At 47.1% G+C, this 60,000-nt stretch overlaps 3 protein-coding genes across 3 annotated transcripts; all 3 read right to left on the reverse strand.

The window, feature by feature from the left end:
• Positions 1–15,497: 15,497 nt before the first annotated feature.
• Positions 15,498–18,054, reverse strand: LOC123762675 (uncharacterized). Its single transcript, XM_045749338.2, has 2 exons — positions 17,488–18,054; positions 15,498–17,335 (listed from the first exon to the last, which is right to left on the reverse strand). Exons 1-2 carry the CDS (start codon positions 17,552–17,554, stop codon positions 16,200–16,202), a joined length of 1,203 nt encoding a protein of 400 aa, XP_045605294.1. The 5' UTR covers positions 17,555–18,054; the 3' UTR covers positions 15,498–16,199.
• A 6,541-nt stretch (positions 18,055–24,595) lies between these two features.
• LOC123762780 (uncharacterized) lies at positions 24,596–26,022 on the reverse strand. Its single transcript, XM_069332058.1, has 2 exons — positions 25,943–26,022; positions 24,596–25,532 (listed from the first exon to the last, which is right to left on the reverse strand). The coding sequence occupies exons 1-2, from the start codon at positions 26,020–26,022 to the stop codon at positions 24,596–24,598; spliced, it is 1,017 nt and encodes a 338-aa protein (XP_069188159.1).
• A 9,949-nt stretch (positions 26,023–35,971) lies between these two features.
• Positions 35,972–36,613, reverse strand: LOC138369121 (uncharacterized). The gene has a single exon (XM_069332059.1). It carries the CDS (start codon positions 36,611–36,613, stop codon positions 35,972–35,974), a length of 642 nt encoding a protein of 213 aa, XP_069188160.1.
• Positions 36,614–60,000: the final 23,387 nt, after the last annotated feature.

Below are 60,000 nucleotides of genomic sequence, written 5' to 3' on the forward strand. Positions count from 1 at the left end.
CACACACACACACACACACACACACACACACGGCGGGACCAAAGAGCCAGAGCTCAACCCCCGCAAGCACAATTAGGTGAGTACACACACACACCTGCAAGAGAAGCAGCATAATGCGTGGTCTGAGACAGCCTCCAGACATTCTTAGCGTCTGGAACACTACTTGGGAAGTGAGGCAAGGTAAGAACCCGTATTCACCAACGCTAATTATATCCAAGGCAACCTTTTCGGCAACATCAATCCTCTTTGTTACCTTTGTCACCCTCTTTGTCACCCTCTTTGTCACGCTCTTTGTCACCCTCTTTGTCACGCTCTTTGTCACCCTCTTTGTCACCCTCTTTGTCACGCTCTTCGTCACCCTCATTGTCACCCCACAATGACATATATTTTTTGTCAATCATCTGTGTCTCCCTGGGTTTTCTTCCAAGTAACATTCTGGCAAAAACAGTTTTTTTCGCTAAAATTTATCAACTTTTATTTTTAATTTTTTGCAAGTGCGGGTTTTCTTATGGGGCAATGGTGTGTAAAATATGGGTGCCAGGGTCCGTAGACTTTAGTGTGTTCTCCTGTTGCCTGCCACCGAGGTTTTTGAGTTGAATTAGATCTAGGTATCCCTATCTCTGCTGTCAAAACTGTATTGGTCCAAACATTCAGATCTGATAGGAAAGAACTTACTGACTCCCAACGACCTGAAAGTACTAGTATAAAAAGCTATGATTTGTTCAGATCTGAAACCTACATCTATGGACAGCACAAAACGTCCACTAGACTGTGCGACACAGTGGTTGCAAGGATCAGGTTGGGTTACCGTTACCTGTGGCAGGTGGCTGCAGGTGACGGGTCTCCCAATCCTGAGCACTCCAGTTGCAAACTCTGTGAGCAGGAACTACGGCATGATCTCCCGCACTACATCACTGAATGCCCAATTATTAGACCTTTCAGACCAGTTGGCATGAGGTACCTGGAGCTTTGCAATTACTTTATTCACTCTCGTATTCTTGAAGATATCCTCACAGTATACCCAAAATTTGCCAGTGCAGGCTATTAAACACATGACTCTGTATGACTAACCATCCTGCGAGATGGGGACTTGTATTACCACTGCTACCTTATTCAATCTTGTGTTGTTGATATCCTCAAAATGCATCCGGAGTCTGCCAGTGCAGACCGCTAATCACATGCCTCTGTATGACTAACCATCCTGTGTGATGGGGATTTTATAGCATCACCTAGTTAGCTTTTTTGACACACTGTACTCCACTTCATATAGTCTAGGGTAGCTGCACTAATGCAGATGTACCTAATATGTTAATAAAAAAAAAAAAAAAAAAAAAAAAATGCCACCGAGGTGGCTGCCGTTACCTGTGGCAGGTGGCTACCGTTACCTGTGGCAGGTGGGGTGCCGTTACCTGTGGCAGGTGGCTACCGTTACCTGTGGCAGGTGGGGTACCGTTACCTGTGGCAGGTGGGGTACCGTTACCTGTGGCAGGTGGGGTACCGTTACCTGTGGCAGGTGGCTACCGTTACCTGTGGCAGGTGGGGTACCGTTACCTGTGGCAGGTGGGGTACCGTTACCTGTGGCAGGTGGCTACCGTTACCTGTGGCAGGTGGCTACCGTTACCTGTGGCAGGTGGCTACCGTTACCTGTGGCAGGTGGCTACCGTTACCTGTGGCAGGTGGCTACCGTTACCTGTGGCAGGTGGCTACCGTTACCTGTGGCAGGTGGCTACCGTTACCTGTGGCAGGTGGCTACCGTTACCTGTGGCAGGTGGCTACCGTTACCTGTGGCAGGTGGGGTACCGTTACCTGTGGCAGGTGGCTACCGTTACCTGTGGCAGGTGGCTACCGTTACCTGTGGCAGGTGGCTACCGTTACCTGTGGCAGGTGACAAATCCCCCAAACCATAATTCTGAGCATTACGTGTGTACACTCTATGAGCAAGAAGTTAGTCATGATCTCACACACGCTACATGATTCAATGTTCAATCCTCCCTTGCCAGGATACGAACCTGGGCTAAATCGCTCCCGAAGCTTGCGGCGGGTGTGTTACCACTGCGCCACCCTGTTAATAGTGGACACATGTACTCGCTCAGAGTGAATGGTATTGTATCTGTGGTGAACTACTGTTGTTTATTGTGTCACCTCCACCCATGTTGCTCCCAGGGTGAGGTCATACATGGAGGCTCCCAGGGTGAGATCATACATGGAGGCTCCCAGGGTGAGGTCATACATGGAGGCTCCCAGGGTGAGGTCATACATGGAGGCTCCCAGGGTGAGGTCATACATGGAGGCTCCCAGGGTGAGGTCATACATGGAGGCTCCCAGGGTGAGGTCATACATGGAGGCTCCCAGGGTGAGGTCATACATGGAGGCTCCCAGGGTGAGGTCATACATGGAGGCTCCCAGGGTGAGGTCATACATGGAGGCTCCCAGGGTGAGGTCATACATGGAGGCTCCCAGGGTGAGGTCATACATGGAGGCTCGCCCCAGGGTGAGGTCATACATGGAGGCTCCCAGGGTGAGGTCATACATGGAGGCTCCCAGGGGTCAGAGGTCACACGGTGAACAAGCCCATAAGGCAGTCAGCCCTAACAGGGGGTCATCAGGGGCTACCTGACTTCTCTTGCGAAATATTACTGAAGTAACTCCACGCATGTTGCTTTGTTGTGTACTCACCTAGTTGTACTTGCGGGGGTTGAGCTCTAGCTCTTTGGTCCCGCCTCTCAACTGTCAATCAACAGGTGTGTGTGTGTGTGTGTGTGTGTGTGTGTGTACTCACCTAGTTGTACTCACCTAGTTGTGCTTGCGGGGGTTGAGCTCTGGCTCTTTGGTCCCGCCTCTCAACTGTCAATCAACAGGTGTACAGGTTCCTGAGCCTATTGGGCTCTATCATATCTACACTTGAAACTGTGTATGGAGTCAGCCTCCACCACATCACTTCCTAATGCATTCCATTTGTCAACCACTCTGACACTAAAAAAGTTCTTTCTAATATCTCTGTGGCTCATTTGGGCACTCAGTTTCCACCTGTGTCCCCTAGTGCGTGTGCCCCTTGTGTTAAACAGCCTGTCTTTATCAACCCTGTCGATTCCCTTGAGGATCTTGAATGTGGTGATCATGTCCCCCCTAACTCTTCTGTCTTCCAACGAAGTGAGGTTTAATTCCCGTAGTCTCTCCTCGTAGCTCATACCTCTCAGCTCGGGTACTAGTCTGGTGGCAAACCTTTGAACCTTTTCCATTTTAGTCTTATGCTTGACTAGATATGGACTCCATGCTGGTGCCGCATACTCCAGGATTGGTCTGACATATGTGATATATAATATTCTGAAAGTGTGTGTGTGTGTGTGTGTGTGTGTGTGTGTGTGTGTGTGTGTGTGTGTGTGTGTGTGTGTGTGTGTGTGTGTGTGTGTGTGTGTGCCTGCGTTCGTTCGTGCGTGCGTGCGTGCGTGCGTGCGTGGCAAGGAACAACTGTGATGTCTTTAAGACAGTTGAGAGTAAGCTACAAGTCAGAGTGGTACAGAAGACGAGATGAAGAGACTATGGAATGGTCAGAAGCAAGTAAGGAGGCGACTGTCAGGGTACAGAATAAGACATGACAGACAAACTGTAAAGAAAGACACAGGAACGTAGAGAGAAGAGAAGAAGGATGCCAGCGGTTGGCGTGGTTGAAGAGAAGGGCAGCGGGCGGCGCCCTGCCCTCCACCCCAGCTTCTGTGGACCTGATGACACCTTTGTTAGAGCGACAGTGAAGTGGGTGAAACCTTCCTGTCCTCCCTAGCCCTCATGAGGCCGCCGAGCCCTCGGTGAGTGGTGAGTGAGGCCGCCGAGCCCTCGGTGAGTGGTGAGTGAGACCGCCGAGCCCTTGGTGAGTGAGGAATTTCAATATCAACGTGTCTCCTGGTCTTCTATCCCACTGTGAAGGATGAGGCTAAGGTGGCCATCCCGCTGGATAGTTACAGGGGGCGCGTGATCAAGAAGCTGGCGGAGCGACGCTTGAATTGGTCACGAGGGAAGCCTTAACACACGTGGGAATGACTCAAGTAATCGCAAGGTTCCAGGTGCCGGTAGGACTGACGGGTCTCAGGACTGAACTTTCACTAATGTAACGTTGGAGAGTGAGAGCCGGTGGCTGGTCGAAGGTCTTGCTCGCCAAGTGTCTGGGATGGCGGACCTTTGTCACCTGTAGCCCTCTGCCATAGGTAACGGTACTCACCTCCCACAGGTAACTGTACTCGCCTTCCTCAGGTAGCGGTACCAACCTCCCACAGGTAACGGTAATTAGGTGAGTACTTTTGCTGTTTTCATAGCTATAACCTATTTTATCTCTATTTCCTTCAATCACGACTTTTCTAATATAAATTAATCACGAAGGAAGATGGTATGTTGAGGGCTTTATGGAAGGACTGAAGAGAGGGAGGAGGAGGAGGAGGGTACCCGCTGCCAACACACCTCAAGACTGAGTGGCCTACACAACACACACACAACACCTAACCCCTCTCATCCCCCCCCCCATCTCCATCTACAGGATGAGTGAGCCTTTCTTAACAGAGGGAAGATGACGGCAACCAGTTACAGCCCCGCTCCTGTGCCAGGTAAGTCCACTACGGGCTCACCGTAGCCCGTGCTACTTTGGAACTTTTGTTCTAAGTAGCTGAATCTAAAACAACAACAGACGGCAACTATATGAGTTGCCATTGTTGGACTGCCATAAACTCCCCTTTTGGTCTTTGTCTTTCTCTCCGTCTTTCTCCTTTGTCTTCGTGAGGTCAGTGGACGTCTTCCTGCGCCACTGGTTCACTCCTGGCATTGAGTCCTTGTTCCCCAGGAGGAGGAGGAGAGCACCCAGTGAAAGATGTGCTGGGGAGTGCGCCGTCAAGTGAAGACCTCAGGTATGCACCAATGTCTGTGGTGACGGTGCGTTCCTTCGGCAAATGATTTTCAGCATAAATGAAAACAAAACTTATTTATAAGCTCTGTTCAGTAAGATATAATTGATTATATGAATATATTGCTCCTGTTAATACCCCTTTTCATATATATATATATATATATATATATATATATATATATATATATATATATATATATATATATATATATATATATATATATATATATAAAAGTTTGTGAGGGTACCACCTCTGGTGCCAATGTGGGGACCCATAGCCTCGGAGAAGAAAATAAAAAGTATTCAGAGGAGACCTTGTGGTTTCTCACTGAACACTAATATTATCTTCTCCTACCACCCCCATTCTTTTGTATGTACACATATATATTTACTTTATTTGAACTTTGTTACAAAAAAGGAGTTACATATATATATATATATATATATATATATATATATATATATATATATATATATATATATATATATAAACAACCACACTAACGTAATAGGCAGTTAATAGTTATATTCAGTATCACAATTATACATACAATTATAAGGCCCATCCTACATCAAAAAAAGGAGCCCCCAAAACACAAATCCAAGGAAACTAAACTATCAAAGACCATAACGACATGCAACTAAAACTTGCGCCGAACAAACACTCGATGAAATGTTACACAGTATACGGTTGGAGAGCTGACGCATTATTGGTTAAGAGAGGCAGCAGCTCCCTGGTAGGTAAAGACTCCATAACTCGCACTCAGTCACACTCTCCATTCACGCAACCTGAATGTTAAGGATGGACTCGTGTAAACAATGACCCGCTCTCATGACAGTGACTCCTAATTTCTGACAAAGTATTACTGGAAGGCCAGTCCTGTAAGATAATGAACCTTTGTTTCGTTGTTGTGCACCCCATACTCATCCTGTGAGCGGTAGCGCAAAAAGCATTACAGAGGGCACAAAAGGTCTTTATCCGACCTCATCTTAGATTATTACATAAACAATTTCATCTATCCTTCAGACCTTATAGTTACAATGTCTGCTAGTTACAGAGAAAGTGCTATTTCAAGAGTTATATATTTACAGTAATTCATTATACATTAATGGTAGGTCTTATCGCTAATACATAATAGTTTGACCAATGGAGATAGTCATAGAGGAGCATCTGTTTATTATTAATCTTCACAATACACTACTTGTTTCTTAATTTCATATGTCTTTTATGAACTGGGAGCGTAATATGGATACAGTGCAAGGATTTCAGGTATTTTATCCAGGGTAATAAGACAGGTTGCCATATCATACAGAGTGAACTTTGATTTATCTCTAAAAGGCTCAAATTTTACTACAATCCAAGATATAGTGTTCGAGTGTGTCCCTGTCTTTGTCCACACACTTTACACTTTACTTCATCTAGATCCCTATACAAGCCGAACTGCCAGAGATACTTGTAGCCCCCTGTGCTCCAGTATCCTAATTGTGAAGTTCCGAATAGATAGTTTTTTGTTATTGTTGCCGCCGGAGGCGGCTATAGTTTATTGAGCAGACCATACTCCTCCTGTGAGTGGTAGCAAAAAAAAAAAAACTGTACAGAGGGCACAAAAGGTCTTTATCAGACCTCACCGGAGATTATTACATTAACAATTTCATCTATCCTTCGAATATACATATTTATACGTATCCCAAATATCCATATCCTTTAGGGAGCCGGTCGACCGTGCGGACAGCACGCTGGACTTGTGATCCTGTGGTCCCGGGGTCGATCCTGGGCGCCGGCGAGAAACAATGGGCAGAGTTTCTTTCACCCTATGCCTCTGTTACCTAGCAGTAAATAGGTACCTGGGTGTTAGTCAGCTGTCACGGGCTGCTTCCTGGGGGTGGAGGCCTGGTCGAGGACCGGGCCGCGGGGACACTAAAAGCCCCGAAATCATCTCAAGATAACCTCAAGATATAACTATCCTACTGGAACATTTATACGTACATAAGATACCTAGATATCTTTTAGGACTGTCCTTCCCTTAACGCAGACCAGTCCTAAACCTGTCAGTCTATCAATCAGAGAGAGCTAGCGAGAGACCATAAGGTTACCTTGCCTTGATTCCGGGGATCAACGTCCCCGCGGCCCGGTCTATGATCAGGCCTCCTGGTCTAGGTGAACCAGTCTCTTCTCTAGATCTATTACTCCGTACAAAATGCAACTGTTTTGCCTCACCAGAAAGGGGTAAGTATTGTATGTTTATACGTGGATTACAGAATACATTGTAATGTTTAATATTTTGTTTGTTTTCCATTAGAAATTGGCATAGATGGAATAAACTCGAGAAAGACGCTTTATACGCTTAATACATTGCTGAGAGCTCAGCTTGTATGAGTTTAAACCATTGAGAGAGTACCTGGTGAGCGCTTAAACCATTGAGAAGGGACCTGGTGAGCGCTTAAACCATTGAGAGAGTACCTGGTGAGCGCTTAAACCATTGAGAAGGGACCTGGTGAGCGCTTAAACCATTGAGAAGGGACCTGGTGAGCGCTTAAACCATTGAGAAGGGACCTGGTGGGCGCTTAAACCATTGAGAAGGGACCTGGTGGGCGCTTAAACCATTGAGAAGGGACCTGGTGAGCGCTTAAACCATTGAGAAGGGACCTGGTGGACGCTTAAACCATCGAGAAGGGACCTGGTGAGCGCTTAAGCCATTGAGAAGGGACCTGGTGGGCGCTTAAACCATCGAGAAGGGACTTGGTGGGCGCTTAAACCATTGAGAAGGGACTTGGTGGGCGCTTAAACCGTCGAGAACTGATCTCGCGTGAGCCTAAACCACTGGGAGGTGATCTCAGGCCACAGTTGGACACACTAGACGAGACCAGACCTAACAAGCTCTCACTCTGACACTACAAACTTAACCCAGCAAATTCTGTTAGGTAAATATACACACACACATGCAAACAAATACACACACGAACTCTAAAACACACACACACACACTCATGTAAAGAAACACACAAGCTAACTGTACATCGCAACACATAAAGACAAACATGGAAGCGAACACTAAAGCACCGACACTCGCACACAAACACACTCACATATGCAAACAAACGCACTCGCACCAAGCACAACACTGGCGCCTGCGATAGCATCACAACACTCCGCTTAAGTTGTACAAGTGAGATACAATGTTTACGCAACACTGTCTTCAACAGATAATATAATTGTAAACAAACACTGGCGTGCCACCACGAGGCGTGAATGTGTGGTGAGAAGTGTGTTAGTGCGGCCCTGCTGGGAGGGCGCTCCCTGGCCTCCAGCCCTAGGACACCTTGTGGGAGGGCGCTCCCTGGCCTCCAGCCCTGGGACACCTTGTGGGAGGGCGCTCCCTGGCCTCCAGCCCTAGGACACCTTGTGGGAGGGCGCTCCCTGGCCTCCAGCCCTAGGACACCTTGTGGGAGGGCGCTCCCTGGCCTCCAGCCCTAGGACACCTTGTGGGAGGGCGCTCCCTGGCCTCCAGCCCTAGGACACCTTGTGGCCTAGCCTAGCATTTTAAAAAGCATTACAATCACTTTCTGTGGTTGATTGTTCAATAAATCCCTGAACTGTATGTTTGACAAATCTCTCACACGGTCCATGGAGGACAGAAGAAAATGTATTTATGGTGGTTAGCATTGTAAATGTGTGGCCACGTCTGTGGTAGGACATAATAATAATAAAAAAAAACTTCTGTGCTCAATTTGCACAGCGAAACAATTAGATTCTTCTCAGTGTTCTTGTTGGATCTGTAGGTTTTTAACATACATGTGTAATATATATATATATATATATATATATATATATATATATATATATATATATATATATATATATATATATATCGTACCTAGTAGCCAGAACGCACTTCTCAGCCTACTATCCAGGGCCGATTTGCCTAATAAGCCAAGTTTTCCTGAATTAATATATTTTCTCTAATTTTTTTCTTATCAAATGATAAAGCTGCCCATTTCATTATGTATGAGGTCAATTTTTTTTATTGGAGTTAAAATTAACGTAGATATATGACCGAACCTAAGCAACCCTACCTAACCTAACCTAACCTATCTTTATAGGTTAGGTTAGGTAGCCGAAAAAGTTAGGTTAGGTTAGGTAGTCAAAAAACAATTCATGAAAACTTGGCTTATTACGCAAATCGGGCCTTGCATAGTAGGCTGAGAAGTGCGTTCTGGCTACTAGGTACGACATATATATATATATATATATATATATATATATATATATATATATATATATATATATATATATATATATATATATATATATATATATGTCGTACCTAGTAGCCAGAACACACTTCTCGGCCTACTATGCAAGGCCCAATTTGCCTAATAAACCAAGTTTTCCTGAATTAATATATTTTCTCTAATTTTTTTCTTATCAAATGATAAAGCTGCCCATTTCATTATGTATGAGGTCATTTTTTTTTATTGGAGTTAAAATTAACGTAGATATATGACCGAACCTAACCAACCCTACCTAACCTAACCTAACCTATCTTTATAGGTTAGGTAGCCGAAAAAGTTAGGTTAGGTTAGGTTAGGTTAGGTAGGTTAGGTAGTCGAAAAACAATTAATTCATGAAAACTTGGCTTATTAGGCAAATCGGGCCTTGCATAGTAGGCATAGAAGTGCGTTCTGGCTACTAGGTACGACATATATATATATATATATATATATATATATATATATATATATATATATATATATATATATATATATATATATATGTCGTACCTAGTAGCCAGAACTCACTTCTCAGCCTACTATTCAAGGCCCGATTTGCCTAATAAGCCAAGTTTTCCTGAATTAATATATTTACTATAATTTTTTTCTTATGAAATGATAAAGCAACCCTTTTCTCTATGTATGAGGTCAATTTTTTTTTATTGGAGTTAAAATTAACGTAGATATATGACCGAACCTAACCAACCCTACCTAACCTAACCTAACCTATATTTATAGGTAAGGTTAGGTTAGGTAGCCAAAAAAAGCTAGGTTAGGTTAGGTTAGGTAGGTTAGGTAGACGAAAAAACATTAATTCATGAAAACTTGGCTTATTAGGCAAATCGGGCCTTGAATAGTAGGCTGAGAAGTGCGTTCTGGCTATTAGGTACGACATATATATATATATATATATATATATATATATATATATATATATATATATATGTCGTACCTAGTAGCCAGAACTCACTTCTCAGCCTACTATACATGGCCCGATTTGCCTAATAAGCCAAGTTTTCCTGAATTAATATATTTTCTCTAAATTTTTTCTTATGAAATGATAAAGCTACCCATTTCATTATGTATGAGGTCAATTTTTTTTCATTGGAGTTAAAATTAACGTAGATATATGACCGAACCTAACCAACCCTACCTAACCTAACCTAACCTATCTCTATAGGTTAGGTTGGGTTATGTAGCCGAAAAAGTTAGGTTAGGTTAGGTTAGGTAGGTTCGGTAGTCGAAAAACAATTAATTCATGAAAACTTGGCTTATTAGGCAAATCGGGCCTTGCATAATAGGCTGAGAAGTGAGTTCTGGCTACTAGGTACGACATATATATATATATATATATATATATATATATATATATATATATATATATATATATATATATATATATATATATATATATATATATATATATATATGTTGCGTCTTGAGACAGCTACATGTGATATTGCAACATATGCCGCATTATCTAGAAATTATAATTTAATATGATTTGATTTGTAATGTTAGGTTGAGGCTCTTGCCTACGTCCTCCACAACTTGCCGTTGTTGCTGTTGTTTTAAATTCAGCTACTCAGAACAAGAAGTTCCAGTAGCACGGGCTATGGTGAGCCCATAAGTCAACTTGCCTGCACTGGACACTTACCTGAGGCCGGGGGGTGGCGTGAAGAACAATGCCCAACAGGCACCCAGCCACACTCCTACACCTGGGTGATGAAACATAAGGCCCCGAGTAGTTCTAACATGGTAACCTTTTGTACTAGTGTCTTGTCACCGCTGGAGTTAGAGGTTAATGTTTACGGTGATCACTTTGAGCATGTGTCATACTGAACTCTGTGACAGAAGCCAATGTATCATAAGACCATACAAATATAGTAAACTGTAGTAGGCTAATTGGTCTATAGGAGGCAACTCCTATATACACCAACCAAACTCATTAATATATAGGTCTTCCCTTCGCTGGAAATAGTCTAGCGATCCCAGGTCTATAATTATATTACACGGTAACCATAAATCTACAACCCTATTCACAAAACCAGTATTTACTCAGGTATTTTCTGAATCATCTCGTCTTACCTAATTTGCACCCATTATTCAGCGTCCCATTTTGTTGATATATTTAGCACCGTATCACTATCACCCTTGTTATACCCTTCTACGAATAATGAAGGGACGTTTGGCCAGCCGTCACCTCACTATCGCCTTCGGGGGCCACTAGACATGTAGCCCCTCAGGTAAATTCAGGTAAATATTTCAATCCTGCTTCCCCTCTTTACTCTTCGTCTTTATAAGGTAAATTAAACTTTCTCTTAACATTTCCCCATAAGGGAGGTTTCTGTTTCCTGGGTTTAACTTTGTCATCCGTCGCTGTAAAGGTAAACATTCGTTCACTTGTGTTCAATAGAACAGAGAACTGAACTGGATAATCTAAATGACACCAAACAAAGGTAAAATAATACTGACATTAGATGTCTTATTGCTAATTTATATATATAGTATTTATCTTGTTTTTCGTTGCTAAATATATATATCTAGGAATGTATGTAGGTATACACATATATACATATGTATATACATATAGGTATAATGTATAGAATGTATATATATATATATATATATATATATATATATATATATATATATATATATATGTGTGTGTGTGTGTGTATATCACGAAAATAAACACGTGATTAAGAATGTGACAATGTCAGACCACGGAGGAAAATGAAACAGGAAATTTCCTGTTTCATTTTCCTCCGTGGTCTGACATTGTCATATATATATATATATATATATATATATATATATATATATATATATATATATATATATATATATATATATATATATATATATATATATATGTCGTACCTAATAGCCAGAACGCACTTTTTGGCCTACTATGCAAGGCCCGATTTGCCTAATAAGCCAAGTTTTCCTGAATTAATATTTTTTCTCTAATTTTTTTCTTTTGAAATGATAAAGCTACCCATTTCATTATGTATGAGGTCAACTTTTTTTTAATGGAGTTAAAATTAACGTAGATATATGACCGAACCTAACCAACCCTACCTAACCTAACCTAACCTATCTTTATAGGTTAGGTTAGGTTAGGTAGCCGAAAAGGTTAGGTTAGGTTAGGTTAGGTAGGTTAGGTAGCCGCAAAACAATTAATTCATGAAAACTTGGCTTATTAGGCAAATCGGGCCTTGCATAGTAGGCTGAGAAGTGCATTCTGGCTATTAGGTACGACATATATATATATATATATATATATATATATATATATATATATATATATATATATATATATATATATATATATATATATATATATATATATATATATATATATATATATATATATATATATATATATATATGTGTGTGTATGTATATCACGAAAATAAACACGTGATTAAAAATGTGACAGTGTCAGATCACGGAGGAAAATTGAAAATTTAAGGAAATTCCTGTTTTAATTTTCCTCCGTGGTGTGACACTGTCATATATATATATATATATATATATATATATATATATATATATATATATATATATATATATATATATATATATATATATATATATATATATATATATATATTTGATGAGGCACTACTTATATGTATGTTTGCGACTGAGTTTCGTATCATGTATACTTTTGAATACATGAGTGTTGAATACAGAATAGTTGAGTGTTGTATTATCGTCAACTAGCTCTTCCGGTGACTCATCTGTGCTTCAAGTGTCCTTTCTTGTTCTACTTTGTCTTATGTCCCCGTCTTCTGCCTTGTCTTAAATGAGACTCAGTATAAGGCAAGATAGAACAAGGGGGGACATATTCCATATGTCTTATACTGAACATGTCCTCTGCCCTATAGTGAATGTGCCTCTGTTCGACCTTTCCTTATAATGAACATGTCACCTTGGCTTATACTAAACATATCCATATGCTCTACTCTGCCTTATAATGAACATCCTCTTGTTCTGCTCTGCCTTATACTGAACAGATTTATTTGTACTACCGTGCCCTATATTGAACATTTGTGTTCATACAGGTCTGTTTATACGTAAGTGTGATCACCTATTTGTGTTTGTAAGATCGACCTTCGGCTCTTGGACTGTGTGTGTTTGTGTGTGTGATAGGAATTGCTTGAGCGGTTTTTGTGAACATTTGAACACTTCTTCAAATGGTTTCTAGGTTGTCCAAATTCAGTAATACAAAAGTGAACCTTTTGGTGGTCCGTCGCCACATATTGGTACTTTCAAACACCAAATAGTTACCATAAGAGCTTTCATTTTAGGAGGATGAGCTGCCACAATCATATCAGTCAAACTAGACCGATAGGCATATGCAAATTTGGAAAGGAATATATATATATATATATATATATATATATATATATATATATATATATATATATATATATATATATATATATATATATATATATATATATGCGAACAAGCCTGAATGGTCCCCAGGACTATATGCAACTGAAAACTCACACCCCAGAAGTGACTGGGGACCATTCAGGCTTGTTCGCATTTGTGTTCCTCACGTGTACCCCAAAGAATGAGGTGATTTGATAAAATGCTATGCCCAAGATTACCATCCGGGTGCCGGCGGGGGGGGGAGGTCAAATAGCTTCGGCTATCACCTCCTTATGTCCGGTCGAGATGGTCAAGTGGATTAAGGCGTCCTGTACATACCAGTTGCTTTGGTCCTGGCAGTATGGGTTCGAGTCACTTCTGGGGTGTGAGTTTTCAGATATATATATATATATATATATATATATATATATATATATATATATATATATATATATATATATATATATATATATATATATATATATATATATATATATAGTAATGTGCTTAAAAATAAATAAAGCCGTATATTGATCGGGTGATTAATAGCATTAGAAGATGAACACGTTAGCTTTATCTTACCCTGTTGTTCACTAGACATTGTTCTCAAGTTCAACATTGATCATATATTGTTCACGTAATGTTCATCATTATCATAATGTTCAGGCATTGTTCTCAAAAGGTTCTGCAGACATTGTTCTCACACTGCCCATCAGACATCGTTCCCATAATGTACTTGAATTCAACTGAAGTGTACAATATATTTAAATATATTTATATATATTTAAATATATATCAGATATATTTAAAACAATTGTTTCTAAGACAAAATTCCATATATAAATGCTGCTCTTTTTTTAATTATTCGATCAAAATTGTTCTTGTTTTCGAAGTAAACCTATGTAGGTTTATGTAAACCTATATCATTGCTATTTAATGAGATTCCTAAAGCTGATTGCAACTTCAGAGACCATGTTAGAGTCAATTTAGAGGTCATGTGTGAGCTTAAGAAAAGTCGACACGGGATATATGCACCGTGAGGTATACCCAGCATAGTCCTGGACTACGTTCACAACTAAATTATTCTTGTTGGCTGGTCAGTAAGTTATTATGATGACGTCAATAACCTCCTAGAGGAGGTTGATAGTCCAACACCAAACCAGAGGTAACCCTCGTATTTGTACACAGTGTCGAGAGGTGTGGCCACCATTGTCCTCGACTATGTTCAGGAGTAAAGTCTTCTTGTTGGTTGGTCAATAAGCTATTATGGTGGTCTTAATAAACCCCTCTAGTCCAGGGGGGATGATAGGTCTAATGGCCAACACGTAACTAGGTCTCGCTTTCCACTAAGTTTTCTTGTCTTTGTGAGGTGGCCTGCCTTCCCACTCATTGAAAAGCCTCGCTTCTTAATGGAGAATTTGTTGTTTAAGATTCGCTACTTGGAACAAATCGTTCCAAGCAGCACGGGCTATGGTGAGCCCGTAGTAATGGAGAAGTCTTGCTTCTCACTATGGAGGTCTCGCGTCTCAGACAAAAACCACAGCCGTCCTCATCAGCAAAGGCCAAACGTTCATTCCATGCAGCTGTCAAATCCCTGTTTATGAATGAAAATACTTTACACACGACTCACAACTGATGGCATTCGAACATTACTCGAACAGAGCTTCGCTGACGATCTCTGTTTGATTAACAGCTGCAAATGCTTCGCCCACGTACTATATATACGAATAATTGCCAACAGAACCTAAACACCTAACATAACCTAAGCCTAAATAGACACAGTATGATTATATATAATATTATTAATTTATATTTGAAAACATTTCTATATTGAATGAACAGCATGTTAAAATTGGTGAATGTGTCGTTGGGGTCGACCGCTGGATGGAATGAACATTGCCTGAGGAAGGGTTGTAAAATCATGAGGTTTAAACAGAGATAGGCCGGGTATAATCATGCAGTTTATTCAAACGGGGATATATTTACATTCTGGGGTAATTTGGTTATCGTAAACAAAACTGATGTATAGATACACATGTATATCATGCTATACATGAGGTACACACGACCCCTGGAGATTCACTCTGCCAACGGATGTACATTGTGGGAATCTTACTGATGTATACTTGGTGTACATTGTGTGTCATGCCCAGGACTCATTGATGTACACTTGGTGTACATTGTGGAGATGTCCAGTACTCACGGCAGTATATACTAGGTGTACACAGTGGAGGATGCCTAAACCTCGATGTACACCTTGGTGTATACTATGGGAGATGCCCAGGATGACGCGTGTACACGCATACGTGTTTCATTCTCCTGCGTTTACACACACACACACACACACACACACACACACACACACACACACATACACACACACACACACACACACACACACACACACACACACTCACACACACACCATGTACACAGGAGCGGGATGTACACACGACGAGACCTTACCGACACGTGCTCCGTGTACACAATTGTTTAAACATTCTGAATATTTTAGCTCACTAATTTAGACCCGGAGGACATTGTTCCCAGCAACACATTAATTATTTTACAAATGTCAACATTCAAAGTTCAAGAGAGTTTCGGAAAGTCAAATAATTTATTTAAATGATATATTAAATGTTCACCTTATTCATGGTCTCGTGTTCACCTTATTCACGATCTCGTGTTCACCTTGAGTCACTCTAGTTACGACGTTCTTTTCCGCTTCTGATTTTTGTGTAATTTCCAAAGTATCTTTGATTTTAAAAATCTCGTTCTTGTTGTGGTCGACGGTAAGGTGTGGTGTCAAGGAGACGTGAGAAGTCGTTCTCCTCCGCGAAACAGTCAGATCCAATGCCTTCTCTTCAGCCACTTCTGCCGTGTCCCCTGCCATTACAAAAATGACATCCTGCCCTTCATTCTTCTCCTCTCCAGCTCGCAAGGCTGTGGGGGCTGCCGGAGGCTGATAGCTTGTTGTCCTCGTAGGAAAGGTCATAGTTGGAGCCCTCGTAGTTACCGGGAACACATGGAGGTCTGAGCTCAGGGTATGGTGAAGGTGAGCCAGCATTGGATATGGTGCGAGTCTCTCCTTCAGATCGAGGTTTCTGAAGGAAGGTGATGTTGGCGTGGAGGGTAAGTGCAGCGGTGAGTGCACTGTGTCGTGGGCGTGCTGGGCCTTGTGAACGGCCAGCGTGCGCGCCTGGCAGAAGCCCTTGCCACACACTTCACACTTGAAGGGCTTGTCCTTGCTGTGGATGTACTTGTGGTCGCGGAGGTGGTCTTGTCTCCTGAAGGCCTTGCCGCAGATGTCGCAAGGGAAGGGCCGCTCGTCCGTGTGTGTTCTCTCGTGGATCAGCAGGTTGTAGCTCTTGGTAAACTCCCGTTGACAATACTTGCAGATGTATCGCTTCTTGGGTCGGCTGAGGCGTCCCCCAGGAGTCAACAGGAGACGGTTGAGTGCCAGGTCGCCGGCGCCCAGAGCCGCCCACGGCAGCTGACCCAGGGACCCGTAGTTCTGCAGCATCCCCATCAATCTGGGGTCCATCCCCAGGGGCGCCGTCGGCTGCTTCACACTCGTGGCGCCCATTGATGGCAGGAACGGTAGTGACTGGAACAAGTGAAACGCAGATGGCACTCTGGATAAGTTACTGCTTAGCGACGAACTGTGAATTCCCTTAAACACAACTGATGACTGGTGGGCGGGCGGAGAGACGGTGGTGGGCGCCAGTGGAGGCGAGGACGTGGGTGGACGCCAGCGTAACCCTCGCTGATCACACCCGAGGGCATCTGTGGCGGAGAACATTACGTCACACAAGAACTCAAATATCACTAGCTGATCATAACAGCGGTGTTAAACTCTACAACAGGCGTTTGTTTCACCAATATTTTGATATGAAACCTATTTCCACATACAAACACAACGATAAACATTCACTCACCGCCAGATGAAGTCCCGTTTTCCGTGGCACTGTTATCTTTCGTCTCCGTTGGCACTGGCGTTCCCATGATTACAGAAAACGGTCCACTGATACACAAACACGTCCGCCCTGGCTGAGGTGCAGCTTATGACTAAAGCCCAAACACAGCCAGAGGAAACACGAAGGAGGTGCAGCTTCCGTGGCTGTGTCGGCGGGGCGCGGGAGATGGACTACTGCAGCCTCCATACTGTGGTCTCAGTAAATCTTGGCCAGCGCGTGACTCCCACGATGTTAGCGCGGAGAATTTTACTCTCCCTCTGGAGCCGGGTTTTTCACACGTGTGCTCTACCAGGTTCTTTGTTATTTGGCTTTAAGTTTTTCTTTGTTGAGTTCGAAGGTCGTGAGCTCCGGTACGATTAAATTAATTATGTCACGCCGACAGCGGGTTGATGTCCCTTTATGACACCTGTTATCGAGGAATGTGGTAGGTGAGAGGCCTTAGAAGGTGTCCTTGTTGTCCCTCGTCGTAGCACACGAGCTTGGACAAGGACAAAGAGACACAGGGACACACAAGCAGGTAGCGTGTCACCTCAGCAATGCGGGGATTATCGTACGCGGCTCTCTGCATGTCATCATACCTGGCCGGTGTGTGTGTGTGTGTTTGTGTGTGTGGCACGTGACGTCACATGCCTCCCACCCGCTCATTGGCCCTGGCTGCCCTCGGGGTCACCTTCCTTTTCACGGCTCTTAAACGCACTCAATTATCAGTGTACGTTATGTACAGTCGCAACGTTTACAGCACTTCCCGCAGCGTTCTCAGCCCTTCCCGCAGCGTTCTCAGCCCTTCCCGCAGTGTTCTCAGCCCTTCCGCCAGCGTTCTCAGCCCTTCCCGCAGTGTTCTCAGCCCTTCCGCCAGCGTTCTCAGCCCTTCCCGCAGCGTTCTCAGCCCTTCCCGCAGCGTTCTCAGCCCTTCCCGCCGTGTTCTCAGCCCTTCCCGCAGCGTTCTCAGCCCTTCCCGCAGCGTTCTCAGCCCTTCCTGCAGCGTTCTCAGCCCTTCCTGCAGCGTTCTGGTCATCCCCCCCCCCCAAACAACCCCCCGGATGATGACCTGCCGCAGAAGGGCACACCGGAAGAAAGCGAGGTGCTGCCGGTGACCTCACGACCAGCCAGCACCTGTAGCAGCGGCCCCCCACCCCCCATCCAGGGCGAGGTCCACCCCCTCCCCAGGACGAGGAGTTCCTGTTTCCCCCCCTCCCCCCTTCGAGGGCGAAGTGTGCCCCCCTTACCCCCTTCCCCCCCCCCCCCCCTCTTAGGGGGCGGGGGTTAGGGGGCGATCAGCTGACGGCGTGGAGATGAGATTGGTCTTTGTTGGATAATGTGTATGTGGTCGACCATGTCCGTCCTCTCACAAGTGGTGAGAGGACGGACCTCTCTCACTCTCACTCTCAGATTCAGACACTTTATACACAGTAACATGTACCAAACATGAGAATAATAGCCGGGCTAATCAGGTGTCCAACAGTCTAAATCAAACTTACATTTTTGGTATAAAATGAGTGACATTTAACTAGTTTACAATTTGAAAGGTGATATACACTGGGAAAAACAAAGCGTAGTTTACCTTTGGAGAGATAAGACACATATTGACACAACCAAATTTGCATGATGATGATAAGACAAATTTGAACAAGAACTTATATAAACTAGTCAATACACTAAAGTGATATCAATTTTCTTCGCAGCATCAGCCTTCTACCTCAACGGAATCTGAGGTTATCCAGAAACAAAATCCCCCCAGAGACACAGTTCATGATACATCAATCTGACTTAAACAGGACTTCTCACCCGTCTCTCTGTATCTCTCAGCTGAGCCGTGGGAAACCCTGGCCTCAGCCTCCTCTGGAAGGAAAGATTTTATTTACCTAATTAAATCTGTATACTTAAGTAATAATAATACAATATTGTAAGATTATATATTTTGTCATTACTTACAAGCTGACAGATTTGAGCGCATACTATCGGTACAATGATCATATATACCACAGGTGTGCAGCTACAGGCATCTATCACAGGAGATGAAACAGGTGTGGAATATAAGTGGTGAGCGGCCGGACACAGGTGGTGGGAGGCCAGATACAGGTGGTGGACGGGCGGACACAGGTGGTGGGAGGCCAGATACAGGGGGTGGACGGGCGGACACAGGTGGAGGGAGGCCAGATACAGGTGGTGGACGGGCGGACACAGGTGGAGGGAGGCCAGATACAGGTGGTGGACGGGCGGACACAGGTGGTGGGAGGCCAGATACAGGTGGTGGGAGGCCACATACAGGTGGTGGACGGGCGGACACAAACACGGGGCAAGCAACACACCAAGAGACTCGGTGGTTCCCAGAACGCCAGGCAGTGGAGTGTGTCGGTGGCTTCTGCCCCACCAGGAACCTCTGGACGGGTCTTGCACAACCTCCGCTACTCAGGAACTGGTAGCTGATCCTCACATCAGAATTTCCGACAAGAAAAACACCAGAGACAAAAACTTGAGTTCACTTCACCTCCCGCACCAGATCTTGCCCAGCATCCTCCTTTCCCAGGCTCCGGTGTGATCTTGAAGGTGCTTGAGAGCGTGAGGGGCTTAATAAATGCAGTGCCATAAGGTATACACGTGCTTGCAAAGCCACGCACCCTACGGCCACACTGGAGATGTGTTGCGGCACTGTTTTGGCCCCTGACATGACGTACAGCAAGTGGTAGTGCGACCTTTGACCTCAGTATTTCCGGTTGGTCGCCGTATACTGACCCGAGATGTCGCTGATTTATCACGATCTCATCTGTTAATCTTTTCGGTCAGCGGCTCGACGTGTGGAGGACGTGGGAATGGGCGCGAGGAGGGCGTGGCAGTGGCGTGGGTGTATACAGTGGACACGGGCGTGGCGTCACGGGTACTTAGGAACTCGGGCGTGGGTCACGGGACAGGTGCAACGTGATAAGCATCACGGATATACAAGAACGGAGTTCCAGCGCCGCTCCTGTGTCGGGTAAGTCCACTACGGGCTCACCATAGCCCGTGCTACTTGGAACTTTTTGTTCCCAGTAGCTGAATCTATAACAACAACTACAAGAACGTAAGAATGAAGCAGAATAGGTAACTGCAGAAGGCCTATTGGCCCATACGGGGCAGCTGCTATTTATATCCACCCAATCTCATTTATATATATGTCTAACCTACGCTTGAAACAATCTAGGGATCCTACTTCTATTATGTTACGCGGTAATTGATTCCACAAATCAACAACCCTGTTACCGAACCAGTATTTACCCAGGTCTTTCCTAAATCTAAACTTATCCAATTTATACCCATTGTTTCGTGTTGATACTTTTAATACTCTATTAATACCCCCTTTTGGGATCAAGTGGGTTGTGATCCCAGTGTCATCACAGCAAGACCGTCGCTACGGCACCCATTTATGACAGTGTAGTGGAAGAGTTGCGCTTGGCGGCAAAAAGAAAAACACATGAATAGGTTGGCAATAACTGAGCAACACCACGTAAGACACTGAGTGTTTGGTGGGAGGGTGCGCGCGACGATCCAGGCAGCCCACAAAGAAGCCCCATACTTAAGAGAGCGTCCAGCTGTCATCACTTCTGGCGGGAAGTGTCGTGTACCCCGTCCGATGCTGCAAAGTTTTCTCAAGCTGTATGTCTATAGTGACAGGCTTAGTTATGGTAAACTATCCTGTCTGCAGCCAAATTGATCCCAGCATCATTCTCAGCGCTAAGCGTAACAATTGTGATAACTCTCCCTTCAGCAATGTTAACGACAAACAGCCTCTCTTATGTATGGAATATTAACCATTGTGTAACTAGCTTCACAAGAGCGTCCCTTGCTAATCGAACAATGGGGCTCAGTTCCTGAACCCATTATGTGCCTCTGTAACCCTTTCCACCACCGCCCATAGGATGGTTATGGGGTGCATAATAAATAAATGAAATGAAAATGAATGAATAGTGACGATGATGCGTATGGCTTGTGGGTGACCCCTAGACCGAGGCTTGTCTACGGTGGCTTCCTTCTTCTTTCTTTATTATGCACCCCATACCCATCCCGTGGGCGGTGGTGTAAAGGGTTACAGAGGCACATAATTGGTTCAGGAACTGAGCCCTCTAGTTCGTTTAGCTTCCGTGACCGGTCGTGGCTTCAACGTCACCCATACCGTTACAGCCTCGTCAACGGTAACAAGTATGGCTCATACTTTGCAACCTGTCCTCTTAAAAAGAACGTCGCTTTTGGCCGTTTGCCCGTATGGCCGAATATGGACGTAATTTGAAAATGAAAAAAAATGAATATAAATTTGGGATTTTTTTTCAACAACAGTAAGTTAAGGGTCCTCTGATAGGTTAGGTGGGCAGGAAATTCTCATAAAGTTTCAAAACGTTATGAAAAACGTTAAAGGAAAGAATCCTTTACTACGCTTGCCGAGTAAGCCGGACGACTCGAATAGAAAACGGAACAGTACGTCACTTTTGTGAGTCGATTTCATTTCAAATTACGTCCAAATTTGGCCATAGCGGCGCGCATACGAGCCAAAAGTGACGTTATTTTTAAGAGGACGGTTTGTCTTATGGCATGTCATCATCACCCAACATTAATGACCTGAAGTATCTGAAGCTGTGTTACCCCACCGCCCAGCGTGACGACAGCTCTCTATACTTCTGTTGCTCTTGTCTCAAATATAACCAGACTATAACACTCCTCTTTAATGACGTTATACGTGATAACGAATATATAATATAATCACCTGATGATTATATTATGTATTTGTGACCACGTGACCAAACTTTTACTGCCTGTTACAATACACTTGTTAACGTTTAGGTTTTCTTTAGTGGTTCCGGGGATCGGTGGCCCCCCACGGCCCGCTTTCTGGCCAGACTTAGACTACGAACACTCTAGGACGGTTAGGAGAACTTGACTAGCGTGAAGACCTGACAAGGCTATGGAGGAGACCTGACAAGGCTGTGGAGGAGACCTGACAAGGCTGTGGAGGAGACCTGAAAGGATTGTACAGGAGACCTGACAGGACTGTACAGGAGACCAGACAGGACTGTACAGGAGACCTGATAGGACTGTAGAGGAGACCAGACAGGACTGTGGAGGAGACCAGACAGGACTGTACAGGAGACCTGATAGGACTGTAGAGGAGACCAGACAGGACTGTGGAGGAGACCTGACAGGACTGTACAGGAGACCTGACAGGACTGTACAGGAGACCTGACAGGACTGTACAGGAGACCTGACAGGACTGTACAGGAGACCTGACAGGACTGTACAGGAGACCAGACAGGACTGTACAGGAGACCTGACAGGGCTGTACAGGAGACCTGACAGGACTGTACAGGAGACCTGACAGGACTGTACAGGAGACCTGATAGGACTGTAGAGGAGACCAGACAGGACTGTACAGGAGACCTGATAGGACTGTAGAGGAGACCAGACAGGACTGTGGAGGAGACCAGACAGGACTGTACAGGAGACCTGACAGGACTGTACAGGAGACCTGACAGGACTGTACAGGAGACCTGACAGGACTGTACAGGAGACCAGACAGGACTGTACAGGAGACCAGACAGGACTGTACAGGAGACCAGACAGGACTGTACAGGAGACCAGACAGGACTGTACAGGAGACCAGACAGGACTGTACAGGAGACCTGACAGGACTGTACAGGAGACCTGACAGGACTGTACAGGAGACCTGACAGGACTGTACAGGAGACCAGACAGGACTGTACAGGAGACCAGACAGGACTGTACAGGAGACCTGACAGGACTGTACAGGAGACCTGACAGGACTGTACAGGAGACCTGACAGGACTGTACAGGAGACCAGACAGGACTGTACAGGAGACCTGACAGGACTGTACAGGAGACCAGACAGGACTGTACAGGAGACCTGACAGGACTGTACAGGAGACCAGACAGGACTGTACAGGAGACCAGACAGGACTGTACAGGAGACCAGACAGGACTGTACAGGAGACCAGACAGGACTGTACAGGAGACCAGACAGGACTGTACAGGAGACCAGACAGGACCGAGGAAAGCTGCAGGGCTGCTAGAGGCGAGGGGGCGGCCGGGACTCGGGAGCGCCGCGGGAAGGAGAGCCGGAGTGGTTTCTCTGGAGGAAGAGCAGGCAGGAGCGAGGTCAGGCTTCATCACCATTTACATAGTAACGACGCCTAAACTGCCGGTTGCCTGCTTACGAACCAATAGAAGAAGAGCGCTTTCCCACGGTGTCGGCGATCCTTATCAGGCCGCTGGTGGTGATTCCTCGCTAAGTGGAATAATACGAGAACCACTTAGGCTCGGGGCTTCATTTTTTACATCCCTAGACAGCTGGCGCAGGCTGGGTGTGGGTGCTCACACCACCAGCCACGTTCAACGTTTCTCCCACTTGAATCATTGAACGTTTCTTGTGAGGACATGTTTATAGGGACCCAAACACTATAGTGTATTGTGTTTGGGTCTTTCCGTCTGTGATGTCGGTAATGTGTGGTTAACCTGCAGGGACTTGACAACCCTGGTAACCCCAGCCCCAAGCTGGTGTGTGTGTGTGTGTGTGTGTGTGTGTGTGTGTGTGTGTGTGTGTGTGTGTGTGTGTGTGTGTGTGTGTGTAAATATATGGGTGTGAGGAATCGAAGGGAGTGAAGCAGGATAACTGGTGGCTTAGTGGTAACAAACCCCCTGCACCTCGCGAGCGATTTAGTCCAGGTTCGAGTCCTTGCCAGTGAGAAGTGACTTCGCGCCGATCCATAACTGTTCTTCCCTGTTCACCCGGCAACAATTGGGTGCCTGGTTATTAACCAATGACCGGGGCGTGTGCCGGGGAAAACTAGTGGATATAAGGCTTATTACCATGAGTTAGGGGAAGGGAAAGCTCCTTACCTGCTAGTAGAAGTCAGCAGTCGTCTGTTCCCATATCCTATCATCTTCTTCCCCCTCCCTCTCACTTCTTATGTTCTCTACTATGAGCCTGGCGTCCAGGGAGGAGGAGGGTGAAGGGCAGCGCCAGAACCTGCAGGACCTCACTCTCTCCCGGGTCACACGCCCAGGTCAGCGACAGCCGTCAGGAGCCCTAAGACGCCCCACAGCGCGATGGCTCCTGGCTCCTGGCACCAGACGAGGCACCCTGGTGAGTCATCGAGCTGGCTCTGGCTTGACGTGAGTGGGTGTGGGCTTGACGTGAGTGGGTGTGGGCTTGACTGGGTGTGGGTTGGACGTGAGTGGGTGTGGGCTTGACGTGAGTGGGTGTGGGTTTGACGTGAGTGGGTGTGGGTTTGACGTGAGTGGGTGTGCGCTTGACGTGAGTGGGTGTGGGCTTGACGTGAGTGGGTGTGGGCTTGACGTGAGTGGGTGTGGGCTTGACGTGAGTGGGTGTGGGCTTGACGTGAGTGGGTGTGGGCTTGACGTGAGTGGGTGTGAGCTTGACGTGAGTGGGTGTGAGCTTGACGTGAGTGGGTGTGGGCTTGACGTGAGTGGGTGTGAGCTTGACGTGAGTGGGTGTGGGCTTGACGTGAGTGGGTGTGGGCTTGACGTGAGTGGGTGTGAGCTTGACGTGAGTGGGTGTGGGCTTGACGTGAGTGGGTGTGGGCTTGACGTGAGTGGGTGTGGGCTTGACGTGAGTGGGTGTGAGCTTGACGTGAGTGGGTGTGGGCTTGACGTGAGTGGGTGTGAGCTTGACGTGAGTGGGTGTGGGCTTGACGTGAGTGGGTGTGGGCTTGACGTGAGTGGGTGTGAGCTTGACGTGAGTGGGTGTGGGCTTGACGTGAGTGGGTGTGGGCTTGACGTGAGTGGGTGTGGGCTTGACGTGAGTGGGTGTGAGCTTGACGTGAGTGGGTGTGGGCTTGACGTGAGTGGGTGTGGGCTTGACGTGAGTGGGTGTGAGCTTGACGTGAGTGGGTGTGGGCTTGACGTGAGTGGGTGTGGGCTTGACGTGAGTGGGTGTGGGCTTGACGTGAGTGGGTGTGGGCTTGACGTGATGGGTGTGAGCTTGACGTGAGTGGGCGTGGGAGCTAGGAGGGCAGTGCTTCACAACACAGTATGTAGTAACCTCTGGTACATGACCTGAACGTCGAGTCTCCAGCCTCTTGAAAACCTCTACTTAGGTCTCTTGAGGTGGCCTTCGCCCCCCCCCCCTCTTCCTCCCCGTCTCCTACTCTCCCCCTCCAACTCTTCCTCTTCTAACTCTCCTCCCTCTTACTCTTCCCCTCCGTCTCCTCCCTCAGTGGAGTAATGTATGAAAGCACGGAGGCACGGGGCCTTCAGGTCCGTCACCGCCTTAAACCTTCACCATTTTCTCAAAGGTTGTTGCAGTAGGAATAAGGTATAGAAAACGGGCGTCTGCGGCGGGTCCTTATTGATCGTGGATGTTGAGGTGACCGTGGCACCCTCCACTTTTACCCTGGCAGCTGCTGGGCCTTACCCAGTGCTGCCATACTGGCACTGCTGGCACTCATGCTGACTATCACCCAGTGCTGCCATACTGGCACTGCTGGCACTCATGCTGACGATCACCCAGTGCTGCCATACTGGCACTGCTGGCACTCATGCTGACTATCACCCAGTGCTGCCATACTGGCACTGCTGGCACTCATGCTGACGATCACCCAGTGCTGCAATACTGGCACTGCTGGCACTCATGCTGACGATCACCCAGTGCTGCCATACTGGCACTGCTGGCACTCATGCTGACTATCACCCTGTGCTGCCATACTGGCACTGCTGGCACTCATGCTGACGATCACCCTGTGCTGCCATACTGGCACTGCTGGCACTCATGCTGACGATCACCCTGTGCTGCCATACTGGCACTGCTGGCACTCATGCTGACGATCACCCAGTGCTGCCATACTGGCACTGCTGGCACTCATGCTGACGATCACCCAGTGCTGCCATACTGGCACTGCTGGCACTCATGCTGACGATCACCCTGTGCTGCCATACTGGCACTGCTGGCACTCATGCTGACGATCACCCAGTGCTGCAATACTGGCACTGCTGGCACTCATGCTGACTATCACCCAGTGCTGCCATACTGGCACTGCTGGCACTCATGCTGACGATCACCCTGTGCTGCCATACTGGCACTGCTGGCACTCATGCTGACGATCACCCAGTGCTGCCATACTGGCACTGCTGGCACTCATGCTGACTATCACCCAGTGCTGCCATACTGGCACTGCTGGCACTCATGCTGACGATCACCCTGTGCTGCCATACTGGCACTGCTGGCACTCATGCTGACGATCACCCAGTGCTGCAATACTGGCACTGCTGGCACTCATGCTGACGATCACCCAGTGCTGCAATACTGGCACTGCTGACACTCATGCTGACTATCACCCAGTGCTGCCATACTGGCACTGCTGGCACTCATGCTGACTATCACCCTGTGCTGCCATACTGGCACTGCTGGCACTCATGCTGACGATCACCCAGTGCTGCCATACTAGCACTGCTGACACCCATGCTGACGATCACCCAGTGCTGCCATACTGGCACTGCTGACACTCATGCTGACTATCACCCAGTGCTGCCATACTGGCACTACTGACACTCATGCTGACTATCACCCAGTGCTGCCATACTGGCACTGCTGACACCCATGCTGACGATCACCCAGTGCTGCCATACTGGCACTGCTGGCACCCATGCTGACGATCACCCAGTGCTGCCATACTGGCACTGCTGGCACCCATGCTGACGATCACCCAGTGCTGCCATACTGGCACTGCTGACACCCATGCTGACGATCACCCAGTGCTGCCATACTGGCACTGCTGGCACCCATGCTGACGATCACCCAGTGCTGCCATACTGGCACTGCTGACACCCATGCTGACGATCACCCAGTGCTGCCATACTGGCACTGCTGACACTCATGTTGACGCACACACCCAGTGGTGCCTAGGTCAAGTGAGATAAGGAAACTGAGGACGTCAACCTGTTGAATATCCACTCCACACAGCTCTGACACAGTGCTTGTGTCAAGCTGTGATTGATATTGCTGTTCAGGGTCAAAGACCTGGTGGTGTATCTTGGCAGTGTCATGGTTGACACTGGTCCCACACAACAGGTGATAGAACGCGCTTGACCTCGTAGTTCACCAAGACACCACCAGATTGATGGTTTTACGTCATGACTTCCTGGTTGGGGAGAGACAACCCCAGGAGGAGTAGGGGGGGATCCTATTGCGTCAGCGGTGCCCTTGCCCGGGTCCTGCTGCTCCACTCCTGACAGCTAAAGGATCCCAATGGGTCGCTGCTCCAACCAGGAAGAGCCCGCGTCGAGTAGCGCCGGACTCTCTTATGGGGGGTCGAACAACCCCCCAGGAATGTCGTGGGGGGTTGTTCAATGCCAGAGGAATCGCCCAAGCTTCCGTACCTAATAACATCCTGTACTCATCCCTGGAACTTAGCTGGCGTAAGAAGCAATGCTCAAATGCAATAATACTTTCAACAAAACGAAAAAAAGGCCAACTTGTGCCATTAATAATAGTGAGAATATATTCACGTACTGTACGTGACCTGGGCAGGATCACGGACCTTGTGCACCGAGCAACGTCTAGATGGTGAAGAGTGATATACGCAAAATAAATCTGAATGAAGTCAAATCTCTAAAATGAGTTTACTTTGTAAAATAAACTCATTTCCGCCTAGAAGTAAAGTTTTTACTTTACTTACAGGCGAAAGTTTACTTAATTAACTTGTGAACTATCGTCTGTAGGATCAATGTCAGACCTCAGAGAGAGACACACACAGCAAGTGTTTATCAAGACGCAAAACGAAAGAACTGAGATAAGGGAGGTGAGGAGCCACGAGGATAGTGAGGAGAGATAGTTACACTTCATATTCACTAAGCACAAATTGGTCAATAACAGTTGCAAAGCTGAAGTTTCCTTCGTACTGCTCGATTGTGTTACAATCGAACCATCAACTGTGTAGCCATCAACTGTGTAGCCATCAACTGTGTAGCCAGTTGATGGCTACACAGTCTGTCTTCTGCCTTTCTGTGTATTTTTCTACTTCACTGATGAGTTTAACGTCCGTGAAGGTGACGAGTTGTTGCTCCTGGTTCATCAACGCGTCGGTGTTATCCACACTGAAGGTTTACTTATGTTGTTAAATCCCGGCACACAAACTCATAGTTTTATCTACATATATACTTTGCTACAGCCTGGACGTCAGGCTGCGAGCAGCCACATCAAACAGCCTAGTTGACCAGATCATCAACCAGCAGGCCATGGTCAGAGACCGGGCCGGGGGGAGGGGGGTCTTGACCCCTGGGATCAACGCAAGCTAAGGTACTATGTGGTAAACTGTGAACCCCTTTTATTGTGTATCCCTGCCATGTGAACCTCTGTTGTTGTAAATTCGTACCATGTGTATCCCTGCCATGTGAACCTCTGTTGTAAATTCGTACCATGTGTATCCCTGCCATGTGAACCTCTGTTGTTGTAAATTCGTACCATGTGTACCCCTGCCATGTGAACCTCTGTTGTTGTAAGTTCGTACCATGTGTACCCCTGCCATGTGAACCTCTGTTGTTGTAAATTCGTACCATGTGTACCCCTGCCGGGTGAACCCCAGTCAGGCGAACCCTGTTTGTGGCTAATGTTGTGGCGGCTGGTACTATCAGTACTAATTCCCACTGCTGCTCCACCGGCTATAGTATTGCTACACGTATATAAATGGCGGAGTGCTTAATATCTAACATTACAGCAACAGTCTTATCTCTTCTTGGTGTTTCTTAACGTCGTGTTTACCTATCAGGACTTACCACTTACCTAGCAGTGGCTCCGAGAAGGTGAGGTCTAGCTCTTCATGCCCTGCCTACTAGCCCTGTTCAACCTGTTGGGTTATAATTTAATATTCGAATTCTTTGTCGAAGCTGGGCTTAAATTTGTGGATGGAGGTGGCTTCCACAACCTCCTTCAGTGCATTGTGCTTGTTGACTGCACGTACAGGGTACGAGTCACGTACAGGGTACGAGTCACGTACAGGGTACGAGTCACGTACAGGGTACGAGTCACGTACAGGGTACGAGTCACGTACAGGGTACGAGTCACGTACAGGGTACGTGTACTTCCTTACATTTCTTCAACTCATTTGCATTTCTAGCATCCACTTGTGTCCTCTTGTCCTACTTTTCGCCCACTTTCAAGAGACTGTCCTTGTCCAACTGGTCAATTCCCCTCAGTATCTAGTATATTGCGATCATGTGCGTCGTAAGCACTTCATGCTGTCTTCACTCAAAACTTAAAAGGTAATATAGTAATATGACACACCTGCCCTGCACCAAGGTCACTGGAGGAGCCTTTACAGGAGCCGGACCTTCCTGCCACCCTCAGCTTTCCCGGACACCCTGCAAAAACGCTGCTTTAAAAAAGGTCCGCTCACGTTACTGTAGCCCGGCTGGCCTTGCCTTCCAGAGGAGCCGCCCCTCCTGGGTACGACCTCCGAGGTGCAAAGCTGTGCAGATGATGAGTCGCAATAACGTGGCTGAAATATGTTGACCAGACCACACACTAGAAAATGAAGGGACGACGACGTTTCGGTCCGTCCTGGACCATTCTCAAGTCGATTGTGTAAAGCTGTGGTGCCCTAACACCGCGTTCTCGTCTTTTATCCGTAAACAATCCATCGTTCGTACCTCCTAATACTCAAGTCTACGGAGGCTATGTGGTGTGGACGGTCGCCTGAGGCACCACTAGCGTTCGTCGTGTAGGTTCGTGAGGTCGTCCACGACTAGAGGTGCTCAGTGCCTTTAGAAGACTCGTGCTAGTTCTATAGAGTCCGATGCTACGGGTGTCATTAGTGTGGGAGCGGGGAGTGGGTGGGGTGGGTCCATAGGCCACAGGGTGGGCGTGGGCGGGGGTCACGACCCAAAGTCAGGCGGGAGAGGTAGTGATGCTGGTGATAGGTGATGTGGGGCGTGGGAAGTCCTCGCACGGGACCCCAACTTTCACCACAAACACAGCCTCCAACTCCGACACCCCACTCACTCCCCCCCCCCCCCCGCACCTCCCCCCACATCAGTAACAAGCTTCACCCCGCCCCCCCCCCCCCTTCTCTTCCTAAACCAGCTTCAACCAACCCCTCCCCAAGTCATCACAAACACTGCCCATGCTTGCCACCCACAACTATCGTCAATCCACCACAACCCACATAACCCACCGTAATCTACACAACCCACCGTAATCCACACAACCCACATAACCCACCGTAATCCACACAATCCACATAACCCACCGTAATCCACACAACCCACATAACCCACCGTAATCCACACAATCCACACAACCCACATAACCCACCGTAATCCACACAATCCACACAACCCACATAACCCGCATAACCCACACAACCCACCGCGTCCACAGAATTAAAAACCTTGGGCAACATAGCAAGTGAGTCAGGAGACACAAGAGCTGAGGTGCACGCTGACGTCCGCCCTGCTCTAGGGGCGACCCAAGGCACTTCCATATATTTTAGAGGAATAGTGATTCCCCAAACTCTCTGCTGCAGAGCACAACGGCCCCGGCCCAGCTGTAGAGCCGCCCACCATCCACAGGTCAGCTACAGAGCCGCCCACAGGCCCCAGGTCAGCTATAGAGTCGCCCACAGGCCCCAGGTCAGCTACAGAGCCGCCCACAGGCCCCGGGTCAGCTATAGAGCCGCCCACAGGCCCCGGCCCAGCTGTAGAGCCGCACACAGGCCCCAGGTCAGCTATAGAGCCGCCCACAGGCCCCGGCCCAGCTGTAGAGCCGCCCACAGGCCCCAGGTCACCTACAGAGCCACCCACAGGCCCCAGGTCAGCTATAGAGCCGCCCACAGGCCCCGGCCCAGCTGTAGAGCCGCCCACAGGCCCCAGGTCAGCTATACAGCCGCCCACAGGCCCCAGCCCAGCTGTAGAGCCGCCCACAGACCCCAGGTCAGCTACAGAGCCGCCCACAGGCCCCGGCCCAGCTGTAGAGCCGCCCACAGGCCCCAGGTCAGCTATAGAGCCGCCCACAGGCCCCGGCCCAGCTGTAGAGCCGCCCACAGGCCCCAGGTCAGCTACAGAGCCGCCCACAGGCCCCGGCCCAGCTGTAGAGCCGCCCACAGGCCCCAGGTCAGCTACAGAGCCGCCCACAGGCCCCGGCGCAGCTGTAGAGCCGCCCACAGGCCCCAGGTCAGCTACAGAGCCGCCCACAGGCCCCAGGTCACCTACAGAGCCGCCCACAGGCCCCAGGTCAGCTACAGAGCCGCCCACAGGCCCCAGGTCAGCTACAGAGCCGCCCACAGGCCGTAATGCTTCAGCGGGCGTGAAGGGAGAGGGAGAGGCTACCCCTTGATACAATCACTGAGGGATGACTGACAAGCGAGGTCAAGCTGCTTCCTCCCCCTCCCCCCCCCCCTTCACCCTTAACCCTCTCACACACGCATATTATATATATATATATATATATATATATATATATATATATATATATATATATATATATATATATATATATATATACATACATATGGTTCCAATTGTTATGTGGAAGACATAATAAAAGGGAAGGTGGCGAGGTGTGCAGCAGACAACGGAACAGCTAACACAGCAATACCTGAACTTCCAATAAAATTGTTCTACAGAAACGTCTCCTCCACGACCTACAAGGCAGAGGGAAGAGCCCTAAAAGAGATCATTGAGAGGAACGTTACCACAACTGACGTCAACCACAAGATAAAACTAACAATATATTATAAGAGTAGGAAAACCGCCAAGCTGCTAATGAACAATTCTCCCGACACCAAGAAAAACTCCTTGAAAGAGACCAACGTTGTTTACACCTTCACGTGTCCACTTGGGGAGTGTCAGCCCCAACGATCTCAGTATATAGGCAAGACAACAACGTCTCTCTCCCTCTAGGTGTTTAACAATACACAAACAAAAGGGCTCCATCAAGGAACATATAATCGCCACACACACCGAGACGATCACCAGGGATATTTTGACGAGCAACACCGAAATAATTGATAGATACAATGACAATAGAAGATTAGACACCAGTGAAGCGCTGAATATCAAGAAATCTCGACCAGCAATCAATAACCAGCTAACACACAGTTACACTCTACCCACTTCAAGACCTCGGGCCAGTGTAGAAGAAGGACCAAATGACCCTGCAACAGGAACGGAAGTAACCAGAAGAACATTAACTGCCAACATGTCACACTCTTAATTTACTACCCCATTAATACCCCATTCATTTATTTCCCCATGTATGTCATTCATCCATACCACCTACCACCTCACCATCAGAGGATATAATCAGGAGCTAACACAGAAGAATTCCACAGCACCGCTCCTGTGCCAGGTAAGTCCACTACGGGCTCACTATAGCCCGTGCTGCTTGCCCCGTTCCTGTGCCAAGTAAGTTACGGGCTCACCATAGCCCGTGCTATTTAGAACATGTTCTGAGTTGCTGAATCTGTAACAACAACAACAACAGAAGAATTTGTCTTTGAGAATGTGAGGCGAGACCTTATGAAACGCATCACTAGGCGTCAGACCCAAATAATAAGTAAAAATGAACTTTGGAGAGTTAATTTTCAATCTTTCTGCTTCAGTGAAGAAAAACATAAGAAATATTATATATATCATATATATATATATATATATATATATATATATATATATATATATATATATATATATATATATATATATATATATATATATACATATATATTAGTATATTTTGGTAGCAGTCTTTCCTGTAGACATATATTATTAAATATGACCGAAAAAGTAAGATTAATAATTCTAACACGAATTTTCTCAATCTTTCGTACATTACGCTTCACTGTTGGAGGTAAATCAAAAATCAATTCTCCAAAATTAATTTTTATTTCTAGTCTGACGCGACACGGGCGCGTTTCGTAAAACTTATTACATTTTCAAAGACTTCACAAATACACAACTGATTAGAACTTACGTATCTCCGATTTTATATCTACATTTGAGTGAGGTGGGAGGGGTGATGTGGCATTAACACAAGACAGAACAAGAGGGGATATTAATAGGGTATTAAAAGTATCAACACAAGACAGAACACAAACAATGGGTATTGAATAGAAGTGTTTGTAGAAAGCCTATTGGTCCATATTTCTTGATGCTTCTATATTGGAGCGGAGTCTTGAGGTGGGTAGAATATAGTTGTGCAATAATGGGCTGTTGATTGCTGGTGTTGACTTCTTGATGTGTAGTGCCTCGCAAACGTCAAGCCGCCTGCTATCGCTGTATCTATCAATGATTTCTGTGTTGTTTACTAGGATTTCTCTGGCGATGGTTTGGTTGTGGGAAGAGATTATATAACAGCCAAATATTGCACAACTATATTCTACCCACCTCAAGACTCCGCTCCAATATAGAAGCATCAAGAAATATGGACCAATAGGCTTTCTACAAACACTTCTATTCAATACCCATTGTTTGTGTTCTGTCTTGTGTTGATACTTTTAATACCCTATTAATATCCCCTCTTGTTCTGTCTTGTGTTAATGCCACATCACCCCTCCCACCTCACTCAAATGTAGATATAAAATCGGAGATACGTAAGTTCTAATCAGTTGTGTATTTGTGAAGTCTTTGAAAATGTAATAAGTTTTACGAAACGCGCCCGTGTCGCGTCAGACTAGAAATAAAAATGAATTTTGGAGAAGTGATTTTTTATTTACCTCCAACAGTGAAGCGTAATGTACGAAAGATTGAGAAAATTCGTGTTAGAATTATTAATCTTACTTTTTCGGTCATATTTAATAATATATACATACATATATATATATATATATATATATATATATATATATATATATATATATATATATATATATATATATATATATATATATATATATATATTAGTATATTTTGGTAGCAGTCTTTCCTGTAGACATATATTATTAAATATGACCGAAAAAGTAAGATTAATAATTCTAACACGAATTTTCTCAATCTTTCGTACATTACGCTTCACTGTTGGAGGTAAATCAAAAATCAATTCTCCAAAATTCATTTTTATTTCTAGTCTGACGCGACGCGGGCGCGTTTCGTAAAACTTATTACATTTTCAAAGACTTTAGTTCACAAATACACAACTGAATAGAACTTACGTATCTCCGATTTTATATCTACATTTGAGTGAGGTGGAAGGGGTGATGTGGCATTAACACAAGACAGAACAAAGTGTGGTATTAATAGGGTATTAATTTCATCAACACAAGACAGAACAAGAGTATTAATAGGGTATTAATTTCATCAACACAAGACAGAACACGAAACAATGGATATTGAATAGAAGTGTTTGTAGAGAAATGAAATCAAGAAATATGTCAAGAAATATGGACCAATAGGCTTTCTACAAACACTTCTATTCAATATCCATTGTTTCGTGTTCTGTCTTGTGTTGATGAAATTAATACCCTATTAATACTCTTGTTCTGTCTTGTGTTGATGAAATTAATACCCTATTAATACCACACTTGTTCTGTCTTGTGTTAATGCCACATCACCCCTTCCACCTCACTCAAATGTAGATATAAAATCGGAGATACGTAAGTTCTATTCAGTTGTGTATTTGTGAACTAAAGTCTTTGAAAATGTAATAAGTTTTACGAAACGCGCCCGTGTCGCGTCAGACTAGAAATAAAAATGAATTTTGGAGAATTGATTTTTGATTTACCTCCAACAGTGAAGCGTAATGTACGAAAGATTGAGAAAATTCGTGTTAGAATTATTAATCTTACTTTTTCGGTCATATTTAATAATATATATATATATATATATATATATATATATATATATATATATATATATATATATATATATATATATATATATATATATATATATATGTCGTACCTAGTAGCCAGAACGCACTTCCCAGCCTACTATGCAAGGCCTGATTTGCCTAATAAGCCAAGTTTTCACGAATTAGTTGTTTTTCGACTACCTAACCTACCTAACCTAACCTAACTTTTTCGGCTACCTAACCTAACCTAACCTATAAAGATAGGTTAGGTTAGGTTAGGTAGGGTTGGTTAGGTTCGGTCATAAATCTACGTTAATTTTAACTCCAATAAAAAAAAATTGACCTCATACATAATGAAATGGGTAGCTTTATCATTTCATAAGAAAAAAATTAGAGAAAATATATTAATTCAGGAAAACTTGGCTTATTAGGCAAATCGGGCCTTGCATAGTAGGCTGAGAAGTGCGTTCTGGCTACTAGGTACGACATATATATATATATATATATATATATATATATATATATATATATATATATATATATATATATATCAAACTAGCTCTAATACATCAGTAAGGAAGGTCAGTCACGATCGTAACAAAGCATTATCACCAATTTTGTATGTAACTGTGGAGGAGACCAGACGGCCTCGGCCTCCCGCGGCAGCTACCGTGGGAGAGAGAAACACCTCTTCCCTCTCAGCACATTTTTTTGGTTCAGGTGCGCCATAAACGGTGAGTGAATGTTCTTCCTCTTGTGCTGCTCCTGCCTCCTCGTCTCTGTTGTTCTTCCTCTTGTGCTGCTCCTGTCTCCTCGTCTCTGTTGTTCTTCCTCTTGTGCTGCTCCTGCCTCCTCGTCTCTGTTGTTCTTCCTCTTGTGCTGCTCCTGCCTCCTCGTCTCTGTTGTTCTTCCTCTTGTGCTGCTCCTGCCTCCTCGTCTCTGTTGTTCTTCCTCTTGTGCTGCTCCTGCCTCCTCGTCTCTGTTGTTCTTCCTCTTGTGCTGCTCCTGTCTCCTCGTCTCTGTTGTTCTTCCTCTTGTGCTGCGCCTGCCTCCTCGTCTCTGTTGTTCTTCCTCTTGTGCTGCTCCTGCCTCCTCGTCTCTGTTGTTCTTCCTCTTGTGCTGCTCCTGCCTCCTCGTCTCTGTTGTTCTTCCTCTTGTGCTGCGCCTGCCTCCTCGTCTCTGTTGTTCTTCCTCTTGTGCTGCTCCTGCCTCCTCGTCTCTGTTGTTCTTCCTCTTGTGCTGCTCCTGCCTCCTCGTCTCTGTTGTGTGTGTTTTTATTCTCTTGGTTGACTTCTGGGTCTGGCCCATGTTGTTAAGACCTTCTGGTCTCTCGTCAGGGTGGGGCGAGGTGAGGTCTAGCCTGTTGCCAGCGTTGGTCGTCACGTGATGCAGCAGCTGGTCTTGTCTGACAAGATTCTTATTATTATTATTATTATTATTATTATTATTATTATTATTATTATTATTATTATTATTATTATTATTATTACTATTGAAAAAATATACCTTCGAATATCTTTAAATCTCTCAATTAACTTTATCGTTTTTCATGTGTAAATGAAGGCTAAAGTGTCGGAAAAAACCTCTGTGTTCTTAGGGCATTCTCCTTGTGACACCAGTAAGGTAGACCCCCCCCCCCGGCCCTGTTGGCGGGAAGGCGTCCAGCATCATAGATAGTCATTATCAGAAGAAAGCGCTAAGCCATTACCACTATGTAGCACTTGGAAGGGATATGAGGACGGGATAGTTGCTGGGATATGAGGACGGGATAGTAGCTGGGATATGAGGACGGGATAGTTGCTAGGATATGAGGACTGGCATGCAAGAACATGACAAAGTTGGCGCCCTTGCTAAGGCTGCAGTAAATAAAGACAGTATTGAACGGAATCTTGAGTTATCAAATAGGTCCCTTAAAAGTGTCATTAGACGAGAACTCCTAGATGGATTTGAAGAAAGTAGAACAGTGCAAACTGGAACTAGCAGGTCCATTGTTCATCACAATGAAATGTGTGAAGTAAAACATGTGATGGGGCTAGTAACAAAGTCAGTAGACTAACAGATGTTGTTACAGCTCGTATAAGACTTGGCTACAAGTATCTCTGGCAGTTCGGCTTGTATAGGGATCTAGATGAAGTAAAGTGTAAAGTGTGTGGACATAGGCAGGGACACACACTCGAACACTATATCTTGGATTGTAGTAAAATTGAGCCTTTTAGAGATAAATCTAAGCTCACTCTGTATGATATGACAACCTATCTTATTACCATGGATAAATTACCTGAAATTCTTGCACTGTACCCACATTTTGCTTCCAGTAGATGAACGACATATGAGATTCAGAAACAAGTAGTGTATTGTGAGGACTAATACTAATCAGAAGCTCCCCTATGACTCTGTAATATCTCCATTGGCCAAACTATTATGTATTAACGACAAGACCTACCATTAATGTATGATGACTTACTGTAAATATGTAGCTCTTGTAATAGCACTTTCTCTGTAACTAGCTGACATTGTATCTATAAGGTGTGAAGGATTGAAGAAATTGTTTATGTAATAATCTAAGATGAGGTCTGATAAAGACCTTTTGTGCCCTCTGCAATGCTTTTGCGCTACCGCTCACAGGATGAGTATGGGGTGCACAATAAACTAGCCGCCTTCGGCGGCAACAATCAAAATCAATAGTTGCTGGGATATGATGACGGGATAGTTGCTGGGATATGAGGACGGGATAGTTGCTGGGATATGAGGACGGGATAGTTGCTGGGATATGAGGACGGGATAGTTGCTGGGATATGAGGACGGGATAGTTGCTGGGATATGAGGATGGGATAGTTGCTGGGATATGAGGACGGAGGGGGCGGAATGGTGCCCAACCACTTGAACCATCGGGGATGGAATGAGGTCGTTAATGCTGTACCGTCCAGTCCAAGGGCCAGATTCACGAAGCAGTTATGCAAGCACTTACGAACCTGTGCATTTTTTCTTAATCTTTGGCGGCATTGTTTACAACTATCAAACAGTTAATGAGCTCCAAAGCACCAGGAGGCTGTTTATAACAATAACAACAGTTGATTGAGAAGTTTTTATGCTTGGAAACTGCTTAATAAATGTAACCAAAGCTATCAAAGATTGAGGAAAGATATACACACCCTTAAGTACTTACGTAACTGCTTCGTGAATCTGGCCCCAAGTGTTTGAAGAAGACGTAGGTAAGACACAGGTCTGTCATCAGGGCTACACCCGCCATATAACTCTTTTGTCCTTAAGTGACTAGACTAGAGTGTCGTAGGTCCGTAAACTGTGAAGATGGTTAGGTTAGGTCCGTCGGTGTCGGCTCCGGCACCACCAGGGGCATGAACTCTCACTCTCTCTCCCTGTCTCTCTCTCTCCCTCTCTCTCTCTGTCTCTCTCTCTCTCTCTCTCTCTCTCTCCCTCTCTTTTAAGCTCTTAGTGCTGGGGCGTTTTATCGTGTGACCTCAGCAAGCGTCGATGTTTCATGACAGTTTAAACATTGTAAACATTATCAAACAGTAAACAAACAGGGGATCGTATTCCAGGGACCATAGGATTAAGGACTTGCCCGAAACGCTACGCGTACTAGTGGCTGTACAAGAATGTAACAACTCTTGTATATATCTCATTAAGCGTTACTGAAACACAATGAGAAATATGTGATTATCTAACATCGAGGAGAGTGGATATCACTCCTCGTTATCAACGCCGTCTTCCGCTGTTGATGATCTTCCGCTGTTGATGATCTTCCGCTGTTGATGATCTTCCGCTGTTGATGATCTTCCGGTGTTGTTGATCTTCCGGTGTTGTTAATCTTCCGCTGTTGATGATCTTCCGGTGTTGATGATCTTCCGCTGTTGTTGATCTTCCGCTGCTGATGATCTTCCGGTGTTGATCTTCCGCTGCTGATGATCTTCCGCTGTTGTTGATCTTCCGCTGCTGATGATCTTCCGGTGTTGTTGATCTTCCGCTGTTGATGATCTTCCGCTGTTGTTGATCTTCCGCTGCTGATGACCTTCCGGTGTTGTTGATCTTCCGCTGCTGATGATCTTCCGGTGTTGTTGATCTTCCGCTGCTGATGATCTTCCGCTGTTGTTGATCTTCCGCTGCTGATGATCTTCCGGCGTTGTTGATCTTCCGCTGTTGATGATCTTCCGCTGTTGTTGATCTTCCGCTGCTGATGATCTTCCGCTGTTGATGATCTTCCGGTGTTGTTGATCTTCCGCTGTTGATGATCTTCCGGTGTTGATGATCTTCCGCTGTTGTTGATCTTCCGGTGTTGATGATCTTCCGCTGTTGATGATCTTCCGGTGTTGTTGATCTTTCGCTGCTGATGATCTTCCGGTGTTGATGATCTTCCGCTGTTGTTGATCTTCCGCTGCTGATGATCTTCCGGTGTTGATGATCTTCCGCTGCTGATGATCTTCCGCTGTTGATGATCTTCCGGTGTTGTTGATCTTCCGCTGTTGATGATCTTCCGGTGTTGATGATCTTCCGCTGTTGTTGATCTTCCGGTGTTGATGATCTTCCGCTGTTGATGATCTTCCGGTGTTGTTGATCTTTCGCTGTTGATGATCTTCCGGTGTTGATGATCTTCCGCTGTTGTTGATCTTCCGCTGTTGATGATCTTCCGCTGTTGTTGATCTTCCGCTGCTGATGATCTTCCGCTGTTGATGATCTTCCGGTGTTGTTGATCTTCCGCTGTTGATGATCTTCCGGTGTTGATGATCTTCCGCTGTTGTTGATCTTCCGGTGTTGATGATCTTCCGCTGTTGATGATCTTCCGGTGTTGTTGATCTTTCGCTGCTGATGATCTTCCGGTGTTGATGATCTTCCGCTGTTGTTGATCTTCCGCTGCTGATGATCTTCCGGTGTTGATGATCTTCCGCTGCTGATGATCTTCCGCTGTTGATGATCTTCCGGTGTTGTTGATCTTCCGCTGTTGATGATCTTCCGGTGTTGATGATCTTCCGCTGTTGTTGATCTTCCGGTGTTGATGAGCTTCCGCTGTTGATGATCTTCCGGTGTTGTTGATCTTCCGCTGTTGATGATCTTCCGGTGTTGATGATCTTCCGCTGTTGTTGATCTTCCGCTGCTGATGATCTTCCGGTGTTGATGATCTTCCGCTGCTGATGATCTTCCGCTGTTGATGATCTTCCGGTGTTGTTGATCTTCCGCTGTTGATGATCTTCCGGTGTTGATGATCTTCCGCTGTTGTTGATCTTCCGGTGTTGATGATCTTCCGCTGTTGATGATCTTCCGGTGTTGTTGATCTTTCGCTGCTGATGATCTTCCGGTGTTGATGATCTTCCGCTGTTGTTGATCTTCCGCTGCTGATGATCTTCCGGTGTTGATGATCTTCCGCTGCTGATGATCTTCCGCTGTTGTTGATCTTCCGCTGCTGATGATCTTCCGCTGTTGATGATCTTCCGGTGTTGTTGATCTTCCGCTGTTGATGATCTTCCGGTGTTGATGATCTTCCGGTGTTGATAATCTTCCGCTGTTGATGATCTTCCGGTGCTGTTGATCTTCCGCTGTTGATGATCTTCCGGTGTTGTTGATCTTCCGCTGTTGATGATCTTCCGGTGTTGATGATCTTCCGCTGTTGATGATCTTCCGCTGTTGATGATCTTCCTGTGTTGATGATCTTCCGCTGTTGATGATCTTCCGTTGTTGATGATCTTCCAACAACTTGACAACTAGTGACAACTTCAGGTCACAGGAGCAACACAAGCCACGGGTCATAAAACATAAGAACTGCCGCTTAACGTGAGCGTTTGACTGATTTCCATCAAGTTGAGAGTGTGAAGGCTGAGCAGCAGGATCCTCGTGTGGCAGGATATCTCCATCTTGGCCCTCAGTAGGATGCTCGTGTGGCAGGATATCTCCATCTTGGCCCTCAGTAGGATCCTCGTGTGGCAGGATATCTCCATCTTGGCCCTCAGTAGGATGCTCGTGTGGCAGCATATCTCCATCTTGGCCCTCAGTAGGATGCTCGTGAGGCAGGATATCTCCATCTTGGCCCTCAGTAGGATGCTCGTGAGGCAGGATATCTCCATCTTGGCCCTCAGTAGGATGCTCGTGAGGAAGGATATCTCCATCTTGGCCCTCAGTAGGATGCTCGTGTGGCAGCATATCTCCATCTTGGCCCTCAGTAGGATGCTCGTGTGGCAGGATATCTACATCTTGGCCCTCAGTAGGATGCTCGTGAGGCAGAATATCTCCATCTTGGCCCTCAGTAGGATGCTCGTGTGGCAGCATATCTCCATCTTGGCCCTCAGTAGGATGCTCGTGAGGCAGGATATCTCCATCTTGGCCCCTCAGCAGGATGCTCGTGAGGCAGGATATCTCCATCTTGGCCCCTCAGCAGGATGCTCGTGAGGCAGGATATCTCCATCTTGGCCCTCAGCAGGATGCTCGTGTGGCAGGATATCTCCATTTTGGTCCTCAGCAGGATGCTCGTGAGGCAGGATATCTCCATCTTGGCCCCTCAGCAGGATGCTCGTGAGGCAGGATATCTCCATCTTGGCCCTCAGCAGGATGCTCGTGTGGCAGGATATCTCCATCTTGGGCCTCAGCAGGATGCTCGTGTGGCAGGATATCTCTGCCACGACTCTCTCTCTCCCGGCCAGCATGGACGAGTCTCACGTGTTATCCGTCATCTACATATTCCGTGCACGACAGGCTGAGGGGAACACTCTCTTGAGAGAGAGAGAGTTCCACTCGCTACTGCTGAAAAATGGCTCATAATGCACTCTACAGGTCTTGTGGGTGTAGGCTGGCTCTGTGTACGTCTTGTGGGTGTAGGCTGGCTCTGTGTACGTCTTGTGGGTGTAGGCTGGCTCTGTGTACGTCTTGTGGGTGTAGGCTGGCTCTGTGTACGTCTTGTGGGTGTAGGCTGGCTCTGTGTACGTCTTGTGGGTGTAGGCTGGCTCTGTGTACGTCTTGTGGGTGTAGGCTGGCTCTGTGTACGTCTTGTGGGTGTAGGCTGACTCTGTGTACGTCTTGTGGGTGTAGGCTGGCTCTGTGTACGTCTTGTGGGTGTAGGCTGGGTGTGTGTACGTCTTGTGAGTAAAAACTGACTGTGTGTACGCCTTGTGTGTGTATGTTGGCTCTGTGTACGTCTTGTGGGTGTATGTTGGCTCTGTGTACGTCTTATGGGTGTAGGCTGGCTGTGTGTACGACTTATGGGTGTAGGCTGGCTGTGTGTACGGCTTATGGGTGTAGGCTGGCTGTGTGTACGTCTTATTGGTGTAGGCTGGCTCTGTGTACGGCTTATGGGTGTAGACTGGCTCTGTGTACGGCTTATGGGTGTAAGCTGGCTGTGTGTACGGCTTATGGGTGTAGGCTGGCTCTGTGTACGTCTTATGGGTGTAGGCTGGCTCTGTGTACGGCTTATGGGTGTAGGCTGGCTGTGTGTACGTCTTATGGGTGTAGGCTGGCTCTGTGTACGGCTTATGGGTGTAGGCTGGCTGTGTGTACGTCTTATGGGTGTAGGCTGGCTCTGTGTACGGCTTATGGGTGTAAGCTGGCTGTGTGTACGGCTTATGGGTGTAGGCTGGCTCTGTGTACGGCTTATGGGTGTAGGCTGGCTCTGTGTACGTCTTATGGGTGTAGACTGGCTGTGTGTACGGCTTATGGGTGTAGGCTGGCTGTGTGTACGACTTATAGGTGTAGGCTGGCTGTGTGCCTTGTATCCGGAAGAACAAAATTAACATGACGTGGCTGTTACATCATTCTGAGGACTATAAACACCTTTGGTTAGTAATGAGAGGTCGAGAAACGCTGTGACCTGACCCTTCTTCACTGTCTCTGTGACTCCGTCACCATCCTGCCCTGGTGATGGTGACCTGGGGGCAGGGGGGGGACGCGTCTCCTACTGACCTCTCTGCCCCCTGAGAGTGAAGTAGCTGCGCAGACGTCTTACGCACTTCTCAAGCTCTACCTCGTAACCTACATGAAGAGAAACCCTCTGCGAGAATATCCTGGCCTTGAGGTGCTCCCGGGGGAAGCAGTTCCCACATCCGTGTTCGGGAAACTTAATTGTGGGGCAGCTTAACGAGCACCACACTACTGCTACTTGTTGGTTGGTTACTGACCCAGACCCGCCTTGCTGGAGATGTTCAGCCTCGTTAGTGGGGAGGTCTCTCACTGGTGAGGCAGTACCTCTCACTGGTGAGGGAGTACCTCTCACTGGTGAGGCAGTACCTCTCACTGGTGAGGCAGTACCTCTCACTGGTGAGGCAGTACCTCTCACTGCTGAGGCAGTACCTCTCACTGCTGAGGCAGTACCTCTCACTGGTGAGGCAGTACCTCTCACTGGTGAGGCAGTACCTCTCACTGCTGAGGCAGTACCTCTCACTGCTGAGGCAGTACCTCTCACTGGTGAGGGAGTACCTCTCACTGGTGAGGGAGTACCTCTCACTGGTGAGGCAGTACCTCTCACTGGTGAGGCAGTACCTCTCACTGGTGAGGGAGTACCTCTCACTGGTGAGGGAGTACCTCTCACTGGTGAGGCAGTACCTCTCACTGGTGAGGGAGTACCTCTCACTGGTGAGGGAGTACCTCTCACTGGTGAGGGAGTACCTCTCACTGGTGAGGGAGTACATCTCACTGGTGAGGCAGTACCTCTCACTGCTGAGGCAGTACCTCTCACTGCTGAGGCAGTACCTCTCACTGGTGAGGGAGTACCTCTCACTGGTGAGGGAGTACCTCTCACTGGTGAGGCAGTACCTCTCACTTGTGAGGGAGTACCTCTCACTGGTGAGGGAGTACCTCTCACTGGTGAGGGAGTACCTCTCACTGGTGAGGGAGTACCTCTCACTGGTGAAGCAGTACCTCTCACTGGTGAGGGAGTACCTCTCACTGGTGAGGGAGTACCTCTCACTGGTGAGGCAGTACCTCTCACTGGTGAGGGAGTACCTCTCACTGGTGAGGGAGTACCTCTCACTGGTGAGGCAGTACCTCTCACTGGTGAGGGAGTACCTCTCACTGGTGAGGGAGTACCTCTCACTGGTGAGGCAGTACCTCTCACTGGTGAGGCAGTACCTCTCACTGGTGAGGCAGTACCTCTCACTGGTGAGGGAGTACCTCTCACTGGTGAGGCAGTACCTCTCACTGGTGAGGCAGTACCTCTCGCTGGTGAGGCAGTACCTCACACTGGTGAGGCAGTACCTCTCACTGGTGAGGCAGTACCTCTCACTGGTGAGGGAGTACCTCTCACTGGTGAGGCAGTACCTCTCACTGGTGAGGCAGTACCTCTCGCTGGTGAGGCAGTACCTCACACTGGTGAGGCAGTACCTCTCACTGGTGAGGCAGTACCTCACACTGGTGAGGGAGTACCTCTCACTGGTGAGGCAGTACCTCTCACTGGTGAGGCAGTACCTCTCACTGGTGAGGCAGTACCTCTCACTGGTGAGGCAGTACCTCTCACTGGTGAGTCAGTACCTCTCACTGGTGAGGCAGTACCTCTCACTGGTGAGGCAGTACCTCTCACTGGTGAGGCAGTACCTCTCACTGGTGAGGCAGTACCTCTCACTGGTGAGGCAGTACCTCTCACTGGTGAGGCAGTACCTCTCACTGGTGAGGCAGTACCTCTCACTGGTGAGGCAGTACCTCACACTGGTGAGGCAGTACCTCTCACTGGTGAGGCAGTACCTCACACTGGTGAGGCAGTACCTCTCACTGGTGAGGCAGTACCTCTCACTGGTGAGGCAGTACCTCTCACTGGTGAGGCAGTACTTCACACTGGCCATCCTTTCCTCCGCTCTATCCTAAATCCTTATTCCTTTCAATTGCTATATACTTGTAACGGATTAGTGCTTTCTCCTGATAACTACCTTACCTCTCTCCCTCCCACACGGGAGACATCTCCCGCCACGCAGGGTGCAGTTGAACCTCCACAGTTCTACAGTATCAGCTCTTGATACTGGTAATGGCTCAAAAGGGCCACCACTTACGGGCTATTCATGCCCGTGCCACCTTTTGGGTGGCTTAATCTTCATCAATCAATCAATCTCCCTCCCAGCTTTTCACTCTGCATCTCTCCCTTCCTCCTACTCTCTCTACCATTGTCCCTTCCTCCCTCCCGTTTTTCTCTTCCTCCCAACTCTCTCTTCTTCCCGTTTTCTCTCCCAGTGGGGAAAAGACGACTGAGTCCCCCTAATGATTGATGATTGATGAAGATTAAGCCACCCAAAAGGTGGCACGGGCATGAATAGCCCGTAAGTGGTAGCCCTTTTAAGCCATTACCAGTATCAAGAGCTGATACTGGAGATCTGTGGAGGTGCGAATGCACCCTGCATGACGGGAGATGTCTCCCTTGTGAATGTGTTAAGATGAAGATGAAGCCACCCAAAAGGTGGCACAGGCATGAATAGCCCGTAAGTGGTGGCCATTTTAAGCCATTACCAGTATCAAGAGCTGATACTGGAGATCTGTGGAGGAGCGACTGCACCCTGCGTGACGGGAGATGTCTCCCGGACCAAGTGGTGACCAGATGACGCCTAGTGGTGGGTCCCCCTAATGAGTGACCGAGATAATATAAAGGACTAAGAGTCCCAGAGTAATTCAGGGGTGGAGTGTACTCTGGAGTGCGGTGGAGTAGACACACTCCCCATTCACGTATGGAACACTCTATTCAACCCGTCATCTCACCTAATCGTCGCATTTTTGGTCAATTGCGTTAATAATGCAAAATATTTAACTGAGGAAAGGAGGATAGAAGCACAAACCAGTGAATCTATACGATGGTACAACATGGTTGCAGCTGGCAATCCCAGTCATTATGGCCAAAGAGGAGGAGGACGAGGGAGAGAATCAGTAATAGCGAGAATCCGTATTGGATACAAATATCCTTGGAGATATGGAATGGAAACAACAGTTGATCAGCGAAGTTGCAGAATCTGTGGTGAGAGTGATGGACACCGCCTTGACCACTACCTGAGAGAGTGTGAACACCTAAGAGACATTAGAAGTATGTGTTGAATAATAAACCCCACATTGTTTGAATTAAGAAAACACTATTTGTCAATTATTGATACTGTTCTTAAAAGATTTCCCCATTTTGCACCCGCAAGATAACGTAAGCTTTTAAGGGTTGGCAGATGTTAATCTTCTTGTTTGAGGAGCTGTTCACTTGAGACAGTTAAGCAAGTCCCAGCTGTGTCTGGGTACAAGTGACAGGATGAACAACCCAGCGGGTTTTCTTCCTATTGGGGAGTGTTGTACATTCTGCTATGGCGGTATGTCCACTCACAGGATGAGTGGCGCTGCCCAATACTGTCACTATGGCGGTATGTCCACTCACAAGATGAGTGGCGCTGCCCAATACTGTCACTATGGCGGTGTGTCCACTCACAAGATGAGTGGCGCTGCCCAGTACTGTCACTATGGCGGTGTGTCCACTCACAGGATGAGTGGCGCTGCCCAATACTGTCACTATGGCGATGTGTCCACTCACAGGATGAGTGGCGCTGCCCAATACTGTCACTATGGCGGTGTGTCCACTCACAGGATGAGTGGCGCTGCCCAATACTGTCACTATGGCGGTGTGTTCACTCACAGGATGAGTGGCGCTGCCCAATACTGTCACTATGGCGATGTGTCCACTCACAGGATGAGTGGCGCTGCCCAATACTGTCACTATGGCGGTGTGTCCACTCACAGGATGAGTGGCGCTGCCCAATAAACTCGCCCCTCTGGGCAAAATAAAAAAAAAATAAAAAAAAATAACAGATATTAGTAACGAATTAAAGCAACGCAATATTTACGTTTGCTATGCATCGGCCTCGACAGGCTAGGTGGGTTGCTTGGGTTCGTCCGTTTCTGGTTCAGCAAAACAGTTACATTTTTGACGCGTGACGCGTAGTGAGGACTGGCGGGGAGCGGCTGACTACACCAGTCACCTGAAGGTCAGTTAGTGACCTGAAGCAAGCCCAGACCAGGTCCAGCACACGCGGAGTCAAGTTGATATGCAGTATGATAACAGTCATTGATCCACGCCAGTCGGGTAGCTTATAAGACGCGGGGTCCAGGAGCTGAAGCTTTTGAGTATCTGGATGAGTCGGGAGGCATATATGTGCGGCAGGTACACTATATATGTGAGGCAGTAGAGCTGGTTTCTGGCGGCCTGTTGGCACAACTAGAGATATAGTATAAGGTAAGCGCGTTCACACGCACGCACACACACACATACACACACTCACACACACACACACACACACACACACACACACACACACACACACACACACACACACACACACACACACACACACACACACACACACGAGGGGACATGAGTGGAAGCTGGAAACTCAGATGAGTCACAGGGATGTCAGGAAGTTTTCTTTTAGCGTGAGAGTAGTGGGGAAATGGAATGCACTTAAGGAACAGGTTGTGGAAGTAAATACTATTTATAATTTTAAAACCAGGTATGATAGGGAAATAGGACCGGAGTCATTGGTGTAAACAACCGATGACTCGAAAGGCGGGATCCAAGAGTCACTGCTCGATCCTGCAGACACAAATAAATAGGTGAGTACACACACACACACACACACACACACACACACACACACACACACACACACACACACACACACACCTGGCCGGCAGGCTGCGTGAACGTAACGGTCATACTCCTCCCGTGTTATTTACAATCATTTGCATACAGAGCAAGCTCTATGAGTGAGTGGTTGGGTGAGTGAGTAGGTCAGGGCCCCCAGGTGCCTCATAGCGAGAGACCCCGCCCTCTACTCACCTCCGGAAGGTCTCCTCATTCAGCACCATACAATCGTTATTGATTTTCATACCGCCGGGTCACAATCGTTCCCCGCTGCTCTAGTTTTGACATTAAAAAAGGATTCAGTCACGCCAGTTGACAAGCATAAAGGATTCTGCCTTTTTAGTCTTTTGACCCGTACGAAACAGTTGCCTTTGTTCCATACAAGGCCGCCTCTATTGGCTCATACGAGGCTACAGCAGATCCTGGCAGCTCTCATAGTCTGCTGGAACAGTTTAATCGTAACCTGAGGCAAGGGTGTCGTGCTACACCGCTGGACACTCATAATACCCATCCTAACCTTAAACAAGTGAGGGAAGAGCAGTTGAGAACACATTTTATCTCTCTCTCTCTCTCTCTCTCTCTCTCTCTCTCTCTCTCTCTCTCTCTCTCTCTCTCTCTCTCTCTCTCTCTCTCTCTCTCTCTCTCTCTCTCCATTAATTACAAGATGTGATTGCGCAACCAAGTCCGGGGTTATCTCCCTATCTCCCTATCAGTGATGTATCATCCAAGTTTCTTCCTTTTTTCTCCCGCACCTTGCTCACGTCAGAGCATTTCCCGGACTGTAGCAATCAGCGCAGTGATCAATAACAGGATTACTGAAGCAGGAACCTTAGTCTCGTGGGAACCAGAGTGCAGACGGCGGGGTTCCTGCCACACAACAATCTCTTAGTCTCGTGGGCACCAGAGTACAGACGGCGGGGTTCCTGCCACACAACAATCTCTTAGTCTCGTGGCCACCAGAGTACAGACGGCGGGGTTCCTGCCACACAACAATCTCTTAGTCTCGTGGGAACCAGAGTACAGACGGCGGGGTTCCTGCCACACAACAATCTCTTAGTCTCGTGGGAACCAGAGTACAGACGGCGGGGTTCCTGCCACACAACAATCTCTTAGTCTCGTGGCCACCAGAGTACAGACGGCGGGGTTCCTGCCACACAACAATCTCTTAGTCTCGTGGGAACCAGAGTACAGACGGCGGGGTTCCTGCCACACAACAATCTCTTAGTCTCGTGGCCACCAGAGTACAGACGGCGGGGTTCCTGCCACACAACAATCTCTTAGTCTCGTGGCCACCAGAGTACAGACGGCGGGGTTCCTGCCACACAACAATCTCTTAGTCTCGTGGCCACCAGAGTACAGACGGCGGGGTTCCTGCCACACAACAATCTCTAAATCACGAAAACCGCAAAAGACTTTTTTGGCATTAATTTTTCAACATAATCAGAATTAGAATTTTTAGTCACGTCATATTATTTTTTTTTAATTTGTTAGAGATCTGGCTGGACTGTGCAGGTATATAGCCGCTAATACTTTGAGTGAGAGATAACTTAAAAATATGTAGATTAAAGTTTGAATGATAAGACATATAATTTATATATATTATATATATATATATATTGATATTATATATATTACATACAATATAATGTGTGTGTGTGTGTGTGTGTACTCAGCAAGTTGTACTCACGTAGTTGTGCTTGCGAGGGTTGAGCTCTGGCTCTTTGGGCCCGCCTCTCAACTGTCAATCAACATGTGTACAGATACCTGAGCCTACTGGGCTCTGTCATATCTACATTTGAAACTGTGTATGGAGTCAGCCTGCGCGCGCGTGTGTGCGTGTGCTCTGGCGTGTGTGCAAGCCTCTTGCCTTGACCCGCGGAGCTAGGTCAGAGGTCACTCTCTCGCCACTGGGGAGTGGTGGGAAAACGCTTGTGAAACCCCAAGGCGTCTGTGAGAGCTGAACCACCGTGAGTAACCTGTCCCAGTGGTCCTCAGGTGGTGCCACGCAGGTGACACACAACTGCCTTGACATGACACCAAGGATGACACACAGTGGTCCTTACAGGTGACACGTGTGACGACCCAACTGTTCTCACGTGACACCATGTACCCCCGCTCCCCCACTCCCTCCCCCCCCCCCCCCTGTGTCCTGTGTCATAGAAGCTGGAAACCAATTCGCCCTCATACGTCATATTTTGTACGGAGTTCACCAATGTGTTAAAACTGCGAAGCATTAGTCGTGTCTTTCACCTTGGAGACACAGTCATTCCCTTCCTTCCTTTCTTCCTTCCTTCATTTCTTTCTTCCTTCCTTCCTTTCTTTCTTTTTCTTTTTCTTTCTTTCTTTCTTTCTTTCTTTCTTTCTTTCTTTCTTTCTTTCTTTCTTTCTTTCTTTCTTTCTTTCTTTCTTTCTTTCTTTCTTTCTTTCTTCCTTCCTTCCTTTCTTTCTTTTTCTTTATCTTTCTTCCTTCCTTCCTTCCCCGGTGTCAGGGGCTTCGCTCACGTCTCTATGCCAGGCAGGGCCAGACGTATGAGCAAGTCTCCTTGCACCTATTGCCTCTGTTCACCCAGCAGTGGTTAGGAACCTGGGTGTTAGTCGACTGTTGTGGGTGGCACCCTGGGCAGTGGTCAAGTGCTGCACATATGCCAGGTATACACCACCTTCCCTCAAACGCCGCAAGGCACAGCACGAGGACAATAGCCGCAAGGCAAAGATACTAGAGCCGCAAGGCAAAGATACTAGAGCCGCAAGGCAAAGATACTAGAGCCGCAAGGCACAGCACGAGGACAATAGCCGCAAGGCAAAGATACTAGAGCCGCAAGGCAAAGATACTAGAGCCGCAAGACAAAGATACTAGAGCCGCAAGGCAAAGATACTAGAGCCGCAAGGCAAAGATACTAGAGCCGCAAGGCAAAGATACTAGAGCCGCAAGACAAAGATACTAGAGCCGCAAGGCAAAGATACTAGAGCCGCAAGGCAAAGATACTAGAGCCGCAAGGCAAAGATACTAGAGCCGCAAGACAAAGATACTAGAGCCGCAAGGCAAAGATACTAGAGCCGCAAGGCAAAGATACTAGAGCCGCAAGGCAAAGATACTAAAGCCGCAAGACAAATATACTAGAGCCGCAAGGCAAAGATACTAGAGCCGCAAGGCAAAGATACTAGAGCCGCAAGACAAAGATACTAGAGCCGCAAGGCAAAGATACTAGAGCCGCAAGACAAAGATACTAGAGCCGCAAGGCAAAGATACTAGAGCCGCAAGGCAAAGATACTAGAGCCGCAAGGCAAAGATACTAGAGCCGCAAGGCAAAGATACTAGAGCCGCAAGGCAAAGATACTAGAGCCGCAAGACAAAGATACTAGCGCCGCAAGGCAAAGATACTAGAGCCGCAAGACAAAGATACTAGAGCCGCAAGGCAAAGATACTAGAGCCGCAAGGCAAGGATACTAGAGACGCAAGGCAAAGATACAAGAGCCGCAAGGCAAAGATATTAGAGCCACAAGGCAAAGATACTAGAGCCGCAAGACAAAGATAGTAGAGCCGCAAGACAAAGATACTTGAGCCGCAAGGTAAAGATACTAGAGCCGCAAGGCAAGGATACCAGAGCCGCAAGGTAAAGATACTAGAGCCGCATGACAAGGATACCAGAGCCGAAAGACAAAGATACTAGAGCCGCAAGACAAAGATACTAGAGCCGCAAGACAAAGATACTAGCGCCGCAAGGCAAAGATACTAGAGCCGCAAGGCAAGGATACTAGAGACGCAAGGCAAAGATACAAGAGCCGCAAGGCAAAGATATTAGAGCCACAAGGCAAAGATACTAGAGCCGCAAGACAAAGATACTAGCGCCGCAAGGCAAAGATACTTGAGCCGCAAGGTAAAGATACTAGAGCCGCAAGACAAGGATACTAGAGCCGCAAGGTAAAGATACTAGAGCCGCATGACAAGGATACCAGAGCCGAAAGACAAAGATACTAGAGCCGCAAGACAAAGATACTATAGAGCCGCAAGACAAAGATACTAGCGCCGCAAGGCAAAGATACTAGAGCCGCAAGACAAAGATACTAGCGCCGCAAGGCAAAGATACTAGAGCCGCAAGACAAAGATACTAGCGCCGCAAGGTAAAGATACCAGAGCCGCAAGACAAAGATACTAGAGCCGCAAGACAAAGATACTAGCGCCGCAAGGTAAAGATACTAGAGCCGCAAGGCAAAGATACTAGCGCCGCAAGACAAAGATACTAGAGCCGCAAGGCAAAGATACTAGAGCCGCAAGACAAAGATACTAGAGCCGCAAGACAAAGATACTAGAGCCGCAAGACAAAGATACTAGAGCCGCAAGACAAAGATACTAGAGCCGCAAGACAAAGATACTAGAGCCGCAAGACAAAGATACTAGCGCCGCAAGACAAAGATACCAGAGCCGCAAGACAAAGATACTAGAGCCGCAAGACAAAGATACTAGAGCCGCAAGACAAAGATACTAGAGCCGCAAGACAAAGATACTAGCGCCGCAAGACAAAGATACTAGAGCCGCAAGGCAAAGATACTAGCGCCGCAAGGTAAAGATACTAGCGCCGCAAGACAAGGATACCAGAGCCGCAAGACAAAGATACTAGAGCCGCAAGACAAAGATACTAGCGCCGCAAGGTAAAGATACTAGAGCCGCAAGGCAAAGATACTAGCGCCGCAAGACAAAGATACTAGAGCCGCAAGGCAAAGATACTAGAGCCGCAAGACAAAGATACTAGCGCCGCAAGACAAAGATACTAGAGCCGCAAGACAAAGATACTAGAGCCGCAAGACAAAGATACTAGAGCCGCAAGGCAAAGATACTAGAGCCGCAAGACAAAGATACTAGAGCCGCAAGACAAAGATACCAGAGCCGCAAGACAAAGATACCAGAGCCGCAAGGCAAAGATACCAGAGCCGCAAGAAAAAGATACTAGAGCCGCAAGACAAAGATACTAGAGCCGCAAGACAAAGATACTAGAGCCGCAAGACAAAGATACTAGAGCCGCAAGACAAAGATACTAGAGCCGCAAGACAAAGATACTAGAGCCGCAAGGCAAAGATACTAGAGCCGCAAGACAAAGATACTAGAGCCGCAAGACAAAGATACCAGAGCCGCAAGACAAAGATACCAGAGCCGCAAGGCAAAGATACCAGAGCCGCAAGACAAAGATACTAGAGCCGCAAGACAAAGATACTAGAGCCGCAAGACAAAGATACTAGAGCCGCAAGACAAAGATACTAGAGCCGCAAGACAAAGATACTAGAGCCGCAACAGGTGATGTAATTATGAGGAGAGGACGTTATCCCAGCGGGACTATAGCACGTGGCTGGGATATGAGGACAACGAAAGTGGATATGAGGACAAATAGAGGGAATATGAGGATAGCGAGAGAGAATATGAATTCAGCGAGAGTGGGAATGAGGACAGCGAGAGGGAGTATGAGGACGGAGTGAAGGAATGGGGGCCCAGCCACTTCGACCATCGGGAATCGAACGTGGACCCTGCCAAGAATCCAGGCCGTCGCTCGACATGGAAACAAGGTAGATAATTTGCATACTGAGGACGTCATGCAATATCCGGTATCTTGAGAGGCTGGAACACAAGACAAATATCAAAAGAAAGCACTAAGATAGGAATTAAAAGAATTGTACAATTTATGTGTATGTTTTTATAGAAACGTGTTCACTCTCTCTCTCTCTCTCTCTCTCTCTCTCTCTCTCTCTCTCTCTCTCTCTCTCTCTCTCTCTCTCTCTCTCTCTCTCTCTCTTCCTCTCTCTCTTCCTCTCTTTCTTCCTCTCTCTCTTCCTCTCTCTCTCTCTCTCTCTCTCTCTCTCTCTCTCTCTCTCTCTCTCTCTCTCTCTCTCTCTCTCTCTCTCTCTCTCTCTCTCTCTCTCTTCCTCTCTCTCTTCCTCTCTCTCTTCCTCCCTCTCTCTCTCTCTCTCTCTCTCTCTCTCTCTCCCTCTCTCTCTCTCTCTCTCTCTCTCTCTCTCTCTCTCTCTCTTCCTCTCTCTCTTCCTCTCTCTCTTCCTCTCTCTCTCTCTCTCTCTCTCTCTCTCTCTCTCTCTCTCTCTCTCTCTCTCTCTCTCTCTCTCTCTTCCTCTCTCTGTCTCTCTCTCTCTCTCTCTCTGTTTCCCCTTTATCAGTTAATCTCGTCCGCTCCCACCATTTTTCTTGCTTTGTTCATCATTGGCCTCCACCCATCAACCTGCTCCCCCGCACTTGTCTGTCTTGGTCAGTATCTTTAATTTTATTCATTACCTTTGCTTGGCTTTCTTCATGCCTTCCTTCTTCCTTGCGGAGGAGTGTGCTTCCAACTTTATCACCTCACTCTCTCCAGGATACTGTTAGGTGAGTGCTGTTAGGTAAGTACATGATTTATTGTTCCTCCTCCTCCTCCTCCTCCTCCTCCTCCTCCTCCTCCTCAGTCTCCATCTCATTCATCTCCTCCTACTCATTATTCTCCTCATTCTCCTCTCACACACGCAAGCATAAAGTAAAGTAATTATCAGGAGTAACTGCTAAGTCAATATAACTAGTATAGACGGGATTTAAGGACAGGATATGAGCTGGGATGGGAGGGCAGAGTGAACACACACACACACACACACACACACACACACACACACACACACACACACACACACACACACACACACACACACACAGGTGGAATGCATTAGGCAGTGATGTGGTGGAGGCTGACTCCATACACAGTTTCAAATATAGATATGACAGAGCCCAGTAGGCTCAGGAACCTGTACACCAGTTGATTGACAGTTGAGAGGCGGGACCAAAGAGCCAAAGCTCAACCCTCGCAAGCACAACTAGGTGAGTATAAATAGGCGAGTACACACGCTGTATAGAATCGTTCCTCTCATTGTTTGCTGATGATGCAAAAATTATGAGGAGGATTAAGACGGAGGAAGATAGTATGAGGCTACAAGACGACCTAGACAAGACTGAATGAATGGTCCAACAAATGGCTACTAAAGTTCAACCCAAGTAAATGTAAGGTAATGAAACTAGGCGGAGGAAACAGGAGGCCAGACACAGGATACCGAATAGGAGATGAAGTACTTAATGAAACGGACAGAGAGAAAGATCTAGAAGTTGATATCACACCAAACCTGTCTCCCGAAGCCCACATAAAAAAATAACATCAGCGGCGTATGCGAGGCTGGCTAACATCAGAACTGCCTTATGGAACCTGTGTAAGGAATCATTCAGAACCTTGTATACCACATATGTAAGACCAATCTTGGAGTATGCGGCCCCAACATGGAGCCCGTACCTTGTCAAGCACAAGACGAAGCTGGAAAAAGTTCAGAGGTATGCCACTAGACTACTCCCAGAACTAAGAGGCATGAGTTACGAGGAAAGGCTGCGTGAAATGCACCTCACGACACTGAAAGATAGAAGACTAAGGGGAGACATGATCACTACCTACAAAAATCTCAGAGGAATTGACAGGGGTAAATAATGATAAACTGTTTATCATGGGTGGTACGCGAACAAGGGGACACAGGTGGAAACTGAGTATCCAAATGAGCCACAGGGACGTTAGAAAGAACTTTTTCAGTGTCAGAGTAGTTAACAGACGGAATGCATTAGGCAGTGATATGGTGGAGGCTGACTCCATACACAGTTTCATATGTAGATATGATACAGTCCAGTAGGCTCAGGAATCTGTACACCAGTTGATTGACAGTTGAGAGGCGGGACCAAAGAACCAAAGCTCAACCCCCGCAAGCACAACTAGATGAATACAACTAGGTGAATACACACACACACACACACACACACACACACACACACACACACACACACACACACACACACACACACACACACACACACACACACACACTCACACATAGTTGTGCTTGCGAGGGTTGAGCTCTGGCTCTTTGGTCCCGCCTCTCAACCGTCAATCAACAGGTGTACAGATTCCTGAGCCTATCGGGCTCTATCATATCTACACTTGAAACTGTGTATGGAGTCAGCCTCCACCACATCACTTCCTAATGCATTCCATTTGTGTGTGTGTGTGTGTGTGTGTGTGTGTGTGTGTGTGTGTGTGTGTGTGTGTGTGTGTGTGTGTGTGTGTGTGTGTGTGTGTGTGTGTGTGTACTCACCTAATTGTGCTTGCGGGGGTTGAGCTTTGCCTCTTTGGTCCCGCCTCTCAACCGTCAATCAACTGGTGTACAGATTCCTGAGCCTACTGGGCTCTATCATGTCTACATTTGAAACTGTGTATGGAGTCAGCCTCCACCATATCACTGCCTAATGCATTCCATTTATTAACTACTCTGACACTGAAAAAATTCTTTCTAACGTCTCTGTGGCTCATCTGGGTACTAAGTTTCCTCCTGTGTCCCCTTGTTCGTGTCCCACCCGTGCTGAAGAGTTTGTCTTTGTCCACCCGGTCGGTTGGCCGAGCGGACAGCACACTGGACTTGTGATCCTGTGGTCCCGGGTTCGATCCCGGGCGCCGGCAAGGAACAATAGGCAGAGTTTCTTTCACCCTATGCCCTGTTACCTAGCAGTAAAATAGGTACCTGGGTGTTAGTCAGCTGTCACGGGCTGCTTCCTGGGGGTGGAGGCCTGGTCGAGGACCGGGCCGCGGGGACACTAAAGCCCCGAAATCATCTCAAGATAACCTCAAGATAACCCTGTCAATTCCCCTGAGAATTTTGTAGGTGGTTATCATGTCTCCCCTTACTCTTCTGTTTTCCAGGGATGTGAGGTTCAGCTCCTTTAGCCTTTCCTCGTAGCTCAATCCTCTCAGTTCCGGGACGAGCCTGGTGGCATACCGCTGAATCTTCTCTAACTTTGTCTTGTGTTTAACTAGGTATGGACTGTGTGTGTCCATACCTAGACATACCTAGACTCCTGACAGCGTTACTCAACTGTACATATATAGTGATGTAAATGACAATTAGATAGTCAAATTTGGTGTTATTCACTTTAAAAGAGTCAGAAAGAGATAACGCTAAACAATAATCTTAAATATTCCTGGTCCCAGTGTAGGATATACACTGTACGTACTATAGTAGGCCTCGGATAGTGTGTATTAGACCTAGGACGATTAGGTTATCTCCTTGAAGTTATCATGAGTTGATTTCGGGGCTTTTTTAGTGTCCCCGCGGCCCGGTCCTCGTCCAGGCCTCCACCCCCAGGAAGCAGCCCGTGATAGCTGACTAACTCCCAGGTACCTATTTACTGCTAGGTAACAGGGGCATAGGGTGAAAGAAACTCAGCCCAGTGTTTCTCGCCGGCACCCGGCACCACAGGATCACGTGTCCAGCGTGCTGTCCGCTCGGCCGGCCGGCTCCTCATAACGACATTGCGACATAAGTGCAAAAACCTTTCCGAGTTTGTCCAAATTCAATAGTACCAAATTGTACTTTCTAATTAGCTATTACGTCAATATATGGACGATGGGCCACAACTATCAGTACAACTATCTCAACAGGACGATGGGCCACAACTATCAGTACAACTATCTCAACAGGACGATGGGCCACAACTATCAGTACAACTATCTCAACAGGACGATGGGCCACAACTATCAGTACAACTATCTCAACAGGACGATGGGCCACAACTATCAGTACAACTATCTCAACAGGACGATGGGCCACAACTATCAGTACAACTATCTCAACAGGACGATGGGCCACAACTATCAGTACAACTATCTCAACAGGACGATGGGCTGGTGCGTTTATGCAACATTTTGGCCAAAGAAAATGGCGTCTGGTTGAGCTCTGACGTCATACCCAACTGGAGAAGGAACATGAATTATTTGAAAGGAGAATCCCAGAGCGTTAGTGGTAATGAGCGTTGGTGGTAATGAGCGTTGGTGGCGGCCATTGTGATACAACATTGACTTATTCTCAGGAAGAGTCACACGGAGATGTGAACACCGATACCAGAGGTCACACTCACAAGGCAACAAGACAATACTCCAACAACATACTCACAAGGCAACAAGACAAGACTCCAACAACATACTCACAATGCAACAAGACAATACTCCAACAACATACTCACAAGGCAACAAGACAATACTCCAACAACATACTCACAAGGCAACAAGACAATACTCCAACAACATACTCACAAGGCAACAAGACAAGACTCCAACAACATACTCACAATGCAACAAGACAATACTCCAACAACATACTCACAAGGCAACAAGACAAGACTCCAACAACATACTCACAAGGCAACAAGACAATACTCCAACAACATACTCACAATGCAACAAGACAAGACTCCAACAACATACTCACAATGCAACAAGACAATACTCCAACAACATACTCACAAGGCAACAAGACAATACTCCAACAACATACTCACAATGCAACAAGACAATACTCCAACAACATACTCACAATGCAACAAGACAAGACTCCAACAACATACTCACAATGCAACAAGACAACACTCCAACAACATACTCACCATGCAACAAGACATTATCACCTGTACTAATCAGTACTGGACGTGGCAGGTGTACCACAACGGTGATCTTCACCTGGGGAAGATGAAGAAGACGGACACAGAGGAGCCGGATGTTAACTACTCACAAGGGAGAAATATTCTCTACACTATAATTTATTCATTAATGTCAGGAAATGCCTTGGAACCTTCAGCAATGTTTTTATTGGAGTGTTGAGCTCCGCCCATCAGCTGACAGCGTCCCCCGGCTGACAGCGTCCAGCGGCTGACAGCGTCCAGCGGCCGACAGCGTCCCCCGGCTGACAGCGTCCAGCGGCTGACAGCGTCCAGCGGCTGACAGCGTCCAGCGGCTGACAGCGTCCAGCGGCCGACAGCGTCCAGCGGCCGACAGCGTCCCCCGGCTGACAGCGTCCAGCGGCTGACAGCGTCCAGCGGCTGACAGCGTCCAGCGGCTGACAGCGTCCAGCAGCCGACAGCGTCCAGCGGCCGACAGCGTCCCCCGGCTGACAGCGTCCAGCGGCTGACAGCGTCCAGCGGCTGACAGCGTCCAGCGGCTGACAGCGTCCAGCGGCCGACAGCGTCCAGCGGCCGACAGCGTCCCCCGGCTGACAGCGTCCAGCGGCTGACAGCGTCCCCCGGCTGACAGCGTCCAGCGGCTGACAGCGTCCAGCGGCTGACAGCGTCCAGCGGCCGACAGCGTCCAGCGGCCGACAGCGTCCCCCGGCTGACAGCGTCCAGCGGCTGACAGCGTCCAGCGGCTGACAGCGTCCAGCGGCTGACAGCGTCCAGCGGCTGACAGCGTCCAGCGGCTGACAGCGTCCCCCGGCTGACAGCGTCCAGCGGCTGACAGCGTCCAGCGGCTGACAGCGTCCAGCGGCTGACAGCGTCCAGCGGCTGACAGCGTCCAGCGGCTGACAGCGTCCCCCGGCTGACAGCGTCCAGCGGCCGACAGCTGCTCTCACTTATGTTGTCATAAGTCTTAAGAAATATTCACGTTTTCGGTGCACGTATTTTGTATTTATTTTTATTTTTTATTTTATTATTTATTATATTTATTCTATATATATAGAAGAGTTGTTACATTCTTGTACAGCCACCAGGACGTGTAGCGTGTCGGGCAGGTCCTTCATCCTATGTTCCCTGGAATACGACCCGCCAGATCGTTCAATAACCAGGTATCCACTTTACTGTTGGGTAAACAGAGGCTACAGGTAAGGATTGACGCCCAGTAAGTCCTTTTCCCCGGACAGGATACGAACCTAGGACAAAATGCTCGCGGATCGCCAGGCGAGTGTCTTACCATTTCGCCACAGGGACTGTATGGGTACTCTTCCTTAACAACATTCACAAGCTGGCCTCCAGGGATCCACCCCCCCCCCCCCCCCTCCCCACAGTTCTCTCTGACGCAGTAATATTGTAGCAACGACAGAGATGAAAAAAAACACACAGCACCGCTCCTGTGCCAGGTAAGTTACGGGCTCACCATAGCCCGTGCTACTTGCTTCGCTCCTGTGCCAGGTAAGTTACGGGCTCACCATAGCCCGTGCTACTTGCTTCGCTCCTGTGCCAGGTAAGTTACGGGCTCACCATAGCCCGTGCTACTCGGAACTTCTGAATACTCGG

Source organism: Procambarus clarkii, chromosome 27 (assembly GCF_040958095.1).
Source record: "Procambarus clarkii isolate CNS0578487 chromosome 27, FALCON_Pclarkii_2.0, whole genome shotgun sequence".
NCBI classification, from domain to species: Eukaryota; Metazoa; Arthropoda; class Malacostraca; order Decapoda; family Cambaridae; genus Procambarus; species Procambarus clarkii.

What these genes read in the sequence shown, in the direction of transcription:
- LOC123762675 (XM_045749338.2), bottom strand. Translation starts at nt 17,554, where the DNA reads ATGGGAACGCCAGTGCCAACGGAGACGAAAGATAACAGTGCCACGGAA. An exon ending in AAACGGGACTTCATCTGGCG is followed by an intron (nt 17,336 to 17,487) that starts GTGAGTGAATGT and finishes TCTCCGCCACAG; the next exon opens with ATGCCCTCGGGTGTGATCAG.
- LOC138369121 (XM_069332059.1), bottom strand. Translation starts at nt 36,613, where the DNA reads ATGGGCCAGACCCAGAAGTCAACCAAGAGAATAAAAACACACACAACA.
- LOC123762780 (XM_069332058.1), bottom strand. Translation starts at nt 26,022, where the DNA reads ATGAGTGCCAGCAGTGCCAGTATGGCAGCACTGGGTGATAGTCAGCAT. An exon ending in TGCCAGTATGGCAGCACTGG is followed by an intron (nt 25,533 to 25,942) that starts GTAAGGCCCAGC and finishes CTGCCCTCCTAG; the next exon opens with CTCCCACGCCCACTCACGTC.